Source organism: Oncorhynchus gorbuscha, unplaced genomic scaffold, assembly GCF_021184085.1.
Source record: "Oncorhynchus gorbuscha isolate QuinsamMale2020 ecotype Even-year unplaced genomic scaffold, OgorEven_v1.0 Un_scaffold_387, whole genome shotgun sequence".
Taxonomy (NCBI): Eukaryota; Metazoa; Chordata; class Actinopteri; order Salmoniformes; family Salmonidae; genus Oncorhynchus; species Oncorhynchus gorbuscha.
Genome location: NW_025745234.1, coordinates 35745 through 107833, shown reverse-complemented (window position 1 = coordinate 107833; position 72089 = coordinate 35745).

Genomic DNA, 72089 nt, shown 5'->3' with positions numbered 1-72089 from the left:
TATTGTCTCTATCGTATTTTGACAGTCCAGCTCGATCTACTGTCTCTATTATATAATGACAGACCAGCTAGATCTGACTGTCTCTATTATATTATGACAGACCAGCTAGATCTACTGTCTCTATTATATTATGACAGACCAGCTAGATCTACTGTCTCTATTATATTATGACAGACCAGCTAGATCTACTGTCTCTATTATATTATGACAGACCAGCTAGATCTACTGTCTCTATTATATTATGACAGACCAGCTAGATCTACTGTCTCTATTATATTATGACAGACCAGCTAGATCTACTGTCTCTATTATATTATGACAGACCAGCTAGATCTACTGTCTCTATTATATTATGACAGACCAGCTAGATCTACTGTCTCTATTATATTATGACAGACCAGCTAGATCTACTGTCTCTATTATATTATGACAGACCAGCTAGATCTACTGTCTCTATTATATTATGACAGACCAGCTAGATCTACTGTCTCTATTATAATATGACAGACCAGCTAGATCTACTGTCTCTATTATATTTTGACAGACCAGCTAGATCTACTGTCTCTATTATATTATGACAGACCAGCTAGATCTACTGTCTCTATTATAATATGACAGACCAGCTAGATCTACTGTCTCTATTATATTATGACAGACCAGCTAGATCTACTGTCTCTATTATATTATGACAGACCAGCTAGATCTACTGTCTCTATTATATTATGACAGACCAGCTAGATCTACTGTCTCTATTATATTATGACAGACCAGCTAGATCTACTGTCTCTATTATATTATGACAGACCAGCTAGATCTACTGTCTCTATTATATTATGACAGACCAGCTAGATCTACTGTCTCTATTATAATATGACAGACCAGCTAGATCTACTGTCTCTATTATATTATGACAGACCAGCTAGATCTACTGTCTCTATTATATTATGACAGACCAGCTAGATCTACTGTCTCTATTATATTATGACAGACCAGCTAGATCTACTGTCTCTATTATATTATGACAGACCAGCTAGATCTACTGTCTCTATTATATTATGACAGACCAGCTAGATCTACTGTCTCTATTATATAATATGACAGACCAGCTAGATCTACTGTCTCTATTATATTATGACAGACCAGCTAGATCTACTGTCTCTATTATATTATGACAGACCAGCTAGATCTACTGTCTCTATTATATTATGACAGACCAGCTAGATCTACTGTCTCTATTATATGATGACAGACCAGCTAGATCTACTGTCTCTATTATATTATGACAGACCAGCTAGATCTACTGTCTCTATTATATTATGACAGACCAGCTAGATCTACTGTCTCTATTATAATATGACAGACCAGCTAGATCTACTGTCTCTATTATATTATGACAGACCAGCTAGATCTACTGTCTCTATTATATTATGACAGACCAGCTAGATCTACTGTCTCTATTATATTTTGACAGACCAGCTAGATCTACTGTCTCTATTATATTATGACAGACCAGCTAGATCTACTGTCTCTATTATAATATGACAGACCAGCTAGATCTACTGTCTCTATTATATTATGACAGACCAGCTAGATCTACTGTCTCTATTATATTATGACAGACCAGCTAGATCTACTGTCTCTATTATAATATTACAGACCAGCTAGATCTACTGTCTCTATTATATTATGACAGACCAGCTAGATCTACTGTCTCTATTATATTTTGACAGACCAGCTAGATCTACTGTCTCTATTATATTATGACAGACCAGCTAGATCTACTGTCTCTATTATATTATGACAGACCAGCTAGATCTACTGTCTCTATTATATTATGACAGACCAGCTAGATCTACTGTCTCTATTATATTATGACAGACCAGCTAGATCTACTGTCTCTATTATATTATGACAGACCAGCTAGATCTACTGTCTCTATTATATTATGACAGACCAGCTAGATCTACTGTCTCTATTATAATATGACAGACCAGCTAGATCTACTGTCTCTATTATAATATGACAGACCAGCTAGATCTACTGTCTCTATTATAATATGACAGACCAGCTAGATCTACTGTCTCTATTATATAATGACAGATCAGCTAGATTGACTGCTTCTATTATATTATGACAGTCCAGCTCGATCTACTGTCTCTATTATATTATGACAGACCAGCTAGATCTACTGTCTCTATTATATTATGACAGACCAGCTAGATCTACTGTCTCTATTATATTATGACAGACCAGCTAGATCTACTGTCTCTGTGTCTCTATTATATTATGACAGACCAGCTAGATCTACTGTCTCTATTATATTATGACAGACCAGCTAGATCTACTGTCTCTATTATATTATGACAGACCAGCTAGATCGACTGTCTCTATTATATTATGACAGACCAGCTAGATCTACTGTCTCTATTATATTATGACAGACCAGCTAGATCTACTGTCTCTATTATATTATGACAGACCAGCTAGATCTACTGTCTCTATTATATTATGACAGACCAGCTAGATCTACTGTCTCTATTATAATATGACAGACAGCTAGATCTACTGTCTCTATTATATTATGACAGACCAGCTAGATCTACTGTCTCTATGTATTTTGACAGACCAGCTAGATCTACTGTCTCTATTATATTATGACAGACCAGCTAGATCTACTGTCTCTATTATATTATGACAGACCAGCTAGATCTACTGTCTCTATTATATTATGACAGACCAGCTAGATCTACTGTCTCTATTATATTATGACAGACCAGCTAGATCTACTGTCTCTATTATATTATGACAGACCAGCTAGATCTACTGTCTCTATTATATTATGACAGACCAGCTAGATCTACTGTCTCTATTATATTATGACAGACCAGCTAGATCTACTGTCTCTATTATATTATGACAGACCAGCTAGATCTACTGTCTCTATTATATATGACAGACCAGCTAGATCTGACTGTCTCTATTATATTATGACAGACCAGCTAGATCTACTGTCTCTATTATATTATGACAGACCAGCTAGATCTACTGTCTCTATTATATTATGACAGACCAGCTAGATCTACTGTCTCTATTATATTATGACAGACCAGCTAGATCTACTGTCTCTATTATATTATGACAGACCAGCTAGATCTACTGTCTCTATTATATTATGACAGACCAGCTAGATCTACTGTCTCTATTATATTATGACAGACCAGCTAGATCTACTGTCTCTATTATATAATGACAGACCAGCTAGATCTACTGTCTCTATTATATTATGACAGACCAGCTAGATCTACTGTCTCTATTATATTTTGACAGACCAGCTAGATCTACTGTCTCTATTATATTATGACAGACCAGCTAGATCTACTGTCTCTATTATATTATGACAGACCAGCTAGATCTACTGTCTCTATTATATTATGACAGACCAGCTAGATCTACTGTCTCTATTATATTTTGACAGACCAGCTAGATCTACTGTCTCTATTATATATGACAGACCAGCTAGATCTACTGTCTCTATTATAATATTACAGACCAGCTAGATCTACTGTCTCTATTATATTATGACAGACCAGCTAGATCTACTGTCTCTATTATATTTTGACAGACCAGCTAGATCTACTGTCTCTATTATATTATGACAGACCAGCTAGATCTACTGTCTCTATTATATATGACAGACCAGCTAGATCTACTGTCTCTATTATATTATGACAGACCAGCTAGATCTACTGTCTCTATTATATTATGACAGACCAGCTAGATCTACTGTCTCTATTGTATTATGACAGACCAGCTAGATCTACTGTCTCTATTATAATATGACAGAGCAGGAAGATCTACTGTCTCTATTATAATATTACAGACCAGCTAGATCTACTGTCTCTATTATATTATTACAGACCAGCTAGATCTACTGTCTCTATTATATTATGACAGAACAGCTAGATCTACTGTCTTTATTATATTATGACAGACCAGCTAGATCTGCTGTCTCTATTATATTATGACAGACCAGCTAGATCTACTGTCTCTATTATATTTTGACAGACCAGCTAGATCTACTGTCTCTATTATATTATGACAGACCAGCTAGATCTACTGTCTCTATTATAATATGACAGACCAGCTAGATCTACTGTCTCTATTATATTATGACAGACCAGCTAGATCTACTGTCTCTATTATAATATGACAGACCAGCTAGATCTACTGTCTCTATTATAATATTACAGACCAGCTAGATCTACTGTCTCTATTATATTATGACAGACCAGCTAGATCTACTGTCTCTATTATATTATGACAGACCAGCTAGATCTACTGTCTCTATTATATTTTGACAGACCAGCTAGATCTACTGTCTCTATTATATTATGACAGACCAGCTAGATCTACTGTCTCTATTATATTATGAGAGACCAGCTAGCTAGATCTACTGTCTCTATTATATTATGACAGACCAGCTAGATCTACTGTCTCTATTATATTATGACAATCAAGCTATATCTACTGTCTCTATTGTATTAGGACAGACCAGCTAGATCTACTGTCTCTATTATAATATGACAGGCCAGCTAGATCTACTGTCTCTATTATAATATGACAGGCCAGCTAGATCTACTGTCTCTATTATAATATGACAGACCAGCTAGATCTACTGTCTCTATTATATAATGACAGATCAGCTAGATTGACTGCTTCTATTATATTATGACAGTCCAGCTCGATCTACTGTCTCTATTATATTTTGACAGACCAGGTAGATCTACTGTGTCTATTATATTATGACAGACCAGCTAGATCTACTGTCTCTATTATATGATGACAGACCAGCTAGATCTACTGTCTCTATTATATTATGACAGACCAGCTAGATCTACTGTCTCTAATGTATTTTGACAGACCAGCTAGATAGACTGTCTCTGTGTCTCTATTATATTATGACAGACCAGCTAGATCTACTGCCTCTATTATATTATGACAGACAGCTAGATCTACTGTCTCTATTATATTATGACAGACCAGCTAGATCTACTGTCTCTATTATATTATGACAGACCAGCTAGATCTACTGTCTCTATTATATTATGACAGACCAGCTAGATCTACTGTCTCTATTATATTATGACAGACCAGCTAGATCTACTGTCTCTATTATATTATGACAGACCAGCTAGATCTACTGTCTCTATTATATTATGACAGACCAGCTAGATCTACTGTCTCTATTATATTATGACAGACCAGCTAGATCTATTGTCTCTAGATTATAATATGACAGACCAGCTAGATCTACTGTCTCTATTATATTATGACAGACCAGCTAGATCTACTGTCTATTATATTATGACAGACCAGCTAGATCTACTGTCTCTATTATATTATGACAGACCAGCTAGATCTACTGTCTCTATTATATTATGACAGACCAGCTAGATCTACTGTCTCTATTATAATATGACAGACCAGCTAGGTAACTGTCTCTATTATATTATGTCAGACAAGCTAGATCTACTGTCTCTATTATAATATGACAGACCAGCTAGATCTACTGTCTCTATTATATATTACAGACCAGCTAGATCTACTGTCTCTATTATATAATGACAGATCAGCTAGATTGACTGCTTCTATTATATTATGACAGTCCAGCTAGATCTACTGTCTCTATTATATTTTGACAGACCAGCTAGATCTACTGTCTCTATTATATTATGACAGACCAGCTAGATCTACTGTCTCTATTATATGATGACAGACCAGCTAGATCTACTGTCTCTATTATATTATGACAGACCAGCTAGATCTACTGTCTCTATTATATTGACAGGCCAGCTAGATCTACTGTCTCTATTATATTATGACAGACCAGCTAGATCTACTGTCTCTATTATATATGACAGACCAGCTAGATCTACTGTCTCTATTATATTATGACAGACCAGCTAGATCTACTGTCTCTATTATATTTTGACAGACCAGCTAGATCTACTGTCTCTATTATATTATGACAGACCAGCTAGATCTACTGTCTCTATTATATTATGACAGACCAGCTAGATCTACTGTCTCTATTATATTATGACAGACCAGCTAGATCTACTGTCTCTATTATATTTTGACAGACCAGCTAGATCTACTGTCTCTATTATATTATGACAGACCAGCTAGATCTACTGTCTCTATTATAATATGACAGACCAGCTAGATCTACTGTCTCTATTATATTATGACAGACCAGCTAGATCTACTGTCTCTATTATATTTTGACAGACCAGCTAGATCTACTGTCTCTATTATATTATGACAGACCAGCTAGATCTACTGTCTGTATTATGATATTACAGACCAGCTAGATCTACTGTCTCTATTATATGATGACAGACCAGCTAGATCTACTGCCTCTATTATATTATGACAGTCAAGCTAGATCGACTGTCTCTATTGTATTATGACAGACCAGCTTGATCTACTGTCTCTATTATAATATGACAGAGCAGGAAGATCTACTGTCTCTATTATAATATTACAGACCAGCTGGATCTGATGTCTCTATTATATTATTACAGACCAGCTAGATCTACTGGCTCTATTATATTATGACAGAACAGCTAGATCTACTGTCTTTATTATATTATGACAGACCAGCTAGATCTGCTCTCTCTATTATATTATGATAGACCAGCTAGATCTACTGTCTCTATTATATTTTGACAGACCATTTAGATCTACTGTCTCTATTATATTATGACAGACCAGCTAGATCTACTGTCTCTATTATAATATGGCAGACCAGCTAGATCTACTGTCTCTATTATATTATGACAGACCAGCTAGATCTACTGTCTCTATTATAATATGACAGACCAGCTAGATCTACTGTCTCTATTATAATATTACAGACCAGCTAGATCTGCTGTCTCTAATATATTATGACAGACCAGCTAGATCTACTGTCTCTATTATATTTTGACAGACCAGCTAGATCTACTGTCTCTATTATATTTTGACAGACCAGCTAGATCTACTGTCTCTATTATATTATGACAGACCAGCTAGATCTACTGTCTCTATTATATTATGACAGATCAGCTAGATCTACTGTCTCTATTATATTATGACAGACCAGCTAGATCTACTGTCTCTATTATATTATGACAGACCAGCTAGATCTACTGTCTCTATTATATTATGACAGACCAGCTAGATCTACTGTCTCTATTATAATATGACAGACCAGCTAGATCTACTGTCTCTATTATAATATGACAGACCAGCTAGATCTACTGTCTCTATTATAATATGACAGACCAGCTAGATCTACTGTCTCTATTATATAATGACAGATCAGCTAGATTGACTGCTTCTATTATATTATGACAGTCCAGCTCGATCTACTGTCTCTATTATATTTTGACAGACCAGGTAGATCTACTGTGTCTATTATATTATGACAGACCAGCTAGATCTACTGTCTCTATTATATGATGACAGACCAGCTAGATCTACTGTCTCTATTATATTATGACAGACCAGCTAGATCTATTGTCTCTAATGTATTTTGACAGACCAGCTAGATAGACTGTCTCTGTGTCTCTATTATATTATGACAGACCAGCTAGATCGACTGCCTCTATTATATTATGACAGATCAGCTAGATCTACTGTCTCTATTATATTATGACAGACCAGCTAGATCTACTGTCTCTATTATATTATGACAGACCAGCTAGATCTACTGTCTCTATTATATTATGACAGACCAGCTAGATCTACTGTCTCTATTATAATATGGCAGACCAGCTAGATCTACTGTCTCTATTATATTATGACAGACCAGCTAGATCTACTGTCTCTATTATATTATGACAGACCAGCTAGATCTACTGTCTCTATTATAATATGACAGACCAGCTAGATCTACTGTCTCTATTATAATATGACAGGCCAGCTAGATCTACTGTCTCTATTATAATATTACAGACCAGCTAGATCTACTGTCTCTATTATATAATGACAGATCAGCTAGATTGACTTCTATTATATTATGACAGTCCAGCTCGATCTACTGTCTCTATTATATTTTGACAGACCAGGTAGATCTACTGTGTCTATTATATTATGACAGACCAGCTAGATCTACTGTCTCTATTATATTATGACAGACCAGCTAGATCTACTGTCTCTATTATATTATGACAGACCAGCTAGATCTACTGTCTCTATTATATTATGACAGACCAGCTAGATCTACTGTCTCTATTATATTATGACAGACCAGGTAGATCTACTGTGTCTATTATATTATGACAGACCAGCTAGATCTACTGTCTCTATTATATTATGACAGACCAGCTAGATCTACTGTCTCTATTATAATATGGCAGACCAGCTAGATCTACTGTCTCTATTGTATCATGACAGACCAGCTAGATCTACTGTCTCTATTATATTATGACAGACCAGCTAGATCTACTGTCTCTATTATATTATGACAGACCAGCTAGATCTACTGTCTCTATTATATTATGACAGACCAGCTAGATCTACTGTCTCTATTATAATATGACAGACCAGCTAGATCTACTGTCTCTATTATATTATGACAGACCAGCTAGATCTACTGTCTCTATTATATTATGACAGACCAGCTAGATCTACTGTCTCTATTATATTATGACAGACCAGCTAGATCTACTGTCTCTATTATATTATGACAGACCAGCTAGATCTACTGTCTCTATTATAATATGACAGACCAGCTAGATCTACTGTCTCTATTATATTATGACAGACCAGCTAGATCTACTGTCTCTATTATAATATGACAGACCAGCTAGATCTACTGTCTCTATTATAATATGACAGACCAGCTAGATCTACTGTCTCTATTATATTATGACAGACCAGCTAGATCTACTGTCTCTATTATATTTTGACAGACCAGCTAGATCTACTGTCTCTATTATATTATGACAGACCAGCTAGATCTACTGTCTCTATTATATTATGACAGACCAGCTAGATCTACTGTCTCTATTATATTATGACAGACCAGCTAGATCTACTGTCTCTATTATATTATGACAGACCAGCTAGATCTACTGTCTCTATTATATTATGACAGACCAGCTAGATCTACTGTCTCTATTATATTATGACAGACCAGCTAGATCTACTGTCTCTATTATAATATGACAGACCAGCTAGATCTACTGTCTCTATTATAATATGACAGACCAGCTAGATCTACTGTCTCTATTATAATATGACAGACCAGCTAGATCTACTGTCTCTATTATATTATGACAGACCAGCTAGATCTACTGTCTCTATTATATTATGACAGAACAGCTAGATCTACTGTCTTTATTATATTATGACAGACCAGCTAGATCTACTGTCTCTATTATATTATGACAGACCAGCTAGATCTACTGTCTCTATTATATTTTGACAGACCATTTAGATCTACTGTCTCTATTATATTATGACAGACCAGCTAGATCTACTGTCTCTATTATAATATGACAGACCAGCTAGATCTACTGTCTCTATTGTATTATGACAGACCAGCTAGATCTACTGTCTCTATTATAATATGACAGACCAGCTAGATCTACTGTCTCTATTATAATATGACAGACCAGCTAGATCTACTGTCTCTATATATTATGACAGACCAGCTAGATCTACTGTCTCTATTATATTTTGACAGACCAGCTAGATCTACTGTCTCTATTATATTTTGACAGACCAGCTAGATCTACTGTCTCTATTATATTATGACAGACCAGCTAGATCTACTGTCTCTATTATATTATCTCATTATATTATATTATGACAGACCAGCTAGATCTACTGTCTCTATTATATTATGACAGACCAGCTAGATCTACTGTCTCTATTATATTATGACAGACCAGCTAGATCTACTGTCTCTATTATAATATGACAGGCCAGCTAGATCTACTGTCTCTATTATAATATGACAGGCCAGCTAGATCTACTGTCTCTATTATAATATTACAGACCAGCTAGATCTACTGTCTCTATTATATAATGACAGATCAGCTAGATTGACTGCTTCTATTATATTATGACAGTCCAGCTCGATCTACTGTCTCTATTATATTTTGACAGACCAGGTAGATCTACTGTGTCTATTATATTATGACAGACCAGCTAGATCTACTGTCTCTATTATATTATGACAGACCAGCTAGATCTACTGTCTCTATTATATGATGACAGACCAGCTAGATCTACTGTCTCTATTATATTATGACAGACCAGCTAGATCTATTGTCTCTAATGTATTTTGACAGACCAGCTAGATAGACTGTCTCTATTATATTTTGAGAGACCAGCTAGATCTACTGTCTCTATTATATAATGACAGATCAGCTAGATCTACTGTCTCTATTATATTATGACAGACCAGCTAGATCTACTGTCTCTATTATTATGACAGATCAGCTAGATCTACTGTCTCTATTATATTATGACAGACCAGCTAGATCTACTGTCTCTATTATATTATGACAGACCAGCTAGATCTACTGTCTCTATTATAATATGACAGACCAGCTAGATCTACTGTCTCTATTATAATATTACAGACCAGCTAGATCTACTGTCTCTATTATATAATGACAGACCAGCTAGATCTACTGTCTCTATTATATTATGACAGACCAGCTAGATCTACTGTCTCTATTATATTATGACAGACCAGCTAGATCTACTGTCTCTATTATATTATGACAGACCAGCTAGATCTACTGTCTCTATTATATTATGACAGACCAGCTAGATCTACTGTCTCTATTATATTATGACAGACCAGCTAGATCTACTGTCTCTATTATATTATGACAGACCAGCTAGATCTACTGTCTCTATTATCATTTGACAGACCAGCTAGATAGACTGTCTCTGTGTCTCTATTATATTATGACAGTCAAGCTAGATCTACTGTCTCTATTATATTATGACAGACCAGCTAGATCTACTGTCTCTATTATATTATGACAGACCAGCTAGATCTACTGCCTCTATTATATTATGACAGACCAGCTAGATCTACTGTCTCTATTATATTATGACAGACCAGCTAGATCTACTGTCTCTATTATATTATGACAGACCAGCTAGATCTACTGTCTCTATTATAATATGACAGACCAGCTAGATCTACTGTCTCTATTATAATATGACAGACCAGCTAGATCTACTGTCGCTATTATATAATGACAGACCAGCTAGATCTACTGTCTCTATTATATTATGACAGACCAGCTAGATCTACTGTCTCTATTATATTATGACAGACCAGCTAGATCTACTGTCTCTATTATATTATGACAGACCAGCTAGATCTACTGTCTCTATTATATTATGACAGACCAGCTAGATCTACTGTCTCTATTATATTATGACAGACCAGCTAGATCTACTGTCTCATTATATTTTGACAGACCAGCTAGATCTACTGTCTCTATTATATTATGACAGACCAGCTAGATCTACTGTCTCTATTATATTATGACAGACCAGCTAGATCTACTGTCTCTATTATATTATGACAGACCAGCTAGATCTACTGTCTCTATTATATTATGACAGACCAGCTAGATCTACTGTCTCTATTATAATATGACAGACCAGCTAGATCTACTGTCTCTATTATAATATGACAGACCAGCTAGATCTACTGTCTCTATTATATTATGACAGACCAGCTAGATCTACTGTCTCTATTATATTATGACAGACCAGCTAGATCTACTGTCTCTATTATATTTTGACAGACCAGCTAGATCTACTGTCTCTATTATATTATGACAGACCAGCTAGATCTACTGTCTCTATTATATTATGACAGACCAGCTAGATCTACTGTCTCTATTATATTATGACAGACCAGCTAGATCTACTGTCTCTATTATATTATGACAGACCAGCTAGATCTACTGTCTCTATTATATTTGACAGACCAGCTAGATCTACTGTCTCTATTATATTATGACAGACCAGCTAGATCTACTGTCTCTATTATATTATGACAGACCAGCTAGATCTACTGTCTCTATTATATTATGACAGACCAGCTAGATCACTGTCTCTATTATATTATGACAGAGCTAGATCTACTGTCTCTATTATATTATGACAGACCAGCTAGATCTACTGTCTCTATTATATTATGACAGACCAGCTAGATCTACTGTCTCTATTATAATATGACAGACCAGCTAGATCTACTGTCTCTATTATAATATGACAGACCAGCTAGATCTACTGTCTCTATTATATATATGACAGACCAGCTAGATACTGTCTCTATTATATTATGACAGACCAGCTAGATCTACTGTCTCTATTATATTATGACAGACCAGCTAGATCTACTGTCTCTATTATATGATGACAGACCAGCTAGATCTACTGTCTCTATTATATTATGACAGACCAGCTAGATCTACTGTCTCTATTATAATATGACAGACCAGCTAGATAGACTGTCTCTGTGTCTCTATTATATTATGACAGACCAGCTAGATCTACTGTCTCTATTATATTATGACAGACCAGCTAGATCTACTGTCTCTATTATATTATGACAGACCAGCTAGATCTACTGTCTCTATTATATTATGACAGACCAGCTAGATCTACTGTCTCTATTATATTATGACAGACCAGCTAGATCTACTGTCTCTATTATATATGACAGACCAGCTAGATCTACTGTCTCTATTATATTATGACAGACCAGCTAGATCTACTGTCTCTATTATATTATGACAGACCAGCTAGATCTACTGTCTCTATTATATTTTGACAGACCAGCTAGATCTACTGTCTCTATTATATTATGACAGACCAGCTAGATCTACTGTCTCTATTATATTATGACAGACCAGCTAGATCTACTGCCTCTATTATATTATGACAGACCAGCTAGATCTACTGTCTCTATTATATTATGACAGACCAGCTAGATCTACTGTCTCTATTATATTATGACAGACCAGCTAGATCTACTGTCTCTATTATATTATGACAGACCAGCTAGATCTACTGTCTCTATTATATTATGACAGACCAGCTAGATCTACTGTCTCTATTATATTATGACAGACCAGCTAGATCTACTGTCTCTATTATATTATGACAGACCAGCTAGATCTACTGTCTCTATTATATTATGACAGACCAGCTAGATCTACTGTCTCTATTATATTATGACAGACCAGCTAGATCTACTGTCTCTATTATAATATGACAGACCAGCTAGATCTACTGTCTCTATTATAATATGACAGACCAGCTAGATCTACTGTCTCTATTATATTATGACAGACCAGCTAGATTGACTGTTCTATTATATTATGACAGACCAGCTAGATCTACTGTCTCTATTATATTTTGACAGACCAGCTAGATCTACTGTCTCTATTATATTATGACAGACCAGCTAGATCTACTGTCTCTATTATATTATGACAGACCAGCTAGATCTACTGTCTCTATTATATTATGACAGACCAGCTAGATCTACTGTCTCTATTATATTTGACAGACCAGCTAGATCTACTGTCTCTGTCTCTATTATATTATGACAGACCAGCTAGATCTACTGTCTCTATTATATTATGACAGACCAGCTAGATCTACTGTCTCTATTATATTATGACAGACCAGCTAGATCTACTGTCTCTATTATATTATGACAGACCAGCTAGATCTACTGTCTCTATTATATTATGACAGACCAGCTAGATCTACTGTCTCTATTATATTATGACAGACCAGCTAGATCTACTGTCTCTATTATTATGATATGACAGACCAGCTAGATCTACTGTCTCTATTATATTATGACAGACCAGCTAGATCTACTGTCTCTATTATATTTTGACAGACCAGCTAGATCTACTGTCTCTATTATATTATGACAGACCAGCTAGATCTACTGTCTCTATTATAATATGACAGACCAGCTAGATCTACTGTCTCTATTATATTATGACAGACCAGCTAGATCTACTGTCTCTATTATAATATGACAGACCAGCTAGATCTACTGTCTCTATTATATTATGACAGACCAGCTAGATCTACTGTCTCTATTATATTATTACAGACCAGCTAGATCTACTGTCTCTATTATATTATGACAGACCAGCTAGATCTACTGTCTCTATTATATTATGACAGACCAGCTAGATCTACTGTCTCTATTATATTATGACAGACCAGCTAGATCTACTGTCTCTGTATTATATTATGACAGACCAGCTAGATCTACTGTCTCTATTATATTATGACAGACCAGCTAGATCTACTGTCTCTATTATATTATGACAGACCAGCTAGATCTACTGTCTCTATTATATTATGACAGACCAGCTAGATCTACTGTCTCTATTATAATATGACAGACCAGCTAGATCTACTGTCTCTATTATAATATGACAGACCAGCTAGATCTACTGTCTCTATATATTATGACAGACCAGCTAGATCTACTGTCTCTATTATATTTTGACAGACCAGCTAGATCTACTGTCTCTATTATATTTTGACAGACCAGCTAGATCTACTGTCTCTATTATATTATGACAGACCATCTGGTTCTACTGTCTCTATTATAATATGACAGACCAGCTAGATCTACTGTCTCTGTTTCTCTATTCTATTTTGACAGACCAGGTAGATCTACTGTGTCTATTATATTATGACAGACCAGCTAGATCTACTGTCTCTATTATAATATGGCAGAGCAGATAGATCAACTGTCTCTATTGTATTGTGACAGACCAGCTAGCTCTACTGTCTCTATTATATTATGACAGACCAGCTAGATCTACTGTCTCTATTATGTTATGACCGACCAGCTAGATCAACTGTCTCTATTATATTATGACAGACCAGCTACATCTACTGTCTGTATTATGATATTACAGACCAGCTAGATCTACTGTCTCTATTATATTTTGACAGGCCAGCTAGATCTACTGTCTCTATTATAATATTACAGACCAGCTAGATCTACTGTTTTTATTATATTAAGACCAGCTAGATCTACTATCTCTATTATAATATGACAGACCAGCTAGATACCGTCTCTATTGTATTTTGACAGACCAGCTAGATCTACTGCCTTTTTTAGATTTTGACAGACCAGCTAGATCTACTGTCTCTATTATATTATGACAGACCAGCTAGATCTACTGTCTCTATTATAATATGACAGACTAGCTAGATCTACTGTCTCTGTGTCTCTATTATATTTTTGACAGACCAGGTAGATCTACTGTGTCTATTATATTGTGACAGATCAGCTAGATCTACTGTCTCTATTATAATATGGCAGAGCAGCTAGATCTACTGTCTCTATTATGTTATGATCGACCAGCTAGATCAACTGTCTCTATTATATTATGACAGACCAGCTAGATCTACTGTCTGTATTATGATATTACAGACCAGCTAGATCTACTGTCTCTATTATATTATGACAGACCAGCTAGATCTACTGTCTCTATTATATGATGACAGACCAGCTAGATCTACTGTCTCTATTATATGATGACAGACCAGCTAGATCTACTGTCTCTATTATATAATGACAGAGCAGCTAGATTGACTGCTTCTATTATATTATGACAGTCCAGCTCGATCTACTGTCTCTATTATATGATGACAGACCAGCTAGATCTACTGTCTCTATTATATTATGACAGACCAGCTAGATCTACTGTCTCTATTATAATATGACAGACCAGCAAGATCTACTGTCTCTGTGTCTCTATTATATTTTGACAGACCAGGTAGATCTACTGTGTCTATTATATTATGACAGACCAGCTAGATCTACTGTCTCTATTATATGATGACAGACCAGCTAGATCTACTGTCTCTATTATATTATGACAGACCAGCTAGATCTACTGTCTCTATTATATTTGACAGACCAGCTAGATCTACTGTCTCTGTGTCTCTATTATATTATGACAGACCAGCTAGATCTACTGTCTCTATTATATTATGACAATCCAGCTAGATCTACTGTCTCTATTATATTATGACAGACCAGCTAGATCTACTGTCTCTATTATATTATGACAGACCAGCTAGATCTACTGTCTCTATTATATTATGACAGACCAGCTAGATCTACTGTCTCTATTATAATATGACAGACCAGCTAGATCTACTGTCTCTATTATATTATGACAGACCAGCTAGATCTACTGTCTCTATTATATTATGACAGACCAGCTAGATCTACTGTCTCTATTATATTATGACAGACCAGCTAGATCTACTGTCTCTATTATAATATGACAGACCAGCTAGATCTACTGTCTCTATTATAATATTACAGACCAGCTAGATCTACTGTCTCTATTATATATGACAGATCAGCTAGATTGACTGTCTCTATTATATTATGACAGACCAGCTAGATCTACTGTCTCTATTATATTATGACAGACCAGCTAGATCTACTGTCTCTATTATATTATGACAGACCAGCTAGATCTACTGTCTCTATTATATTATGACAGACCAGCTAGATCTACTGTCTCTATTATAATATGACAGACCAGCTAGATCTACTGTCTCTATTATATTATGACAGACCAGCTAGATCTACTGTCTCTATTATATTATGACAGACCAGCTAGATCTACTGTCTCTATTATATATGACAGACCAGCTAGATCTACTGTCTCTATTATAATATGACAGACCAGCTAGATCTACTGTCTCTATTATATTATGACAGACCAGCTAGATCTACTGTCTCTATTATATTATGACAGACCAGCTAGATCTACTGTCTCTATTATATTATGACAGACCAGCTAGATCTACTGTCTCTATTATATTATGACAGACCAGCTAGATCTACTGTCTATTATATTATGACAGACCAGCTAGATCTACTGTCTCTATTATAATATTACAGACCAGCTAGATCTACTGTCTCTATTATATTATGACAGACCAGCTAGATCTACTGTCTCTATTATATTATGACAGACCAGCTAGATCTACTGTCTCTATTATATTATGACAGACCAGCTAGATCTACTGTCTCTATTATATTATGACAGACCAGCTAGATCTACTGTCTCTATTATATTATGACAGACCAGCTAGATCTACTGTCTCTATTATATTATGACAGACCAGCTAGATCTACTGTCTCTATTATATTATGACAGACCAGCTAGATCTACTGTCTCTATTATATTATGACAGACCAGCTAGATCTACTGTCTCTATTATATTTTGACAGACCAGCTAGATCTACTGTCTCTATTATATTATGACAGACCAGCTAGATCTACTGTCTCTATTATATTATGACAGACCAGCTAGATCTACTGTCTCTATTATAATATGACAGACCAGCTAGATCTACTGTCTCTATTATATTATGACAGACCAGCTAGATCTACTGTCTCTATTATATTATGACAGACCAGCTAGATCTACTGTCTCTATTATATTATGACAGACCAGCTAGATCTACTGTCTCTATTATATTATTACAGACCAGCTAGATCTACTGTCTCTATTATATTATGACAGACCAGCTAGATCTACTGTCTCTATTATATTATGACAGACCAGCTAGATCTACTGTCTCTATTATATTATGACAGACCAGCTAGATCTACTGTCTCTATTATATTATGACAGACCAGCTAGATCTACTGTCTCTATTATATTATGACAGACCAGCTAGATCTACTGTCTCTATTATATTATGACAGACCAGCTAGATCTACTGTCTCTATTATATTATGACAGACCAGCTAGATCTACTGTCTCTATTATATTATGACAGACCAGCTAGATCTACTGTCTCTATTATATTATGACAGACCAGCTAGATCTACTGTCTCTATTATATATGACAGACCAGCTAGATCTACTGTCTCTATTATATTATGACAGACCAGCTAGATCTACTGTCTCTATTATATTATGACAGACCAGCTAGATCTACTGTCTCTATTATATTATGACAGACCAGCTAGATCTACTGTCTCTATTATATTATGACAGACCAGCTAGATCTACTGTCTCTATTATATTATGACAGACCAGCTAGATCTACTGTCTCTATTATATTATGACAGACCAGCTAGATCTACTGTCTCTATTATATTATGACAGACCAGCTAGATCTACTGTCTCTATTATATTATGACAGACCAGCTAGATCTACTGTCTCTATTATATTATGACAGACCAGCTAGATCTACTGTCTCTATTATAATATGACAGACCAGCTAGATCTACTGTCTCTATTATATTATGACAGACCAGCTAGATCTACTGTCTCTATTATATTATGACAGACCAGCTAGATCTACTGTCTCTATTATATTATGACAGACCAGCTAGATCTACTGTCTCTATTATATTATGACAGACCAGCTAGATCTACTGTCTCTATTATATTATGACAGACCAGCTAGATCTACTGTCTCTATTATATTATGACAGACCAGCTAGATCTACTGTCTCTATTATATTATGACAGACCAGCTAGATCTACTGTCTCTATTATATTATGACAGACCAGCTAGATCTACTGTCTCTATTATATTATGACAGACCAGCTAGATCTACTGTCTCTATTATATTATGACAGACCAGCTAGATCTACTGTCTCTATTATATTATGACAGACCAGCTAGATCTACTGTCTCTATTATATTATGACAGACCAGCTAGATCTACTGTCTCTATTATATTATGACAGACCAGCTAGATCTACTGTCTCTATTATATTATGACAGACCAGCTAGATCTACTGTCTCTATTATATTATGACAGACCAGCTAGATCTACTGTCTCTATTATATTATGACAGACCAGCTAGATCTACTGTCTCTATTATATTATGACAGACCAGCTAGATCTACTGTCTCTATTATATTATGACAGACCAGCTAGATCTACTGTCTCTATTATATTATGACAGACCAGCTAGATCTACTGTCTCTATTATAATATGACAGACCAGCTAGATCTACTGTCTCTATTATATATGACAGACCAGCTAGATCTACTGTTATATATTTGACAGACCAGCTAGATCTACTGTCTCTATTATATTATGACAGACCAGCTAGATCTACTGTCTCTATTATATTATGACAGACCAGCTAGATCTACTGTCTCTATTATATTATGACAGACCAGCTAGATCTACTGTCTCTATTATATTATGACAGACCAGCTAGATCTACTGTCTCTACTGTATTATATATATGACAGACCAGCTAGATCTACTGTCTCTATTATATTATGACAGACCAGCTAGATCTACTGTCTCTATTATATTATGACAGACCAGCTAGATCTACTGTCTCTATTATATTATGACAGACCAGCTAGATCTACTGTCTCTATTATATTATGACAGACCAGCTAGATCTACTGTCTCTATTATAATATGACAGACCAGCTAGATCTACTGTCTCTAATGATAATTTGACAGACCAGCTAGATCTACTGTCTCTATTATATTATGACAGACCAGCTAGATCTACTGTCTCTATTATATTATGACAGACCAGCTAGATCTACTGTCTCTATTATATTATGACAGACCAGCTAGATCTACTGTCTCTATTATATTATGACAGACCAGCTAGATCTACTGTCTCTGTGTCTCTATTATATTATGACAGACCAGCTAGATCTACTGTCTCTATTATATTATGACAGACCAGCTAGATCTACTGTCTCTATTATATTATGACAGACCAGCTAGATCTACTGTCTCTATTATATTATGACAGACCAGCTAGATCTACTGTCTCTATTATATTATGACAGACCAGCTAGATCTACTGTCTCTATTATAATATGACAGACCAGCTAGATCTACTGTCTCTATTATATTAGTGACAGACCAGCTAGATCTACTGTCTCTATTATATTATGACAGACCAGCTAGATCTACTGTCTCTATTATAATATGACAGACCAGCTAGATCTACTGTCTCTATTATAATATGACAGACCAGCTAGATCTACTGTCTCTATTATAATATTACAGACCAGCTAGATCTACTGTCTCTATTATATTATGACAGACCAGCTAGATCTACTGTCTCTATTATATTATGACAGACCAGCTAGATCTACTGTCTCTATTATATTTTGACAGACCAGCTAGATCTACTGTCTCTATTATATTATGACAGACCAGCTAGATCTACTGTCTCTATTATATTATGACAGACCAGCTAGATCTACTGTCTCTATTATATATGACAGACCAGCTAGATCTACTGTCTCTATTATATTATGACAGACCAGCTAGATCTACTGTCTCTATTATATTATGACAGACCAGCTAGATCTACTGTCTCTATTATAATATGACAGACCAGCTAGATCTACTGTCTCTATTATATTATGACAGACCAGCTAGATCTACTGTCTCTATTATATATGACAGACCAGCTAGATCTACTGTCTCTATTATATTATGACAGACCAGCTAGATCTACTGTCTCTATTATATTTTGACAGACCAGCTAGATCTACTGTCTCTATTATATTATGACAGACCAGCTAGATCTACTGTCTCTATTATATTATGACAGACCAGCTAGATCTACTGTCTCTATTATATTATGACAGACCAGCTAGATCTACTGTCTCTATTATATTATGACAGACCAGCTAGATCTACTGTCTCTATTATATTATGACAGACCAGCTAGATCTACTGTCTCTATTATATATTATGACAGACCAGCTAGATCTACTGTCTCTATTATATTATGACAGACCAGCTAGATCTACTGTCTCTATTATATTATGACAGACCAGCTAGATCTACTGTCTCTATTATATTATGACAGACCAGCTAGATCTACTTATTATATGTCTCTATATCTATGTCTCTATTATATTATGACAGACCAGCTAGATCTACTGTCTCTATTATAATTGACAGACCAGCTAGATCTACTGTCTCTATTATAACCTATGACAGACCAGCTAGAGACAGACCAGCTAGATCTGGCTGTCTCTAGATTATGACAGAACATGACCTATGTATATTATGACAGACCAGCTAGATCTATATTATAACATGACAGACCAGCTAGATCTACTGTCTCTATTATATGACAGACAGCTAGATCACTGTCTCTATTACAGCTAGATCTACTGTCTCTAGGGCTAGATCTCTCTAGATTATGACAGACCAGCTAGATCTAGAGAGAGCATATACCAGTCTCTATCTATTATATTATATGACAGACCAGCTAGATCTACTGTCAAATGTTCATAAATGACAGCTGGTTGAATATATATATTAAATGACAGACCAGCTAGATCTACTGTCTCTATTATATTATGACAGAGTCCTGCATGGTCCTACCCAGTCTCTAGTTATTATACTGACAGACCAGCTACTGATATTATGACAGAGTCCAGCTAGATCTACTGTCTCTATTATAGATCTACTGTATTTATATTACACAGACCAGCTAGATCTACTGTCTCTATTATAATGACAGACCAGCTAGACCCTCTATTATATTATGACAGACAGCTAGATCTACTGTCTCTATTATATATGAGGCTGAGACAGGATATTCAGACCAGCTAGATCTACTGTCTCTATTATATTATGACAGACCAGCTAGATCTACTGTCTCTATTATATTGACAGACCACAGACTACTGTCTCTATTATAGTCTATGACCACCTCTAATATTATAGATCTACTGTCTCTATTATATATCTACTGACAGACAGACCAGCTAGATCTACTGAATCTATTATATTATGACAGACCAGCTAGATCTACTGTCTCTATTATATATGACATGACAGACCAGCTAGATCTACTGTCTCTATTATATTATGACAGACCAGCTAGATCTACTGTCTCTATGATGACAGACCAGCTAGATCTACTGTCTCTATTATAGACAGACCAGCTAGATCTACTGTCTCTATTATATTATGACAGACCAGCTAGATCTACTGTCTCTATTATATTATGACAGACCAGCTAGATCTACTGTCTCTATTATATTATGACAGACCAGCTAGATCTACTGTCTCTATTATATATGACAGACCAGCTAGATCTACTGTCTCTATTATATTATGACAGACCAGCTAGATCTACTGTCTCTATTATATTATGACAGTCATAGATCTACTGTCTCTATTATATTATGACAGACCAGCTAGATCTACTGTCTCTATTATAATATGACAGACCAGCTAGATCTACTGTCTCTATTATAATATGACAGACCAGCTAGATCTACTGTCTCTATTATATTATTACAGACCAGCTAGATCTACTGTCTCTATTATATTATGACAGACCAGCTAGATCTACTGTCTCTATTATATTATGACAGACCAGCTAGATCTACTGTCTCTATTATATTATGACAGACCAGCTAGATCTACTGTCTCTATTATATTATGACAGACCAGCTAGATCTACTGTCTCTATTATATTATGACAGACCAGCTAGATCTACTGTCTCTATTATAATATGACAGACCAGCTAGATCTACTGTCTCTATTATATTATGACAGACCAGCTAGATCTACTGTCTCTATTATAATATGACAGACCAGCTAGATCTACTGTCTCTATTATATTATGACAGACCAGCTAGATCTACTGTCTCTATTATATTATGACAGACCAGCTAGATCTACTGTCTCTATTTATTATTGACAGACCAGCTAGATCTACTGTCTCTATTATATTATGACAGACCAGCTAGATCTACTGTCTCTATTATATTATGACAGACCAGCTAGATCTACTGTCTCTATTATATTATGACAGACCAGCTAGATCTACTGTCTCTATTATATTATGACAGACCAGCTAGATCTACTGTCTCTATTATATTATGACAGACCAGCTAGATCTACTGTCTCTATTATATTATGACAGACCAGCTAGATCTACTGTCTCTATTATATTATGACAGACCAGCTAGATCTACTGTCTCTATTATATTATGACAGACCAGCTAGATCTACTGTCTCTATTATATTATGACAGACCAGCTAGATCTACTGTCTCTATTATATTATGACAGACCAGCTAGATCTACTGTCTCTATTATATTATGACAGACCAGCTAGATCTACTGTCTCTCTTATATTATGACAGACCAGCTAGATCTACTGTCTCTTATATTATGACAGACCAGCTAGATCTACTGTCTCTATTATATTATGACAGACCAGCTAGATCTACTGTCTCTATTATATTATGACAGACCAGCTAGATCTACTGTCTCTATTATAATATGACAGACCAGCTAGATCTACTGTCTCTATTATAATATGACAGACCAGCTAGATCTACTGTCTCTATTATATAATGACAGACCAGCTAGATCTACTGTCTATTATATATTATGACAGACCAGCTAGATCTACTGTCTCTATTATATTATGACAGACCAGCTAGATCTACTGTCTCTATTATATTTTGACAGACCAGCTAGATCTACTGTCTCTATTATATTATGACAGACCAGCTAGATCTACTGTCTCTATTATATGATGACAGACCAGCTAGATCTACTGTCTCTATTATATTATGACAGACCAGCTAGATCTACTGTCTCTATTATATTTGACAGACCAGCTAGATCTACTGTCTCTATTATATTATGACAGACCAGCTAGATCTACTGTCTCTATTATATTATGACAGACCAGCTAGATCTACTGTCTCTATTATATTATGACAGACCAGCTAGATCTACTGTCTCTATTATATTATGACAGACCAGCTAGATCTACTGTCTCTATTATATTATGACAGACCAGCTAGATCTACTGTCTCTATTATAATATGACAGACCAGCTAGATCTACTGTCTCTATTATATTATGACAGACCAGCTAGATCTACTGTCTCTATTATATTATGACAGACCAGCTAGATCTACTGTCTCTATTATATTATGACAGACCAGCTAGATCTACTGTCTCTATTATATTATGACAGACCAGCTAGATCTACTGTCTCTATTATATAATGACAGACCAGCTAGATCTACTGTCTCTATTATATTATGACAGACCAGCTAGATCTACTGTCTCTATTATATTTGACAGACCAGCTAGATCTACTGTCTCTATTATATTATGACAGACCAGCTAGATCTACTGTCTCTATTATATGATGACAGACCAGCTAGATCTACTGTCTCTATTATATTATGACAGACCAGCTAGATCTACTGTCTCTATTATATTATGACAGACCAGCTAGATCTACTGTCTCTATTATATTATGACAGACCAGCTAGATCTACTGTCTCTATTATATAATGACAGACCAGCTAGATCTACTGTCTCTATTATATTATGACAGACCAGCTAGATCTACTGTCTCTATTATATTATGACAGACCAGCTAGATCTACTGTCTCTATTATAATATGACAGACCAGCTAGATCTACTGTCTCTATTATAATATTACAGACCAGCTAGATCTACTGTCTCTATTATATTATGACAGACCAGCTAGATCTACTGTCTCTATTATATTTTGACAGACCAGCTAGATCTACTGTCTCTATTATATTATGACAGACCAGCTAGATCTACTGTCTCTATTATATATGACAGACCAGCTAGATCTACTGTCTCTATTATATTATGACAGACCAGCTAGATCTACTGTCTCTATTATATTATGACAGACCAGCTAGATCTACTGTCTCTATTATATTATGACAGACCAGCTAGATCTACTGTCTCTATTATAATATGACAGACCAGCTAGATCTACTGTCTCTATTATAATATGACAGACCAGCTGGATCTACTGTCTCTATTATATTATGACAGACCAGCTAGATCTACTGTCTCTATTATATTATGACAGACCAGCTAGATCTACTGTCTCTATTATATTATGACAGACCAGCTAGATCTACTGTCTCTATTATATTATGATAGACCAGCTAGATCTACTGTCTCTATTATATTTTGACAGACCATTTAGATCTACTGTCTCTATTATATTATGACAGACCAGCTAGATCTACTGTCTCTATTATAATATGACAGACCAGCTAGATCTACTGTCTCTATTATATTATGACAGACCAGCTAGATCTACTGTCTCTATTATAATATGACAGACCAGCTAGATCTACTGTCTCTATTATAATATTACAGACCAGCTAGATCTACTGTCTCTATTATATTATGACAGACCACTAGATCTACTGTCTCTATTATATTTTGACAGACCAGCTAGATCTACTGTCTCTATTATATTTTGACAGACCAGCTAGATCTACTGTCTCTATTATATTATGACAGACCAGCTAGATCTACTGTCTCTATTATATTATGACAGACCAGCTAGATCTACTGTCTCTATTATATTATGACAGACCAGCTAGATCTACTGTCTCTATTATATTATGACAGACCAGCTAGATCTACTGTCTCTATTATATTATGACAGACCAGCTAGATCTACTGTCTCTATTATAATATGACAGACCAGCTAGATCTACTGTCTCTATTATATATGACAGACCAGCTAGATCTACTGTCTCTATTATAATATGACAGACCAGCTAGATCTACTGTCTCTATTATATATGACAGACCAGCTAGATCTACTGTCTCTATTATATTATGACAGACCAGCTAGATCTACTGTCTCTATTATATTTTGACAGACCAGCTAGATCTACTGTCTCTATTATATTATGACAGACCAGCTAGATCTACTGTCTCTATTATATGATGACAGACCAGCTAGATCTACTGTCTCTATTATATTATGACAGACCAGCTAGATCTACTGTCTCTATTATATTTGACAGACCAGCTAGATCTACTGTCTCTATTATATTATGACAGACCAGCTAGATCTACTGTCTCTATTATATTATGACAGACAGCTAGATCTACTGTCTCTATTATATTATGACAGACCAGCTAGATCTACTGTCTCTATTATATTATGACAGACCAGCTAGATCTACTGTCTCTATTATATTATGACAGACCAGCTAGATCTACTGTCTCTATTATATTATGACAGACCAGCTAGATCTACTGTCTCTATTATAATATGACAGACCAGCTAGATCTACTGTCTCTATTATATATGACAGACCAGCTAGATCTACTGTCTCTATTATATATGACAGACCAGCTAGATCTACTGTCTCTATTATATTATTACAGACCAGCTAGATCTACTGTCTCTATTATATTATGACAGACCAGCTAGATCTACTGTCTCTATTATATTATGACAGACCAGCTAGATCTACTGTCTCTATTATATTATGACAGACCAGCTAGATCTACTGTCTCTATTATATTATGACAGACCAGCTAGATCTACTGTCTCTATTATATTATGACAGACCAGCTAGATCTACTGTCTCTATTATATTATGACAGACCAGCTAGATCTACTGTCTCTATTATATTATGACAGACCAGCTAGATCTACTGTCTCTATTATATTATGACAGACCAGCTAGATCTACTGTCTCTATTATATTATGACAGACCAGCTAGATCTACTGTCTCTATTATATTATGACAGACCAGCTAGATCTACTGTCTCTATTATATTATGACAGACCAGCTAGATCTACTGTCTCTATTATATTATGACAGACCAGCTAGATCTACTGTCTCTATTATATTATGACAGACCAGCTAGATCTACTGTCTCTATTATATTATGACAGACCAGCTAGATCTACTGTCTCTATTATATTATGACAGACCAGCTAGATCTACTGTCTCTATTATATTATGACAGACCAGCTAGATCTACTGTCTCTATTATATTATGACAGACCAGCTAGATCTACTGTCTCTATTATATTATGACAGACCAGCTAGATCTACTGTCTCTATTATATTATGACAGACCAGCTAGATCTACTGTCTCTATTATATTATGACAGACCAGCTAGATCTACTGTCTCTATTATATTATGACAGACCAGCTAGATCTACTGTCTCTATTATATTATGACAGACCAGCTAGATCTACTGTCTCTATTATATTATGACAGACCAGCTAGATCTACTGTCTCTATTATATTATGACAGACCAGCTAGATCTACTGTCTCTATTATATTATGACAGACCAGCTAGATCTACTGTCTCTATTATATTATGACAGACCAGCTAGATCTACTGTCTCTATTATATTATGACAGACCAGCTAGATCTACTGTCTCTATTATATTATGACAGACCAGCTAGATCTACTGTCTCTATTATATTATGACAGACCAGCTAGATCTACTGTCTCTATTATAATATGACAGACCAGCTAGATCTACTGTCTCTATTATATTATGACAGACCAGCTAGATCTACTGTCTCTAATATTATATGACAGACCAGCTAGATCTACTGTCTCTATTATATTATGACAGACCAGCTAGATCTACTGTCTCTATTATAATATGACAGACCAGCTAGATCTACTGTCTCTATTATATTATGACAGACCAGCTAGATCTACTGTCTCTATTATATTATGACAGACCAGCTAGATCTACTGTCTCTATTATATTATGACAGACCAGCTAGATCTACTGTCTCTATTATATTATGACAGACCAGCTAGATCTACTGTCTCTATTATATATATGACAGACCAGCTAGATCTACTGTCTCTATTATATTATGACAGACCAGCTAGATCTACTGTCTCTATTATATTTTGACAGACCAGCTAGATCTACTGTCTCTATTATATTATGACAGACCAGCTAGATCTACTGTCTCTATTATATTATGACAGACCAGCTAGATCTACTGTCTCTATTATATTATGACAGACCAGCTAGATCTACTGTCTCTATTATATTATGACAGACCAGCTAGATCTACTGTCTCTATTATATTATGACAGACCAGCTAGATCTACTGTCTCTATTATATTATGACAGACCAGCTAGATCTGTCTGTCTCTATTATATTATGACAGACCAGCTAGATCTACTGTCTCTATTATATTATGACAGACCAGCTAGATCTACTGTCTCTATTATATTATGACAGACCAGCTAGATCTACTGTCTCTATTATATTATGACAGACCAGCTAGATCTACTGTCTCTATTATATTATGACAGACCAGCTAGATCTACTGTCTCTATTATAATATGACAGACCAGCTAGATCTACTGTCTCTATTATATGACAGACCAGCTAGATCTACTGTCTCTATTATATTATGACAGACCAGCTAGATCTACTGTCTCTATTATATTATGACAGACCAGCTAGATCTACTGTCTCTATTATAATATGACAGACCAGCTAGATCTACTGTCTCTATTATATATGACAGACCAGCTAGATCTACTGTCTCTATTATATTATGACAGACCAGCTAGATCTACTGTCTCTATTATATTATGACAGACCAGCTAGATCTACTGTCTCTATTATATTATGACAGACCAGCTAGATCTACTGTCTCTATTATATTATGACAGACCAGCTAGATCTACTGTCTCTATTATAATATGACAGACCAGCTAGATCTACTGTCTCTATTATAATATGACAGACCAGCTAGATCTACTGTCTCTATTATATTATGACAGACCAGCTAGATCTACTGTCTCTATTATATTATGACAGACCAGCTAGATCTACTGTCTCTATTATATTATGACAGACCAGCTAGATCTACTGTCTCTATTATATTATGACAGACCAGCTAGATCTACTGTCTCTATTATATTATGACAGACCAGCTAGATCTACTGTCTCTATTATATTATGACAGACCAGCTAGATCTACTGTCTCTATTATATTATGACAGACCAGCTAGATCTACTGTCTCTATTATATTATGACAGACCAGCTAGATCTACTGTCTCTATTATATTATGACAGACCAGCTAGATCTACTGTCTCTATTATATTATGACAGACCAGCTAGATCTACTGTCTCTATTATATTATGACAGACCAGCTAGATCTACTGTCTCTATTATATTATGACAGACCAGCTAGATCTACTGTCTCTATTATATTATGACAGACCAGCTAGATCTACTGTCTCTATTATATTATGACAGACCAGCTAGATCTACTGTCTCTATTATAATATGACAGACCAGCTAGATCTACTGTCTCTATTATATTATGACAGACCAGCTAGATCTACTGTCTCTATTATATTATGACAGACCAGCTAGATCTACTGTCTCTATTATAATATGACAGACCAGCTAGATCTACTGTCTCTATTATATTATGACAGACCAGCTAGATCTACTGTCTCTATTATATTATGACAGACCAGCTAGATCTACTGTCTCTATTATATTATGACAGACCAGCTAGATCTACTGTCTCTATTATATTATGACAGACCAGCTAGATCTACTGTCTCTATTATATTATGACAGACCAGCTAGATCTACTGTCTCTATTATATTATGACAGACCAGCTAGATCTACTGTCTCTATTATATTATGACAGACCAGCTAGATCTACTGTCTCTATTATATTATGACAGACCAGCTAGATCTACTGTCTCTATTATATTATGACAGACCAGCTAGATCTACTGTCTCTATTATATTATGACAGACCAGCTAGATCTACTGTCTCTATTATATTATGACAGACCAGCTAGATCTACTGTCTCTATTATATTATGACAGACCAGCTAGATCTACTGTCTCTATTATATTATGACAGACCAGCTAGATCTACTGTCTCTATTATATTTGACAGACCAGCTAGATCTACTGTCTCTATTATATTATGACAGACCAGCTAGATCTACTGTCTCTATTATATTATGACAGACCAGCTAGATCTACTGTCTCTATTATATTACCAGCTAGATCTACTGTCTCTGACAGACCAGCTAGATCTACTGTCTCTATTATATTATGACAGACCAGCTAGATCTACTGTCTCTATTATATTATGACAGACCAGCTAGATCTACTGTCTCTATTATAATATGACAGAGACCAGCTAGATCTACTGTCTCTATTATATTATGACAGACCAGCTAGATCTACTGTCTCTATTATATTATGACAGACCAGCTAGATCTACTGTCTCTATTATATTATGACAGACCAGCTAGATCTACTGTCTCTATTATATTATGACAGACCAGCTAGATCTACTGTCTCTATTATATTATGACAGACCAGCTAGATCTACTGTCTCTATTATATAATGACAGACCAGCTAGATCTACTGTCTCTATTATATTATGACAGACCAGCTAGATCTACTGTCTCTATTATATTATGACAGACCAGCTAGATCTACTGTCTCTATTATATTATGACAGACCAGCTAGATCTACTGTCTCTATTATATATGACAGACCAGCTAGATCTACTGTCTCTATTATATTATGACAGACCAGCTAGATCTACTGTCTCTATTATATTTTGACAGACCAGCTAGATCTACTGTCTCTATTATATTATGACAGACCAGCTAGATCTACTGTCTCTATTATATTATGACAGACCAGCTAGATCTACTGTCTCTATTATATTATGACAGACCAGCTAGATCTACTGTCTCTATTATATTATGACAGACCAGCTAGATCTACTGTCTCTATTATATTATGACAGACCAGCTAGATCTACTGTCTCTATTATATTATGACAGACCAGCTAGATCTACTGTCTCTATTATAATATGACAGACCAGCTAGATCTACTGTGTCTATTATATTATGACAGACCAGCTAGATCTACTGTCTCTATTATATTATGACAGACCAGCTAGATCTACTGTCTCTATTATATTATGACAGACCAGCTAGATCTACTGTCTCTATTATATTATGACAGACCAGCTAGATCTACTGTCTCTATTATATTATGACAGACCAGCTAGATCTACTGTCTCTATTATATTATGACAGACCAGCTAGATCTACTGTCTCTATTATATTATGACAGACCAGCTAGATCTACTGTCTCTATTATATTATGACAGACCAGCTAGATCTACTGTCTCTATTATATTATGACAGACCAGCTAGATCTACTGTCTCTATTATATTATGACAGACCAGCTAGATCTACTGTCTCTATTATATTATGACAGACCAGCTAGATCTACTGTCTCTATTATATTATGACAGACCAGCTAGATCTACTGTCTCTATTATATTATGACAGACCAGCTAGATCTACTGTCTCTATTATATTATGACAGACCAGCTAGATCTACTGTCTCTATTATATTATGACAGACCAGCTAGATCTACTGTCTCTATTATATTATGACAGACCAGCTAGATCTACTGTCTCTATTATATTATGACAGACCAGCTAGATCTACTGTCTCTATTATATTATGACAGACCAGCTAGATCTACTGTCTCTATTATATATGACAGACCAGCTAGATCTACTGTCTCTATTATATTATGACAGACCAGCTAGATCTACTGTCTCTATTATATTATGACAGACCAGCTAGATCTACTGTCTCTATTATATTATGACAGACCAGCTAGATCTACTGTCTCTATTATACTATGACAGACCAGCTAGATCTACTGTCTCTATTATAATATTACAGACCAGCTAGATCTATGTACTCTATTATATTATGACAGACCAGCTAGATCTACTGTCTCTATTATATTATGACAGACCAGCTAGATCTACTGTCTCTATTATATTATGACAGACCAGCTAGATCTACTGTCTCTATTATATTATGACAGACCAGCTAGATCTACTGTCTCTATTATATTATGACAGACCAGCTAGATCTACTGTCTCTATTATATTATGACAGACCAGCTAGATCTACTGTCTCTATTATATTATGACAGACCAGCTAGATCTACTGTCTCTATTATATTATGACAGACCAGCTAGATCTACTGTCTCTATTATATTATGACAGACCAGCTAGATCTACTGTCTCTATTATAATATGACAGACCAGCTAGATCTACTGTCTCTATTATATTATGACAGACCAGCTAGATCTACTGTCTCTATTATATTTTGACAGACCAGCTAGATCTACTGTCTCTATTATATTATGACAGACCAGCTAGATCTACTGTCTCTATTATATTATGACAGACCAGCTAGATCTACTGTCTCTATTATATTATGACAGACCAGCTAGATCTACTGTCTCTATTATATTATGACAGACCAGCTAGATCTACTGTCTCTATTATATTATGACAGACCAGCTAGATCTACTGTCTCTATTATATTATGACAGACCAGCTAGATCTACTGTCTCTATTATATTATGACAGACCAGCTAGATCTACTGTCTCTATTATATTATGACAGACCAGCTAGATCTACTGTCTCTATTATAATATGACAGACCAGCTAGATCTACTGTCTCTATTATATTATGACAGACCAGCTAGATCTACTGTCTCTAATATTATATGACAGACCAGCTAGATCTACTGTCTCTATTATATTATGACAGACCAGCTAGATCTACTGTCTCTATTATATTATGACAGACCAGCTAGATCTACTGTCTCTATTATATTATGACAGACCAGCTAGATCTACTGTCTCTATTATATTATGACAGACCAGCTAGATCTACTGTCTCTATTATATTATGACAGACCAGCTAGATCTACTGTCTCTATTATATTATGACAGACCAGCTAGATCTACTGTCTCTATTATATTATGACAGACCAGCTAGATCTACTGTCTCTATTATATTATGACAGACCAGCTAGATCTACTGTCTCTATTATATTATGACAGACCAGCTAGATCTACTGTCTCTATTATATTATGACAGACCAGCTAGATCTACTGTCTCTATTATATTATGACAGACCAGCTAGATCTACTGTCTCTATTATATTATGACAGACCAGCTAGATCTACTGTCTCTATTATATTATGACAGACCAGCTAGATCTACTGTCTCTATTATATTATGACAGACCAGCTAGATCTACTGTCTCTATTATATTATGACAGACCAGCTAGATCTACTGTCTCTATTATATTATGACAGACCAGCTAGATCTACTGTCTCTATTATAATATGACAGACCAGCTAGATCTACTGTCTCTATTATATTATGACAGACCAGCTAGATCTACTGTCTCTATTATATTATGACAGACCAGCTAGATCTACTGTCTCTATTATATTATGACAGACCAGCTAGATCTACTGTCTCTATTTATATTATGACAGACCAGCTAGATCTACTGTCTCTATTATATTATGACAGACCAGCTAGATCTACTGTCTCTATTATATTATGACAGACCAGCTAGATCTACTGTCTCTATTATATTATGACAGACCAGCTAGATCTACTGTCTCTATTATATTATGACAGACCAGCTAGATCTACTGTCTCTATTATATTATGACAGACCAGCTAGATCTACTGTCTCTATTATATTATGACAGACCAGCTAGATCTACTGTCTCTATTATATTATGACAGACCAGCTAGATCTACTGTCTCTATTATATTATGACAGACCAGCTAGATCTACTGTCTCTATTATATTATGACAGACCAGCTAGATCTACTGTCTCTATTATATTATGACAGACCAGCTAGATCTACTGTCTCTATTATATTATGACAGACCAGCTAGATCTACTGTCTCTATTATATTATGACAGACCAGCTAGATCTACTGTCTCTTATATATAGATCTACTGTCTCTATATATTATGACAGACCAGCTAGATCTACTGTCTCTATTATATTATGACAGACCAGCTAGATCTACTGTCTCTATTATATTATGACAGACCAGCTAGATCTACTGTCTCTATTATATTATGACAGACCAGCTAGATCTACTGTCTCTATTATATTATGACAGACCAGCTAGATCTACTGTCTCTATTATATTATGACAGACCAGCTAGATCTACTGTCTCTATTATATTATGACAGACCAGCTAGATCTACTGTCTCTATTATATTATGACAGACCAGCTAGATCTACTGTCTCTATTATATTATGACAGACCAGCTAGATCTACTGTCTCTATTATATTATGACAGACCAGCTAGATCTACTGTCTCTATTATATTATGACAGACCAGCTAGATCTACTGTCTCTATTATATTATGACAGACCAGCTAGATCTACTGTCTCTATTATATTATGACAGACCAGCTAGATCTACTGTCTCTATTATATTATGACAGACCAGCTAGATCTACTGTCTCTATTATATTATGACAGACCAGCTAGATCTACTGTCTCTATTATATTATGACAGACCAGCTAGATCTACTGTCTCTATTATATTATGACAGACCAGCTAGATCTACTGTCTCTATTATATTATGACAGACCAGCTAGATCTACTGTCTCTATTATATTATGACAGACCAGCTAGATCTACTGTCTCTATTATATTATGACAGACCAGCTAGATCTACTGTCTCTATTATATTATGACAGACCAGCTAGATCTACTGTCTCTATTATAATATGACAGACCAGCTAGATCTACTGTCTCTATTATATTATGACAGACCAGCTAGATCTACTGTCTCTATTATATTATGACAGACCAGCTAGATCTACTGTCTCTATTATATTATGACAGACCAGCTAGATCTACTGTCTCTATTATATTATGACAGACCAGCTAGATCTACTGTCTCTATTATATTTTGACAGACCAGCTAGATCTACTGTCTCTATTATATTATGACAGACCAGCTAGATCTACTGTCTCTATTATATTATGACAGACCAGCTAGATCTACTGTCTCTATTATATTATGACAGACCAGCTAGATCTACTGTCTCTATTATATTATGACAGACCAGCTAGATCTACTGTCTCTATTATATTATGACAGACCAGCTAGATCTACTGTCTCTATTATATTATGACAGACCAGCTAGATCTACTGTCTCTATTATAAGATGACAGACCAGCTAGATCTACTGTCTCTATTATATTATGACAGACCAGCTAGATCTACTGTCTCTATTATATTATGACAGACCAGCTAGATCTACTGTCTCTATTATATTATGACAGACCAGCTAGATCTACTGTCTCTATTATATTATGACAGACCAGCTAGATCTACTGTCTCTATTATATTATGACAGACCAGCTAGATCTATTGTCTCTATTATATTATGACAGACCAGCTAGATCTGTCTCTGTCTCTATTATATTATGACAGACCAGCTAGATCAACTGTCTCTATTATATTATGACAGACCAGCAAGATCTACTGTCTCTATTATATTATGACAGACCAGCTAGATCTACTGTCTCTATTATATTATGACAGACCAGCTAGATCTACTGTCTCTATTATATTATGACAGACCAGCTAGATCTACTGTCTCTATTATATATGACAGACCAGCTAGATCTACTGTCTCTATTATATTATGACAGACCAGCTAGATCTACTGTCTCTATTATATTATGACAGACCAGCTAGATCTACTGTCTCTATTATATTATGACAGACCAGCTAGATCTACTGTCTCTATTATATTATGACAGACCAGCTAGATCTACTGTCTCTATTATATATGACAGACCAGCTAGATCTACTGTCTCTATTATATTATGACAGACAGCTAGATCTACTGTCTCTATTATATTATGACAGACCAGCTAGATCTACTGTCTCTATTATATTATGACAGACCAGCTAGATCTACTGTCTCTATTATAATATGACAGACCAGCTAGATCTACTGTCTCTATTATATTATGACAGACCAGCTAGATCTACTGTCTCTATTATATTATGACAGACCAGCTAGATCTACTGTCTCTATTATATTATGACAGACCAGCTAGATCTACTGTCTCTATTATATTATGACAGACCAGCTAGATCTACTGTCTCTATTATATGATGACAGACCAGCTAGATCTACTGTCTCTATTATATTATGACAGACCAGCTAGATCTACTGTCTCTATTATATTATGACAGACCAGCTAGATCTACTGTCTCTATTATAATATGACAGACCAGCTAGATCTACTGTCTCTATTATATATGACAGACCAGCTAGATCTACTGTCTCTATTATATTATGACAGACCAGCTAGATCTACTGTCTCTATTATATTATGACAGACCAGCTAGATCTACTGTCTCTATTATATTATGACAGACCAGCTAGATCTACTGTCTCTATTATATTATGACAGACCAGCTAGATCTACTGTCTCTATTATATTTTGACAGACCAGCTAGATCTACTGTCTCTATTATATTATGACAGACCAGCTAGATCTACTGTCTCTATTATAATATGACAGACCAGCTAGATCTACTGTCTCTATTATATTATGACAGACCAGCTAGATCTACTGTCTCTATTATAATATGACAGACCAGCTAGATCTACTGTCTCTATTATAATATGACAGACCAGCTAGATCTACTGTCTCTATTATATTATGACAGACCAGCTAGATCTACTGTCTCTATTATATTATGACAGACCAGCTAGATCTACTGTCTCTATTATATTATGACAGACCAGCTAGATCTACTGTCTCTATTATATTATGACAGACCAGCTAGATCTACTGTCTCTATTATATTATGACAGACCAGCTAGATCTACTGTCTCTATTATATTATGACAGACCAGCTAGATCTACTGTCTCTATTATATTATGACAGACCAGCTAGATCCACTGTCTCTATTATATATTATGACAGACCAGCTAGATCTACTGTCTCTATTGTAATATGACAGACCAGCTAGATCTACTGTCTCTATTATATATGACAGACCAGCTAGATCTACTGTCTCTATTATATTATGACAGACCAGCTAGATCTACTGTCTCTATTATATTATGACAGACCAGCTAGATCTACTGTCTCTATTATATTATGACAGACCAGCTAGATCTACTGTCTCTATTATATTATGACAGACCAGCTAGATCTACTGTCTCTATTATATTATGACAGACCAGCTAGATCTACTGTCTCTATTATATTATGACAGACCAGCTAGATCTACTGTCTCTATTATATTATGACAGACCAGCTAGATCTACTGTCTCTATTATATTATGACAGACCAGCTAGATCTACTGTCTCTATTATATTATGACAGACCAGCTAGATCTACTGTCTCTATTATATTATGACAGACCAGCTAGATCTACTGTCTCTATTATAATATGACAGACCAGCTAGATCTACTGTCTCTATTATATTATGACAGACCAGCTAGATCTACTGTCTCTATTATATATGACAGACCAGCTAGATCTACTGTCTCTATTATAATATGACAGACCAGCTAGATCTACTGTCTCTATTATAATATGACAGACCAGCTAGATCTACTGTCTCTATTATATTATGACAGACCAGCTAGATCTACTGTCTCTATTATAATATGACAGACCAGCTAGATCTACTGTCTCTATTATATTATGACAGACCAGCTAGATCTACTGTCTCTATTATATTATGACAGACCAGCTAGATCTACTGTCTCGATTATATATGACAGACCAGCTAGATCTACTGTCTCTATTATATTATGACAGACCAGCTAGATCTACTGTCTCTATTATATTATGACAGACCAGCTAGATCTACTGTCTCTATTATATTATGACAGACCAGCTAGATCTACTGTCTCTATTATATTATGACAGACCAGCTAGATCTACTGTCTCTATTATATTATGACAGACCAGCTAGATCTACTGTCTCTATTATATTATGACAGACCAGCTAGATCTACTGTCTCTATTATATTATGACAGACCAGCTAGATCTACTGTCTCTATTATATTATGACAGACCAGCTAGATCTACTGTCTCTATTATATTATGACAGACCAGCTAGATCTACTGTCTCTATTATATTATGACAGACCAGCTAGATCTACTGTCTCTATTATATTATGACAGACCAGCTAGATCTACTGTCTCTATTATATTATGACAGACCAGCTAGATCTACTGTCTCTATTATATTATGACAGACCAGCTAGATCTACTGTCTCTATTATATTATGACAGACCAGCTAGATCTACTGTCTCTATTATATTATGACAGACCAGCTAGATCTACTGTCTCTATTATATTATGACAGACCAGCTAGATCTACTGTCTCTATTATATTATGACAGACCAGCTAGATCTACTGTCTCTATTATATTATGACAGACCAGCTAGATCTACTGTCTCTATTATATTATGACAGACCAGCTAGATCTACTGTCTCTATTATAATATGACAGACCAGCTAGATCTACTGTCTCTATTATATTATGACAGACCAGCTAGATCTACTGTCTCTATTATATTATGACAGACCAGCTAGATCTACTGTCTCTATTATAATATGACAGACCAGCTAGATCTACTGTCTCTATTATAATATGACAGACCAGCTAGATCTACTGTCTCTATTATATATTATGACAGACCAGCTAGATCTACTGTCTCTATTATAATATGACAGACCAGCTAGATCTACTGTCTCTATTATAATATGACAGACCAGCTAGATCTACTGTCTCTATTATATTATGACAGACCAGCTAGATCTACTGTCTCTATTATATTATGACAGACCAGCTAGATCTACTGTCTCTATTATAATATGACAGACCAGCTAGATCTACTGTCTCTATTATAATATGACAGACCAGCTAGATCTACTGTCTCTATTATATTATGACAGACCAGCTAGATCTACTGTCTCTATTATATTATGACAGACCAGCTAGATCTACTGTCTCTATTATAATATGACAGACCAGCTAGATCTACTGTCTCTATTATATTATGACAGACCAGCTAGATCTACTGTCTCTATTATATTATGACAGACCAGCTAGATCTACTGTCTCTATTATATTATGACAGACCAGCTAGATCTACTGTCTCTATTATATTATGACAGACCAGCTAGATCTACTGTCTCTATTATATTATGACAGACCAGCTAGATCTACTGTCTCTATTATATTATGACAGACCAGCTAGATCTACTGTCTCTATTATATTATGACAGACCAGCTAGATCTACTGTCTCTATTATATTATGACAGACCAGCTAGATCTACTGTCTCTATTATATTATGACAGACCAGCTAGATCTACTGTCTCTATTATATTATATTATGACAGACCAGCTAGATCTACTGTCTCTATTATAATATGACAGACCAGCTAGATCTACTGTCTCTATTATATTATGACAGACCAGCTAGATCTACTGTCTCTATTATAATATGACAGACCAGCTAGATCTACTGTCTCTATTATAATATGACAGACCAGCTAGATCTACTGTCTCTATTATAATATGACAGACCAGCTAGATCTACTGTCTCTATTATATTATGACAGACCAGCTAGATCTACTGTCTCTATTATATTATGACAGACCAGCTAGATCTACTGTCTCTATTATAATATGACAGACCAGCTAGATCTACTGTCTCTATTATATTATGACAGACCAGCTAGATCTACTGTCTCTATTATAATATGACAGACCAGCTAGATCTACTGTCTCTATTATATATGACAGACCAGCTAGATCTACTGTCTCTATTATATTATGACAGACCAGCTAGATCTACTGTCTCTATTATATTATGACAGACCAGCTAGATCTACTGTCTCTATTATATTATGACAGACCAGCTAGATCTACTGTCTCTATTATAATATGACAGACCAGCTAGATCTACTGTCTCTATTATAATATGACAGACCAGCTAGATCTACTGTCTCTATTATATTATGACAGACCAGCTAGATCTACTGTCTCTATTATATTATGACAGACCAGCTAGATCTACTGTCTCTATTATATTATGACAGACCAGCTAGATCTACTGTCTCTATTATATTATGACAGACCAGCTAGATCTACTGTCTCTATTATATTATGACAGACCAGCTAGATCTACTGTCTCTATTATATTATGACAGACCAGCTAGATCTACTGTCTCTATTATATTATGACAGACCAGCTAGATCTACTGTCTCTATTATATTATGACAGACCAGCTAGATCTACTGTCTCTATTATAATATGACAGACCAGCTAGATCTACTGTCTCTATTATAATATGACAGACCAGCTAGATCTACTGTCTCTATTATATTATGACAGACCAGCTAGATCTACTGTCTCTATTATATTATGACAGACCAGCTAGATCTACTGTCTCTATTATATTATGACAGACCAGCTAGATCTACTGTCTCTATTATATTATGACAGACCAGCTAGATCTACTGTCTCTATTATATTATGACAGACCAGCTAGATCTACTGTCTCTATTATATTATGACAGACCAGCTAGATCTACTGTCTCTATTATATTATGACAGACCAGCTAGATCTACTGTCTCTATTATATTATGACAGACCAGCTAGATCTACTGTCTCTATTATATTATGACAGACCAGCTAGATCTACTGTCTCTATTATATTATGACAGACCAGCTAGATCTACTGTCTCTATTATATTATGACAGACCAGCTAGATCTACTGTCTCTATTATATTATGACAGACCAGCTAGATCTACTGTCTCTATTATATTATGACAGACCAGCTAGATCTACTGTCTCTATTATATTATGACAGACCAGCTAGATCTACTGTCTCTATTATATTATGACAGACCAGCTAGATCTACTGTCTCTATTATATTATGACAGACCAGCTAGATCTACTGTCTCTATTATATTATGACAGACCAGCTAGATCTACTGTCTCTATTATATTATGACAGACCAGCTAGATCTACTGTCTCTATTATATTATGACAGACCAGCTAGATCTACTGTCTCTATTATATTATGACAGACCAGCTAGATCTACTGTCTCTATTATATTATGACAGACCAGCTAGATCTACTGTCTCTATTATATTATGACAGACCAGCTAGATCTACTGTCTCTATTATATTATGACAGACCAGCTAGATCTACTGTCTCTATTATATTATGACAGACCAGCTAGATCTACTGTCTCTATTATATTATGACAGACCAGCTAGATCTACTGTCTCTATTATATTATGACAGACCAGCTAGATCTACTGTCTCTATTATATTATGACAGACCAGCTAGATCTACTGTCTCTATTATATTATGACAGACCAGCTAGATCTACTGTCTCTATTATATTATGACAGACCAGCTAGATCTACTGTCTCTATTATATTATGACAGACCAGCTAGATCTACTGTCTCTATTATATTATGACAGACCAGCTAGATCTACTGTCTCTATTATATTATGACAGACCAGCTAGATCTACTGTCTCTATTATATTATGACAGACCAGCTAGATCTACTGTCTCTATTATATTATGACAGACCAGCTATCTATCTACTGTCTCTATTATATTATGACAGACCAGCTAGATCTACTGTCTCTATTATAATATGACAGACCAGCTAGATCTACTGTCTCTATTATAATATGACAGACCAGCTAGATCTACTGTCTCTATTATATTATGACAGACCAGCTAGATCTACTGTCTCTATTATATTATGACAGACCAGCTAGATCTACTGTCTCTATTATATATGACAGACCAGCTAGATCTACTGTCTCTATTATATATGACAGACCAGCTAGATCTACTGTCTCTATTATATTATGACAGACCAGCTAGATCTACTGTCTCTATTATATTATGACAGACCAGCTAGATCTACTGTCTCTATTATAATATGACAGACCAGCTAGATCTACTGTCTCTATTATATATGACAGACCAGCTAGATCTACTGTCTCTATTATATTATGACAGACCAGCTAGATCTACTGTCTCTATTATATTATGACAGACCAGCTAGATCTACTGTCTCTATTATAATATGACAGACCAGCTAGATCTACTGTCTCTATTATATTATGACAGACCAGCTAGATCTACTGTCTCTATTATATTATGACAGACCAGCTAGATCTACTGTCTCTATTATATTATGACAGACCAGCTAGATCTACTGTCTCTATTATATTATGACAGACCAGCTAGATCTACTGTCTCTATTATATTATGACAGACCAGCTAGATCTACTGTCTCTATTATATTATGACAGACCAGCTAGATCTACTGTCTCTATTATATTATGACAGACCAGCTAGATCTACTGTCTCTATTATATTATGACAGACCAGCTAGATCTACTGTCTCTATTATAATATGACAGACCAGCTAGATCTACTGTCTCTATTATATTATGACAGACCAGCTAGATCTACTGTCTCTATTATATTATGACAGACCAGCTAGATCTACTGTCTCTATTATAATATGACAGACCAGCTAGATCTACTGTCTCTATTATATTATGACAGACCAGCTAGATCTACTGTCTCTATTATATTATGACAGACCAGCTAGATCTACTGTCTCTATTATAATATGACAGACCAGCTAGATCTACTGTCTCTATTATATTATGACAGACCAGCTAGATCTACTGTCTCTATTATATTATGACAGACCAGCTAGATCTACTGTCTCTATTATATTATGACAGACCAGCTAGATCTACTGTCTCTATTATATTATGACAGACCAGCTAGATCTACTGTCTCTATTATATTATGACAGACCAGCTAGATCTACTGTCTCTATTATATTATGACAGACCAGCTAGATCTACTGTCTCTATTATATTATGACAGACCAGCTAGATCTACTGTCTCTATTATATTATGACAGACCAGCTAGATCTACTGTCTCTATTATATTATGACAGACCAGCTAGATCTACTGTCTCTATTATAATATGACAGACCAGCTAGATCTACTGTCTCTATTATATTATGACAGACCAGCTAGATCTACTGTCTCTATTATATTATGACAGACCAGCTAGATCTACTGTCTCTATTATAATATGACAGACCAGCTAGATCTACTGTCTCTATTATATTATGACAGACCAGCTAGATCTACTGTCTCTATTATATTATGACAGACCAGCTAGATCTACTGTCTCTATTATATTATGACAGACCAGCTAGATCTACTGTCTCTATTATATTATGACAGACCAGCTAGATCTACTGTCTCTATTATATTATGACAGACCAGCTAGATCTACTGTCTCTATTATATTATGACAGACCAGCTAGATCTACTGTCTCTATTATATTATGACAGACCAGCTAGATCTACTGTCTCTATTATATTATGACAGACCAGCTAGATCTACTGTCTCTATTATATTATGACAGACCAGCTAGATCTACTGTCTCTATTATATTATGACAGACCAGCTAGATCTACTGTCTCTATTATATTATGACAGACCAGCTAGATCTACTGTCTCTATTATATATGACAGACCAGCTAGATCTACTGTCTCTATTATATTATGACAGACCAGCTAGATCTACTGTCTCTATTATATTATGACAGACCAGCTAGATCTACTGTCTCTATTATATTATGACAGACCAGCTAGATCTACTGTCTCTATTATATTATGACAGACCAGCTAGATCTACTGTCTCTATTATATTATGACAGACCAGCTAGATCTACTGTCTCTATTATATTATGACAGACCAGCTAGATCTACTGTCTCTATTATATTATGACAGACCAGCTAGATCTACTGTCTCTATTATATTATGACAGACCAGCTAGATCTACTGTCTCTATTATATTATGACAGACCAGCTAGATCTACTGTCTCTATTATATTATGACAGACCAGCTAGATCTACTGTCTCTATTATATTATGACAGACCAGCTAGATCTACTGTCTCTATTATAATATGACAGACCAGCTAGATCTACTGTCTCTATTATATTATGACAGACCAGCTAGATCTACTGTCTCTATTATATTATGACAGACCAGCTAGATCTACTGTCTCTATTATATTATGACAGACCAGCTAGATCTACTGTCTCTATTATATTATGACAGACCAGCTAGATCTACTGTCTCTATTATATTATGACAGACCAGCTAGATCTACTGTCTCTATTATATTATGACAGACCAGCTAGATCTACTGTCTCTATTATATTATGACAGACCAGCTAGATCTACTGTCTCTATTATATTATGACAGACCAGCTAGATCTACTGTCTCTATTATATTATGACAGACCAGCTAGATCTACTGTCTCTATTATATTATGACAGACCAGCTAGATCTACTGTCTCTATTATATTATGACAGACCAGCTAGATCTACTGTCTCTATTATATTATGACAGACCAGCTAGATCTACTGTCTCTATTATATTATGACAGACCAGCTAGATCTACTGTCTCTATTATATTATGACAGACCAGCTAGATCTACTGTCTCTATTATATTATGACAGACCAGCTAGATCTACTGTCTCTATTATAATATGACAGACCAGCTAGATCTACTGTCTCTATTATATTATGACAGACCAGCTAGATCTACTGTCTCTATTATATTATGACAGACCAGCTAGATCTACTGTCTCTATTATATTATGACAGACCAGCTAGATCTACTGTCTCTATTATAATATGACAGACCAGCTAGATCTACTGTCTCTATTATATTATGACAGACCAGCTAGATCTACTGTCTCTATTATATTATGACAGACCAGCTAGATCTACTGTCTCTATTATAATATGACAGACCAGCTAGATCTACTGTCTCTATTATAATATGACAGACCAGCTAGATCTACTGTCTCTATTATATTATGACAGACCAGCTAGATCTACTGTCTCTATTATATTATGACAGACCAGCTAGATCTACTGTCTCTATTATATTATGACAGACCAGCTAGATCTACTGTCTCTATTATAATATGACAGACCAGCTAGATCTACTGTCTCTATTATATTATGACAGACCAGCTAGATCTACTGTCTCTATTATATTATGACAGACCAGCTAGATCTACTGTCTCTATTATATTATGACAGACCAGCTAGATCTACTGTCTCTATTATATTATGACAGACCAGCTAGATCTACTGTCTCTATTATATTATGACAGACCAGCTAGATCTACTGTCTCTATTATATTATGACAGACCAGCTAGATCTACTGTCTCTATTATATTATGACAGACCAGCTAGATCTACTGTCTCTATTATATTATGACAGACCAGCTAGATCTACTGTCTCTATTATATTATGACAGACCAGCTAGATCTACTGTCTCTATTATATTATGACAGACCAGCTAGATCTACTGTCTCTATTATATTATGACAGACCAGCTAGATCTACTGTCTCTATTATATTATGACAGACCAGCTAGATCTACTGTCTCTATTATATTATGACAGACCAGCTAGATCTACTGTCTCTATTATAGACCAGCTATGACAGACCAGCTAGATCTACTGTCTCTATTATATTATGACAGACCAGCTAGATCTACTGTCTCTATTATATTATGACAGACCAGCTAGATCTACTGTCTCTATTATATTATGACAGACCAGCTAGATCTACTGTCTCTATTATATTATGACAGACCAGCTAGATCTACTGTCTCTATTATATTATGACAGACCAGCTAGATCTACTGTCTCTATTATATTATGACAGACCAGCTAGATCTACTGTCTCTATTATATTATGACAGACCAGCTAGATCTACTGTCTCTATTATATTATGACAGACCAGCTAGATCTACTGTCTCTATTATATTATGACAGACCAGCTAGATCTACTGTCTCTATTATAATATGACAGACCAGCTAGATCTACTGTCTCTATTATAATATGACAGACCAGCTAGATCTACTGTCTCTATTATATTATGACAGACCAGCTAGATCTACTGTCTCTATTATATTATATATTATGACAGACCAGCTAGATCTACTGTCTCTATTATATTATGACAGACCAGCTAGATCTACTGTCTCTATTATATTATGACAGACCAGCTAGATCTACTGTCTCTATTATATTATGACAGACCAGCTAGATCTACTGTCTCTATTATATTATGACAGACCAGCTAGATCTACTGTCTCTATTATATTATGACAGACCAGCTAGATCTACTGTCTCTATTATAATATGACAGACCAGCTAGATCTACTGTCTCTATTATATTATGACAGACCAGCTAGATCTACTGTCTCTATTATATTATGACAGACCAGCTAGATCTACTGTCTCTATTATAATATGACAGACCAGCTAGATCTACTGTCTCTATTATATTATGACAGACCAGCTAGATCTACTCTCTATTATATTATGACAGACCAGCTAGATCTACTGTCTCTATTATATTATGACAGACCAGCTAGATCTACTGTCTCTATTATATTATGACAGACCAGCTAGATCCACTGTCTCTATTATATTATGACAGACCAGCTAGATCTACTGTCTCTATTATATTATGACAGACCAGCTAGATCTACTGTCTCTATTATATTATGACAGACCAGCTAGATCTACTGTCTCTATTATATTATGACAGACCAGCTAGATCTACTGTCTCTATTATAATATGACAGACCAGCTAGATCTACTGTCTCTATTATAATATGACAGACCAGCTAGATCTACTGTCTCTATTATATTATGACAGACCAGCTAGATCTACTGTCTCTATTATATTATGACAGACCAGCTAGATCTACTGTCTCTATTATATTATGACAGACCAGCTAGATCTACTGTCTCTATTATATTATGACAGACCAGCTAGATCTACTGTCTCTATTATATTATGACAGACCAGCTAGATCTACTGTCTCTATTATATTATGACAGACCAGCTAGATCTACTGTCTCTATTATATTATGACAGACCAGCTAGATCTACTGTCTCTATTATATTATGACAGACCAGCTAGATCTACTGTCTCTATTATATTATGACAGACCAGCTAGATCTACTGTCTCTATTATAATATGACAGACCAGCTAGATCTACTGTCTCTATTATATTATGACAGACCAGCTAGATCTACTGTCTCTATTATAATATGACAGACCAGCTAGATCTACTGTCTCTATTATAATATGACAGACCAGCTAGATCTACTGTCTCTATTATAATATGACAGACCAGCTAGATCTACTGTCTCTATTATATTATGACAGACCAGCTAGATCTACTGTCTCTATTATATTATGACAGACCAGCTAGATCTACTGTCTCTATTATATTATGACAGACCAGCTAGATCTACTGTCTCTATTATATTATGACAGACCAGCTAGATCTACTGTCTCTATTATATTATGACAGACCAGCTAGATCTACTGTCTCTATTATATATGACAGACCAGCTAGATCTACTGTCTCTATTATATTATGACAGACCAGCTAGATCTACTGTCTCTATTATATTATGACAGACCAGCTAGATCTACTGTCTCTATTATATTATGACAGACCAGCTAGATCTACTGTCTCTATTATATTATGACAGACCAGCTAGATCTACTGTCTCTATTATAATATGACAGACCAGCTAGATCTACTGTCTCTATTATATTATGACAGACCAGCTAGATCTACTGTCTCTATTATATTATGACAGACCAGCTAGATCTACTGTCTCTATTATATTATGACAGACCAGCTAGATCTACTGTCTCTATTATATTATGACAGACCAGCTAGATCTACTGTCTCTATTATATTATGACAGACCAGCTAGATCTACTGTCTCTATTATATTATGACAGACCAGCTAGATCTACTGTCTCTATTATATTATGACAGACCAGCTAGATCTACTGTCTCTATTATAATATGACAGACCAGCTAGATCTACTGTCTCTATTATAATATGACAGACCAGCTAGATCTACTGTCTCTATTATAATATGACAGACCAGCTAGATCTACTGTCTCTATTATATTATGACAGACCAGCTAGATCTACTGTCTCTATTATATTATGACAGACCAGCTAGATCTACTGTCTCTATTATATTATGACAGACCAGCTAGATCTACTGTCTCTATTATATTATGACAGACCAGCTAGATCTACTGTCTCTATTATATTATGACAGACCAGCTAGATCTACTGTCTCTATTATATTATGACAGACCAGCTAGATCTACTGTCTCTATTATATTATGACAGACCAGCTAGATCTACTGTCTCTATTATATTATGACAGACCAGCTAGATCTACTGTCTCTATTATATTATGACAGACCAGCTAGATCTACTGTCTCTATTATATTATGACAGACCAGCTAGATCTACTGTCTCTATTATATTATGACAGACCAGCTAGATCTACTGTCTCTATTATATTATGACAGACCAGCTAGATCTACTGTCTCTATTATAATATGACAGACCAGCTAGATCTACTGTCTCTATTATATTATGACAGACCAGCTAGATCTACTGTCTCTATTATATTATGACAGACCAGCTAGATCTACTGTCTCTATTATATTATGACAGACCAGCTAGATCTACTGTCTCTATTATATTATGACAGACCAGCTAGATCTACTGTCTCTATTATATTATGACAGACCAGCTAGATCTACTGTCTCTATTATATTATGACAGACCAGCTAGATCTACTGTCTCTATTATATTATGACAGACCAGCTAGATCTACTGTCTCTATTATAATATGACAGACCAGCTAGATCTACTGTCTCTATTATAATATGACAGACCAGCTAGATCTACTGTCTCTATTATATTATGACAGACCAGCTAGATCTACTGTCTCTATTATATTATGACAGACCAGCTAGATCTACTGTCTCTATTATATTATGACAGACCAGCTAGATCTACTGTCTCTATTATATTATGACAGACCAGCTAGATCTACTGTCTCTATTATATTATGACAGACCAGCTAGATCTACTGTCTCTATTATATTATGACAGACCAGCTAGATCTACTGTCTCTATTATAATATGACAGACCAGCTAGATCTACTGTCTCTATTATATTATGACAGACCAGCTAGATCTACTGTCTCTATTATATTATGACAGACCAGCTAGATCTACTGTCTCTATTATAATATGACAGACCAGCTAGATCTACTGTCTCTATTATAATATGACAGACCAGCTAGATCTACTGTCTCTATTATATTATGACAGACCAGCTAGATCTACTGTCTCTATTATATTATGACAGACCAGCTAGATCTACTGTCTCTATTATATTATGACAGACCAGCTAGATCTACTGTCTCTATTATATTATGACAGACCAGCTAGATCTACTGTCTCTATTATATTATGACAGACCAGCTAGATCTACTGTCTCTATTATATTATTACAGACCAGCTAGATCTACTGTCTCTATTATATTATGACAGACCAGCTAGATCTACTGTCTCTATTATATTATGACAGACCAGCTAGATCTACTGTCTCTATTATATTATGACAGACCAGCTAGATCTACTGTCTCTATTATATTATGACAGACCAGCTAGATCTACTGTCTCTATTATATTATGACAGACCAGCTAGATCTACTGTCTCTATTATATTATGACAGACCAGCTAGATCTACTGTCTCTATTATATTATGACAGACCAGCTAGATCTACTGTCTCTATTATATTATGACAGACCAGCTAGATCTACTGTCTCTATTATATTATGACAGACCAGCTAGATCTACTGTCTCTATTATATTATGACAGACCAGCTAGATCTACTGTCTCTATTATATTATGACAGACCAGCTAGATCTACTGTCTCTATTATATTATGACAGACCAGCTAGATCTACTGTCTCTATTATATTATGACAGACCAGCTAGATCTACTGTCTCTATTATATTATGACAGACCAGCTAGATCTACTGTCTCTATTATATTATGACAGACCAGCTAGATCTACTGTCTCTATTATATTATGACAGACCAGCTAGATCTACTGTCTCTATTATATTATGACAGACCAGCTAGATCTACTGTCTCTATTATATTATGACAGACCAGCTAGATCTACTGTCTCTATTATATTATGACAGACCAGCTAGATCTACTGTCTCTATTATAATATGACAGACCAGCTAGATCTACTGTCTCTATTATATTATGACAGACCAGCTAGATCTACTGTCTCTATTATATTATGACAGACCAGCTAGATCTACTGTCTCTATTATATTATGACAGACCAGCTAGATCTACTGTCTCTATTATATTATGACAGACCAGCTAGATCTACTGTCTCTATTATATTATGACAGACCAGCTAGATCTACTGTCTCTATTATATTATGACAGACCAGCTAGATCTACTGTCTCTATTATATTATGACAGACCAGCTAGATCTACTGTCTCTATTATATTATGACAGACCAGCTAGATCTACTGTCTCTATTATATTATGACAGACCAGCTAGATCTACTGTCTCTATTATATTATGACAGACCAGCTAGATCTACTGTCTCTATTATATTATGACAGACCAGCTAGATCTACTGTCTCTATTATATTATGACAGACCAGCTAGATCTACTGTCTCTATTATAATATGACAGACCAGCTAGATCTACTGTCTCTATTATATTATGACAGACCAGCTAGATCTACTGTCTCTATTATATTATGACAGACCAGCTAGATCTACTGTCTCTATTATATTATGACAGACCAGCTAGATCTACTGTCTCTATTATATTATGACAGACCAGCTAGATCTACTGTCTCTATTATATTATGACAGACCAGCTAGATCTACTGTCTCTATTATATTATGACAGACCAGCTAGATCTACTGTCTCTATTATATTATGACAGACCAGCTAGATCTACTGTCTCTATTATATTATGACAGACCAGCTAGATCTACTGTCTCTATTATATATTACAGACCAGCTAGATCTACTGTCTCTATTATATTATGACAGACCAGCTAGATCTACTGTCTCTATTATATTATGACAGACCAGCTAGATCTACTGTCTCTATTATATTATGACAGACCAGCTAGATCTACTGTCTCTATTATATTATGACAGACCAGCTAGATCTACTGTCTCTATTATATTATGACAGACCAGCTAGATCTACTGTCTCTATTATATTATGACAGACCAGCTAGATCTACTGTCTCTATTATAATATGACAGACCAGCTAGATCTACTGTCTCTATTATATTATGACAGACCAGCTAGATCTACTGTCTCTATTATAATATGACAGACCAGCTAGATCTACTGTCTCTATTATAATATGACAGACCAGCTAGATCTACTGTCTCTATTATATTATGACAGACCAGCTAGATCTACTGTCTCTATTATATTATGACAGACCAGCTAGATCTACTGTCTCTATTATATTATGACAGACCAGCTAGATCTACTGTCTCTATTATATTATGACAGACCAGCTAGATCTACTGTCTCTATTATATTATGACAGACCAGCTAGATCTACTGTCTCTATTATATTATGACAGACCAGCTAGATCTACTGTCTCTATTATATTATGACAGACCAGCTAGATCTACTGTCTCTATTATATTATGACAGACCAGCTAAATCTACTGTCTCTATTATATATGACAGACCAGCTAGATCTACTGTCTCTATTATATTATGACAGACCAGCTAGATCTACTGTCTCTATTATATTATGACAGACCAGCTAGATCTACTGTCTCTATTATATATATGACAGACCAGCTAGATCTGACTGTCTCTATTATATTATGACAGACCAGCTAGATCTACTGTCTCTATTATATTATGACAGACCAGCTAGATCTACTGTCTCTATTATATTATGACAGACCAGCTAGATCTACTGTCTCTATTATATTATGACAGACCAGCTAGATCTACTGTCTCTATTATATTATGACAGACCAGCTAGATCTACTGTCTCTATTATTTATGACAGACCAGCTAGATCTAGTCTCTATTATATTATGACAGACTGTCTCTATTATATTATGACAGACCAGCTAGATCTACTGTCTCTATTATATTATGACAGACCAGCTAGATCTACTGTCTCTATTATATTATGACAGACCAGCTAGATCTACTGTCTCTATTATATTATGACAGACCAGCTAGATCTACTGTCTCTATTATATTATGACAGACCAGCTAGATCTACTGTCTCTATTATATTATGACAGACCAGCTAGATCTACTGTCTCTATTATATTATGACAGACCAGCTAGATCTACTGTCTCTATTATATTATGACAGACCAGCTAGATCTACTGTCTCTATTATATTATGACAGACCAGCTAGATCTACTGTCTCTATTATATTATGACAGACCAGCTAGATCTACTGTCTCTATTATAATATGACAGACCAGCTAGATCTACTGTCTCTATTATATAATGACAGACCAGCTAGATCTACTGTCTCTATTATATTATGACAGACCAGCTAGATCTACTGTCTCTATTATATTATGACAGACCAGCTAGATCTACTGTCTCTATTATATTATGACAGACCAGCTAGATCTACTGTCTCTATTATATTATGACAGACCAGCTAGATCTACTGTCTCTATTATATTATGACAGACCAGCTAGATCTACTGTCTCTATTATATTATGACAGACCAGCTAGATCTACTGTCTCTATTATATTATGACAGACCAGCTAGATCTACTGTCTCTATTATATTATGACAGACCAGCTAGATCTACTGTCTCTATTATATTATGACAGACCAGCTAGATCTACTGTCTCTATTATATTATGACAGACCAGCTAGATCTACTGTCTCTATTATATTATGACAGACCAGCTAGATCTACTGTCTCTATTATATTATGACAGACCAGCTAGATCTACTGTCTCTAATATTATATGACAGACCAGCTAGATCTACTGTCTCTATTATATTATGACAGACCAGCTAGATCTACTGTCTCTATTATATTATGACAGACCAGCTAGATCTACTGTCTCTATTATATTATGACAGACCAGCTAGATCTACTGTCTCTATTATATTATGACAGACCAGCTAGATCTACTGTCTCTATTATATTATGACAGACCAGCTAGATCTACTGTCTCTATTATAATATGACAGACCAGCTAGATCTACTGTCTCTATTATATTATGACAGACCAGCTAGATCTACTGTCTCTATTATATTATGACCAGCTAGATCTAGTCTAGATATACCAGCTTCTATTATATTATGACAGACCAGCTAGATCTACTGTCTCTATTATATTATGACAGACCAGCTAGATCTACTGTCTCTATTATAATATGACAGACCAGCTAGATCTACTGTCTCTATTATATTATGACAGACCAGCTAGATCTACTGTCTCTATTATATTATGACAGACCAGCTAGATCTACTGTCTCTATTATATTATGACAGACCAGCTAGATCTACTGTCTCTATTATATTATGACAGACCAGCTAGATCTACTGTCTCTATTATATTATGACAGACCAGCTAGATCTACTGTCTCTATTATATTATGACAGACCAGCTAGATCTACTGTCTCTATTATATTATGACAGACCAGCTAGATCTACTGTCTCTATTATATTATGACAGACCAGCTAGATCTACTGTCTCTATTATATTATGACAGACCAGCTAGATCTACTGTCTCTATTATATTATGACAGACCAGCTAGATCTACTATTATATTATGACAGACCAGCTAGATCTGTCTCTATTATATTATGACAGACCAGCTAGATCTACTGTCTCTCTATTATATTATGACAGACCAGCTAGATCTACTGTCTCTATTATATTATGACAGACCAGCTAGATCTACTGTCTCTATTATATTATGACAGACCAGCTAGATCTACTGTCTCTATTATATTATGACAGACCAGCTAGATCTACTGTCTCTATTATATTATGACAGACCAGCTAGATCTACTGTCTCTATTATATTATGACAGACCAGCTAGATCTACTGTCTCTATTATAATATGACAGACCAGCTAGATCTACTGTCTCTATTATATTATGACAGACCAGCTAGATCTACTGTCTCTATTATATTATGACAGACCAGCTAGATCTACTGTCTCTATTATATTATGACAGACCAGCTAGATCTACTGTCTCTATTATATTATGACAGACCAGCTAGATCTACTGTCTCTATTATATTATGACAGACCAGCTAGATCTACTGTCTCTATTATATTATGACAGACCAGCTAGATCTACTGTCTCTATTATATTATGACAGACCAGCTAGATCTACTGTCTCTATTATATTATGACAGACCAGCTAGATCTACTGTCTCTATTATATTTTGACAGACCAGCTAGATCTACTGTCTCTATTATATTATGACAGACCAGCTAGATCTACTGTCTCTATTATATTATGACAGACCAGCTAGATCTACTGTCTCTATTATATTATGACAGACCAGCTAGATCTACTGTCTCTATTATATTATGACAGACCAGCTAGATCTACTGTCTCTATTATATTATGACAGACCAGCTAGATCTACTGTCTCTATTATAATATGACAGACCAGCTAGATCTACTGTCTCTATTATAATATGACAGACCAGCTAGATCTACTGTCTCTATTATATTATGACAGACCAGCTAGATCTACTGTCTCTATTATATTATGACAGACCAGCTAGATCTACTGTCTCTATTATATTATGACAGACCAGCTAGATCTACTGTCTCTATTATATTATGACAGACCAGCTAGATCTACTGTCTCTATTATATTATGACAGACCAGCTAGATCTACTGTCTCTATTATATTATGACAGACCAGCTAGATCTACTGTCTCTATTATAATATGACAGACCAGCTAGATCTACTGTCTCTATTATATATGACAGACCAGCTAGATCTACTGTCTCTATTATATTATGACAGACCAGCTAGATCTACTGTCTCTATTATATTATGACAGACCAGCTAGATCTAGTCCAGCCAGCTCTACTGTCTCTATTATATTATGACAGACCAGCTAGATCTACTGTCTCTATTATATTATGACAGACCAGCTAGATCTACTGTCTCTATTATATTATGACAGACCAGCTAGATCTACTGTCTCTATTATATTATGACAGACCAGCTAGATCTACTGTCTCTATTATATTATGACAGACCAGCTAGATCTACTGTCTCTATTATATTATGACAGACCAGCTAGATCTACTGTCTCTATTATATTATGACAGACCAGCTAGATCTACTGTCTCTATTATATTATGACAGACCAGCTAGATCTACTGTCTCTATTATATTATGACAGACCAGCTAGATCTACTGTCTCTATTATATTATGACAGACCAGCTAGATCTACTGTCTCTATTATATTATGACAGACCAGCTAGATCTACTGTCTCTATTATATTATGACAGACCAGCTAGATCTACTGTCTCTATTATATTATGACAGACCAGCTAGATCTACTGTCTCTATTATATTATGACAGACCAGCTAGATCTACTGTCTCTATTATATTATGACAGACCAGCTAGATCTACTGTCTCTATTATATTATGACAGACCAGCTAGATCTACTGTCTCTATTATATTATGACAGACCAGCTAGATCTACTGTCTCTATTATATTATGACAGACCAGCTAGATCTACTGTCTCTATTATATTATGACAGACCAGCTAGATCTACTGTCTCTATTATATTATGACAGACCAGCTAGATCTACTGTCTCTATTATAATATGACAGACCAGCTAGATCTACTGTCTCTATTATATTATGACAGACCAGCTAGATCTACTGTCTCTATTATATTATGACAGACCAGCTAGATCTACTGTCTCTATTATATTATGACAGACCAGCTAGATCTACTGTCTCTATTATATTATGACAGACCAGCTAGATCTACTGTCTCTATTATATTATGACAGACCAGCTAGATCTACTGTCTCTATTATATTATGACAGACCAGCTAGATCTACTGTCTCTATTATAATATGACAGACCAGCTAGATCTACTGTCTCTATTATATTATGACAGACCAGCTAGATCTACTGTCTCTATTATATTATGACAGACCAGCTAGATCTACTGTCTCTATTATATTATGACAGACCAGCTAGATCTACTGTCTCTATTATATTATGACAGACCAGCTAGATCTACTGTCTCTATTATATTATGACAGACCAGCTAGATCTACTGTCTCTATTATAATATGACAGACCAGCTAGATCTACTGTCTCTATTATATATATTACAACCAGCTAGATCTACTGTCTCTATTATATTATGACAGACCAGCTAGATCTACTGTCTCTATTATATTATGACAGACCAGCTAGATCTACTGTCTCTATTATATATTATGACAGACCAGCTAGATCTACTGTCTCTATTATATTATGACAGACCAGCTAGATCTACTGTCTCTATTATATTATGACAGACCAGCTAGATCTACTGTCTCTATTATATATATGACAGACCAGCTAGATCTACTGTCTCTATTATATTATGACAGACCAGCTAGATCTACTGTCTCTATTATATTATGACAGACCAGCTAGATCTACTGTCTCTATTATATTATGACAGACCAGCTAGATCTATGTCTCTATTATATATGACAGACCAGCTAGATCTACTGTCTCTATTATATTTGACAGACCAGCTAGATCTACTGTCTCTATTATATTATGACAGACCAGCTAGATCTACTGTCTCTATTATATTATGACAGACCAGCTAGATCTACTGTCTCTATTATATTATGACAGACCAGCTAGATCTATGTCTCTATTATATTATGACAGACCAGCTAGATCTACTGTCTCTATTATATTATGACAGACCAGCTAGATCTACTGTCTCTATTATATTATGACAGACCAGCTAGATCTACTGTCTCTATTATATTATGACAGACCAGCTAGATCTACTGTCTCTATTATATTATGACAGACCAGCTAGATCTACTGTCTCTATTATATTATGACAGACCAGCTAGATCTACTGTCTCTATTATATTATGACAGACCAGCTAGATCTACTGTCTCTATTATATTATGACAGACCAGCTAGATCTACTGTCTCTATTATATTATGACAGACCAGCTAGATCTACTGTCTCTATTATATTATGACAGACCAGCTAGATCTACTGTCTCTATTATATTATGACAGACCAGCTAGATCTACTGTCTCTATTATATTATGACAGACCAGCTAGATCTACTGTCTCTATTATATTATGACAGACCAGCTAGATCTACTGTCTCTATTATATTATGACAGACCAGCTAGATCTACTGTCTCTATTATATTATGACAGACCAGCTAGATCTACTGTCTCTATTATATTATGACAGACCAGCTAGATCTACTGTCTCTATTATATTATGACAGACCAGCTAGATCTACTGTCTCTATTATATTATGACAGACCAGCTAGATCTACTGTCTCTATTATATTATGACAGACCAGCTAGATCTACTGTCTCTATTATATTATGACAGACCAGCTAGATCTACTGTCTCTATTATATTATGACAGACCAGCTAGATCTACTGTCTCTATTATATTATGACAGACCAGCTAGATATTATGACAGACTGTCTACTGTCTCTATTATATTATGACAGACCAGCTAGATCTACTGTCTCTATTATATTATGACAGACCAGCTAGATCTACTGTCTCTATTATATTATGACAGACCAGCTAGATCTACTGTCTCTATTATATTATGACAGACCAGCTAGATCTACTGTCTCTATTATATTATGACAGACCAGCTAGATCTACTGTCTCTATTATATTATGACAGACCAGCTAGATCTACTGTCTCTATTATATTATGACAGACCAGCTAGATCTACTGTCTCTATTATATTATGACAGACCAGCTAGATCTACTGTCTCTATTATATATGACAGACCAGCTAGATCTACTGTCTCTATTATATTATGACAGACCAGCTAGATCTACTGTCTCTATTATATTATGACAGACCAGCTAGATCTACTGTCTCTATTATAATATGACAGACCAGCTAGATCTACTGTCTCTATTATATTATGACAGACCAGCTAGATCTACTGTCTCTATTATATTATGACAGACCAGCTAGATCTACTGTCTCTATTATATTATGACAGACCAGCTAGATCTACTGTCTCTATTATATTATGACAGACCAGCTAGATCTACTGTCTCTATTATATTATGACAGACCAGCTAGATCTACTGTCTCTATTATATTATGACAGACCAGCTAGATCTACTGTCTCTATTATATTATGACAGACCAGCTAGATCTACTGTCTCTATTATATTATGACAGACCAGCTAGATCTACTGTCTCTATTATATTATGACAGACCAGCTAGATCTACTGTCTCTATTATATTATGACAGACCAGCTAGATCTACTGTCTCTATTATATTATGACAGACCAGCTAGATCTACTGTCTCTATTATATTATGACAGACCAGCTAGATCTACTGTCTCTATTATATTATGACAGACCAGCTAGATCTACTGTCTCTATTATATTATGACAGACCAGCTAGATCTACTGTCTCTATTATATTATGACAGACCAGCTAGATCTACTGTCTCTATTATATTATGACAGACCAGCTAGATCTACTGTCTCTATTATATTATGACAGACCAGCTAGATCTACTGTCTCTATTATAATATGACAGACCAGCTAGATCTACTGTCTCTATTATATTATGACAGACCAGCTAGATCTACTGTCTCTATTATATATTATGACAGACCAGCTAGATCTACTGTCTCTATTATATTATGACAGACCAGCTAGATCTACTGTCTCTATTATATTATGACAGACCAGCTAGATCTACTGTCTCTATTATATTATGACAGACCAGCTAGATCTACTGTCTCTATTATATTATGACAGACCAGCTAGATCTACTGTCTCTATTATAATTATGACAGACCAGCTAGATCTACTGTCTCTATTATATTATGACAGACCAGCTAGATCTACTGTCTCTATTATATTATGACAGACCAGCTAGATCTACTGTCTCTATTATATTATGACAGACCAGCTAGATCTACTGTCTCTATTATATTATGACAGACCAGCTAGATCTACTGTCTCTATTATATTATGACAGACCAGCTAGATCTACTGTCTCTATTATATTATGACAGACCAGCTAGATCTACTGTCTCTATTATATTATGACAGACCAGCTAGATCTACTGTCTCTATTATAATATGACAGACCAGCTAGATCTACTGTCTCTATTATAATATGACAGACCAGCTAGATCACTGTCTCTATTATATTATGACAGACCAGCTAGATCTACTGTCTCTATTATATTATGACAGACCAGCTAGATCTACTGTCTCTATTATATTATGACAGACCAGCTAGATCTACTGTCTCTATTATATTATGACAGACCAGCTAGATCTACTGTCTCTATTATATTATGACAGACCAGCTAGATCTACTGTCTCTATTATATTATGACAGACCAGCTAGATCTACTGTCTCTATTATATTATGACAGACCAGCTAGATCTACTGTCTCTATTATATTATGACAGACCAGCTAGATCTACTGTCTCTATTATATTATGACAGACCAGCTAGATCTACTGTCTCTATTATATTATGACAGACCAGCTAGATCTACTGTCTCTATTATATTATGACAGACCAGCTAGATCTACTGTCTCTATTATATATGACAGACCAGCTAGATCTACTGTCTCTATTATATTATGACAGACCAGCTAGATCTACTGTCTCGATATATTATGACAGACCAGCTAGATCTACTGTCTCTATTATATTATGACAGACCAGCTAGATCTACTGTCTCTATTATATTATGACAGACCAGCTAGATCTACTGTCTCTATTATATTATGACAGACCAGCTAGATCTACTGTCTCTATTATATTATGACAGACCAGCTAGATCTACTGTCTCTATTATATTATGACAGACCAGCTAGATCTACTGTCTCTATTATATTATGACAGACCAGCTAGATCTACTGTCTCTATTATATTATGACAGACCAGCTAGATCTACTGTCTCTATTATATTATGACAGACCAGCTAGATCTACTGTCTCTATTATATTATGACAGACCAGCTAGATCTACTGTCTCTATTATATTATGACAGACCAGCTAGATCTACTGTCTCTATTATAATATGACAGACCAGCTAGATCTACTGTCTCTATTATAATATGACAGACCAGCTAGATCTACTGTCTCTATTATAATATGACAGACCAGCTAGATCTACTGTCTCTATTATATATATGACAGACCAGCTAGATCTACTGTCTCTATTATATTATGACAGACCAGCTAGATCTACTGTCTCTATTATATTTTGACAGACCAGCTAGATCTACTGTCTCTATTATATTATGACAGACCAGCTAGATCTACTGTCTCTATTATATTATGACAGACCAGCTAGATCTACTGTCTCTATTATATTATGACAGACCAGCTAGATCTACTGTCTCTATTATATTATGACAGACCAGCTAGATCTACTGTCTCTATTATATTATTTTGACAGACCAGCTAGATCTACTGTCTCTATTATATTATGACAGACCAGCTAGATCTACTGTCTCTATTATATTATGACAGACCAGCTAGATCTACTGTCTCTATTATATTATGACAGACCAGCTAGATCTACTGTCTCTATTATATTATGACAGACCAGCTAGATCTACTGTCTCTATTATATTATGACAGACCAGCTAGATCTACTGTCTCTATTATATTATGACAGACCAGCTAGATCTACTGTCTCTATTATATTATGACAGACCAGCTAGATCTAATGTCTCTATTATATTATGACAGACCAGCTAAATCTACTGTCTCTATTATATATGACAGACCAGCTAGATCTACTGTCTCTATTATATTATGACAGACCAGCTAGATCTACTGTCTCTATTATATTATGACAGACCAGCTAGATCTACTGTCTCTATTATATTATGACAGACCAGCTAGATCTACTGTCTCTATTATATTATGACAGACCAGCTAGATCTACTGTCTCTATTATATTATGACAGACCAGCTAGATCTACTGTCTCTATTATATTATGACAGACCAGCTAGATCTACTGTCTCTATTATAATATGACAGACCAGCTAGATCTACTGTCTCTATTATATTATGACAGACCAGCTAGATCTACTGTCTCTATTATATTATGACAGACCAGCTAGATCTACTGTCTCTATTATATTATGACAGACCAGCTAGATCTACTGTCTCTATTATATTATGACAGACCAGCTAGATCTACTGTCTCTATTATATTATGACAGACCAGCTAGATCTACTGTCTCTATTATATTATGACAGACCAGCTAGATCTACTGTCTCTATTATATTATGACAGACCAGCTAGATCTACTGTCTCTATTATATTATGACAGACCAGCTAGATCTACTGTCTCTATTATATTATGACAGACCAGCTAGATCTACTGTCTCTATTATATTATGACAGACCAGCTAGATCTACTGTCTCTATTATATTATGACAGACCAGCTAGATCTACTGTCTCTATTATATTATGACAGACCAGCTAGATCTACTGTCTCTATTATATTATGACAGACCAGCTAGATCTACTGTCTCTATTATATTATGACAGACCAGCTAGATCTACTGTCTCTATTATATTATGACAGACCAGCTAGATCTACTGTCTCTATTATATGATGACAGACCAGCTAGATCTACTGTCTCTATTATATTATGACAGACCAGCTAGATCTACTGTCTCTATTATATTATGACAGACCAGCTAGATCTACTGTCTCTATTATAATATGACAGACCAGCTAGATCTACTGTCTCTATTATAATATGACAGACCAGCTAGATCTACTGTCTCTATTATATTATGACAGACCAGCTAGATCTACTGTCTCTATTATATTATGACAGACCAGCTAGATCTACTGTCTCTATTATATTATGACAGACCAGCTAGATCTACTGTCTCTATTATATTATGACAGACCAGCTAGATCTACTGTCTCTATTATATTATGACAGACCAGCTAGATCTACTGTCTCTATTATATTATGACAGACCAGCTAGATCTACTGTCTCTATTATATTATGACAGACCAGCTAGATCTACTGTCTCTATTATATTATGACAGACCAGCTAGATCTACTGTCTCTATTATATTATGACAGACCAGCTAGATCTACTGTCTCTATTATAATTGACAGACCAGCTAGATCTACTGTCTCTATTATAATATGACAGACCAGCTAGATCTACTGTCTCTATTATATTATGACAGACCAGCTAGATCTACTGTCTCTATTATATTATGACAGACCAGCTAGATCTACTGTCTCTATTATATTATGACAGACCAGCTAGATCTACTGTCTCTATTATATTATGACAGACCAGCTAGATCTACTGTCTCTATTATATTATGACAGACCAGCTAGATCTACTGTCTCTATTATATTATGACAGACCAGCTAGATCTACTGTCTCTATTATATTATGACAGACCAGCTAGATCTACTGTCTCTATTATATTATGACAGACCAGCTAGATCTACTGTCTCTATTATATTATGACAGACCAGCTAGATCTACTGTCTCTATTATATTATGACAGACCAGCTAGATCTACTGTCTCTATTATATTATGACAGACCAGCTAGATCTACTGTCTCTATTATATTATGACAGACCAGCTAGATCTACTGTCTCTATTATATTATGACAGACCAGCTAGATCTACTGTCTCTATTATATTATGACAGACCAGCTAGATCTACTGTCTCTATTATATTATGACAGACCAGCTAGATCTACTGTCTCTATTATATTATGACAGACCAGCTAGATCTACTGTCTCTATTATATTATGACAGACCAGCTAGATCTACTGTCTCTATTATATTATGACAGACCAGCTAGATCTACTGTCTCTATTATAATATGACAGACAAGCTAGATCTACTGTCTCTATTATAATATTACAGACCAGCTAGATCTACTGTCTCTATTATATTATGACAGACCAGCTAGATCTACTGTCTCTATTATATTATGACAGACCAGCTAGATCTACTGTCTCTATTATATTATGACAGACCAGCTAGATCTACTGTCTCTATTATATTATGACAGACCAGCTAGATCTACTGTCTCTATTATATGATGACAGACCAGCTAGATCTACTGTCTCTATTATATTATGACAGACCAGCTAGATCTACTGTCTCTATTATATTTTGACAGACCAGCTAGATCTACTGTCTCTATTATATTATGACAGACCAGCTAGATCTACTGTCTCTATTATATTATGACAGACCAGCTAGATCTACTGTCTCTATTATATTATGACAGACCAGCTAGATCTACTGTCTCTATTATATTATGACAGACCAGCTAGATCTACTGTCTCTATTATATTATGACAGACCAGCTAGATCTACTGTCTCTATTATATTATGACAGACCAGCTAGATCTACTGTCTCTATTATATTATGACAGACCAGCTAGATCTACTGTCTCTATTATAATATGACAGACCAGCTAGATCTACTGTCTCTATTATATTATGACAGACCAGCTAGATCTACTGTCTCTATTATATTATGACAGACCAGCTAGATCTACTGTCTCTATTATATATGACAGACCAGCTAGATCTACTGTCTCTATTATATTATGACAGACCAGCTAGATCTACTGTCTCTATTATAATATGACAGACCAGCTAGATCTACTGTCTCTATTATATTATGACAGACCAGCTAGATCTACTGTCTCTATTATATTATGACAGACCAGCTAGATCTACTGTCTCTATTATATTATGACAGACCAGCTAGATCTACTGTCTCTATTATATTATGACAGACCAGCTAGATCTACTGTCTCTATTATATTATGACAGACCAGCTAGATCTACTGTCTCTATTATATTATGACAGACCAGCTAGATCTACTGTCTCTATTATATTATGACAGACCAGCTAGATCTACTGTCTCTATTATATTATGACAGACCAGCTAGATCTACTGTCTCTATTATATTATGACAGACCAGCTAGATCTACTGTCTCTATTATATTATGACAGACCAGCTAGATCTACTGTCTCTATTATAATATGACAGACCAGCTAGATCTACTGTCTCTATTATATTATGACAGACCAGCTAGATCTACTGTCTCTATTATATTATGACAGACCAGCTAGATCTACTGTCTCTATTATAATTGACAGACCAGCTAGATCTACTGTCTCTGTGTCTCTATTATATTATGACAGACCAGCTAGATCTACTGTCTCTATTATATTATGACAGACCAGCTAGATCTACTGTCTCTATTATATTATGACAGACCAGCTAGATCTACTGTCTCTATTATATTATGACAGACCAGCTAGATCTACTGTCTCTATTATATTATGACAGACCAGCTAGATCTACTGTCTCTATTATATTATGACAGACCAGCTAGATCTACTGTCTCTATTATATTATGACAGACCAGCTAGATCTACTGTCTCTATTATATTATGACAGACCAGCTAGATCTACTGTCTCTATTATATTATGACAGACCAGCTAGATCTACTGTCTCTATTATATTTTGACAGACCAGCTAGATCTGTCTCTGTCTCTATTATATTATGACAGACCAGCTAGATCTGTCTCTATTATATTATGACAGACCAGCTAGATCTACTGTCTCTATTATATTATGACAGACCAGCTAGATCTACTGTCTCTATTATATTATGACAGACCAGCTAGATCTACTGTCTCTATTATATTATGACAGACCAGCTAGATCTACTGTCTCTATTATATTATGACAGACCAGCTAGATCTACTGTCTCTATTATATTATGACAGACCAGCTAGATCTACTGTCTCTATTATATTATGACAGACCAGCTAGATCTACTGTCTCTATTATATTATGACAGACCAGCTAGATCTACTGTCTCTATTATAATATGACAGACCAGCTAGATCTACTGTCTCTATTATAATATTACAGACCAGCTAGATCTACTGTCTCTATTATATATGACAGACCAGCTAGATCTACTGTCTCTATTATATTATGACAGACCAGCTAGATCTACTGTCTCTATTATATTATGACAGACCAGCTAGATCTACTGTCTCTATTATATATATGACAGACCAGCTAGATCTACTGTCTCTATTATATTATGACAGACCAGCTAGATCTACTGTCTCTATTATATTATGACAGACCAGCTAGATCTACTGTCTCTATTATATTATGACAGACCAGCTAGATCTACTGTCTCTATTATATTATGACAGACCAGCTAGATCTACTGTCTCTATTATATTATGACAGACCAGCTAGATCTACTGTCTCTATTATATTATGACAGACCAGCTAGATCTACTGTCTCTATTATAATATGACAGACCAGCTAGATCTACTGTCTCTATTATATATGACAGACCAGCTAGATCTACTGTCTCTATTATATTATGACAGACCAGCTAGATCTACTGTCTCTATTATATTATGACAGACCAGCTAGATCTACTGTCTCTATTATATTATGACAGACCAGCTAGATCTACTGTCTCTATTATATTATGACAGACCAGCTAGATCTACTGTCTCTATTATATTATGACAGACCAGCTAGATCTACTGTCTCTATTATAATATGACAGACCAGCTAGATCTACTGTCTCTATTATATTATGACAGACCAGCTAGATCTACTGTCTCTATTATATTATGACAGACCAGCTAGATCTACTGTCTCTATTATATTATGACAGACCAGCTAGATCTACTGTCTCTATTATATTATGACAGACCAGCTAGATCTACTGTCTCTATTATATTATGACAGACCAGCTAGATCTACTGTCTCTATTATATTATGACAGACCAGCTAGATCTACTGTCTCTATTATATTATGACAGACCAGCTAGATCTACTGTCTCTATTATATTATGACAGACCAGCTAGATCTACTGTCTCTATTATAATATGACAGACCAGCTAGATCTACTGTCTCTATTATATTATGACAGACCAGCTAGATCTACTGTCTCTATTATATTATGACAGACCAGCTAGATCTACTGTCTCTATTATATTATGACAGACCAGCTAGATCTACTGTCTCTATTATAATATGACAGACCAGCTAGATCTACTGTCTCTATTATAATATGACAGACCAGCTAGATCTACTGTCTCTATTATATTATTACAGACCAGCTAGATCTACTGTCTCTATTATATTATGACAGACCAGCTAGATCTACTGTCTCTATTATATTATGACAGACCAGCTAGATCTACTGTCTCTATTATATTATGACAGACCAGCTAGATCTACTGTCTCTATTATATTATGACAGACCAGCTAGATCTACTGTCTCTATTATATTATGACAGACCAGCTAGATCTACTGTCTCTATTATATTATGACAGACCAGCTAGATCTACTGTCTCTATTATATTATGACAGACCAGCTAGATCTACTGTCTCTAATATTATATGACAGACCAGCTAGATCTACTGTATCTATTATAATATGACAGACCAGCTAGATCTACTGTCTCTATTATATTATCACAGACCAGCTAGATCTACTGTCTCTATTATATTATGACAGACCAGCTAGATCTACTGTCTCTATTATATTATGACAGACCAGCTAGATCTACTGTCTCTATTATATTATGACAGACCAGCTAGATCTACTGTCTCTATTATAATATGACAGACCAGCTAGATCTACTGTCTCTATTATAATATGACAGACCAGCTAGATCTACTGTCTCTATTATAATATGACAGACCAGCTAGATCTACTGTCTCTATTATATTATGACAGACCAGCTAGATCTACTGTCTCTATTATATTATGACAGACCAGCTAGATCTACTGTCTCTATTATATTATGACAGACCAGCTAGATCTACTGTCTCTATTATATTATGACAGACCAGCTAGATCTACTGTCTCTATTATATTATGACAGACCAGCTAGATCTACTGTCTCTATTATATTATGACAGACCAGCTAGATCTACTGTCTCTATTATATTATGACAGACCAGCTAGATCTACTGTCTCTATTATATTATGACAGACCAGCTAGATCTACTGTCTCTATTATATTATGACAGACCAGCTAGATCTACTGTCTCTATTATATTATGACAGACCAGCTAGATCTACTGTCTCTATTATATTATGACAGACCAGCTAGATCTACTGTCTCTATTATATTATGACAGACCAGCTAGATCTACTGTCTCTATTATAATATGACAGACCAGCTAGATCTACTGTCTCTATTATATCATGACAGACCAGCTAGATCTACTGTCTCTATTATATTATGACAGACCAGCTAGATCTACTGTCTCTATTATATTATGACAGACCAGCTAGATCTACTGTCTCTATTATATTATGACAGACCAGCTAGATCTACTGTCTCTATTATATTATGACAGACCAGCTAGATCTACTGTCTCTATTATATTATGACAGACCAGCTAGATCTACTGTCTCTATTATAATATGACAGACCAGCTAGATCTACTGTCTCTATTATATTATGACAGACCAGCTAGATCTACTGTCTCTATTATAATATGACAGACCAGCTAGATCTACTGTCTCTATTATATTATGACAGACCAGCTAGATCTACTGTCTCTATTATAATATGACAGACCAGCTAGATCTACTGTCTCTATTATATTATGACAGACCAGCTAGATCTACTGTCTCTATTATATTATGACAGACCAGCTAGATCTACTGTCTCTATTATATTTTGACAGACCAGCTAGATCTACTGTCTCTATTATATTATGACAGACCAGCTAGATCTACTGTCTCTATTATATTATGACAGACCAGCTAGATCTACTGTCTCTATTATATTATGACAGACCAGCTAGATCTACTGTCTCTATTATATTTGACAGACCAGCTAGATCTACTGTCTCTATTATATTATGACAGACCAGCTAGATCTACTGTCTCTATTATATTATGACAGACCAGCTAGATCTACTGTCTCTATTATATTATGACAGACCAGCTAGATCTACTGTCTCTATTATAATATGACAGACCAGCTAGATCTACGCTCTATTATATTATGACAGACCAGCTAGATCTACTGTCTCTATTATATTATGACAGACCAGCTAGATCTACTGTCTCTATTATATTATGACAGACCAGCTAGATCTACTGTCTCTATTATATTATGACAGACCAGCTAGATCTACTGTCTCTATTATATTATGACAGACCAGCTAGATCTACTGTCTCTATTATATTATGACAGACCAGCTAGATCTACTGTCTCTATTATAATATGACAGACCAGCTAGATCTACTGTCTCTATTATATTATTACAGACCAGCTAGATCTACTGTCTCTATTATATTATGACAGACCAGCTAGATCTACTGTCTCTATTATATTATGACAGACCAGCTAGATCTACTGTCTCTATTATATTATGACAGACCAGCTAGATCTACTGTCTCTATTATAATATGACAGACCAGCTAGATCTACTGTCTCTATTATAATATGACAGACCAGCTAGATCTACTGTCTCTATTATATTATGACAGACCAGCTAGATCTACTGTCTCTATTATATTATGACAGACCAGCTAGATCTACTGTCTCTATTATATTATGACAGACCAGCTAGATCTACTGTCTCTATTATAATATGACAGACCAGCTAGATCTACTGTCTCTATTATATTATGACAGACCAGCTAGATCTACTGTCTCTATATTATGACAGACCAGCTAGATCTACTGTCTCTATTATATTATGACAGACCAGCTAGATCTACTGTCTCTATTATAATATGACAGACCAGCTAGATCTACTGTCTCTATTATAATATGACAGACCAGCTAGATCTACTGTCTCTATTATATTATGACAGACCAGCTAGATCTACTGTCTCTATTATATTATGACAGACCAGCTAGATCTACTGTCTCTATTATATTATGACAGACCAGCTAGATCTACTGTCTCTATTATATTATGACAGACCAGCTAGATCTACTGTCTCTATTATATTATGACAGACCAGCTAGATCTACTGTCTCTATTATATTATGACAGACCAGCTAGATCTACTGTCTCTATTATAATATGACAGACCAGCTATATCTACTGTCTCTATTATATTATGACAGACCAGCTAGATCTACTGTCTCTATTATAATATGACAGACCAGCTAGATCTACTGTCTCTATTATATATTGACAGACCAGCTAGATCTACTGTCTCTATTATATTATGACAGACCAGCTAGATCTACTGTCTCTATTATATTATGACAGACCAGCTAGATCTACTGTCTCTATTATATTATGACAGACCAGCTAGATCTACTGTCTCTATTATATTATGACAGACCAGCTAGATCTACTGTCTCTATTATATTATATATGACAGACCAGCTAGATCTACTGTCTCTATTATATTATGACAGACCAGCTAGATCTACTGTCTCTATTATATTATGACAGACCAGCTAGATCTACTGTCTCTATTATAATATGACAGACCAGCTAGATCTACTGTCTCTATTATAATATGACAGACCAGCTAGATCTACTGTCTCTATTATATAATGACAGACCAGATCTACTGTCTCTATTATATTATGACAGACCAGCTAGATCTACTGTCTCTATTATATTTTGACAGACCAGCTAGATCTACTGTCTCTATTATATTATGACAGACCAGCTAGATCTACTGTCTCTATTATATTATGACAGACCAGCTAGATCTACTGTCTCTATTATATTATGACAGACCAGCTAGATCTACTGTCTCTATTATATTATGACAGACCAGCTAGATCTACTGTCTCTATTATATTATGACAGACCAGCTAGATCTACTGTCTCTATTATATTATGACAGACCAGCTAGATCTACTGTCTCTATTATATTATGACAGACCAGCTAGATCTACTGTCTCTATTATAATATGACAGACCAGCTAGATCTACTGTCTCTATTATAATATGACAGACCAGCTAGATCTACTGTCTCTATTATAATATTACAGACCAGCTAGATCTACTGTCTCTATTATATAATGACAGACCAGCTAGATCTACTGTCTCTATTATATTATGACAGACCAGCTAGATCTACTGTCTCTATTATATTTGACAGACCAGCTAGATCTACTGTCTCTATTATATTATGACAGACCAGCTAGATCTACTGTCTCTATTATATTATGACAGACCAGCTAGATCTACTGTCTCTATTATATTATGACAGACCAGCTAGATCTACTGTCTCTATTATATTTTGACAGACCAGCTAGATCTACTGTCTCTATTATATTATGACAGACCAGCTAGATCTACTGTCTCTATTATATTATGACAGACCAGCTAGATCTACTGTCTCTATTATATTATGACAGACCAGCTAGATCTACTGTCTCTATTATATTATGACAGACCAGCTAGATCTACTGTCTCTATTATATTATGACAGACCAGCTAGATCTACTGTCTCTATTATATTATGACAGACCAGCTAGATCTACTGTCTCTATTATATTATGACAGACCAGCTAGATCTACTGTCTCTATTATATTATGACAGACCAGCTAGATCTACTGTCTCTATTATATTATGACAGACCAGCTAGATCTACTGTCTCTATTATATTATGACAGACCAGCTAGATCTACTGTCTCTATTATATTATGACAGACCAGCTAGATCTACTGTCTCTATTATATTATGACAGACCAGCTAGATCTACTGTCTCTATTATAATATGACAGACCAGCTAGATCTACTGTCTCTATTATATTATGACAGACCAGCTAGATCTACTGTCTCTATTATATTATGACAGACCAGCTAGATCTACTGTCTCTATTATATTATGACAGACCAGCTAGATCTACTGTCTCTATTATAATATGACAGACCAGCTAGATCTACTGTCTCTATTATATTATGACAGACCAGCTAGATCTGACTGTCTCTATTATATTATGACAGACCAGCTAGATCTACTGTCTCTATTATATTATGACAGACCAGCTAGATCTACTGTCTCTATTATATTATGACAGACCAGCTAGATCTACTGTCTCTATTATATTATGACAGACCAGCTAGATCTACTGTCTCTATTATATTATGACAGACCAGCTAGATCTACTGTCTCTATTATATTATGACAGACCAGCTAGATCTACTGTCTCTATTATATTATGACAGACCAGCTAGATCTACTGTCTCTATTATATTATGACAGACCAGCTAGATCTACTGTCTCTATTATATTATGACAGACCAGCTAGATCTACTGTCTCTATTATATTATGACAGACCAGCTAGATCTACTGTCTCTATTATATTATGACAGACCAGCTAGATCTACTGTCTCTATTATATTATGACAGACCAGCTAGATCTACTGTCTCTATTATAATATGACAGACCAGCTAGATCTACTGTCTCTATTATATTATGACAGACCAGCTAGATCTACTGTCTCTATTATATTATGACAGACCAGCTAGATCTACTGTCTCTATTATAATATGACAGACCAGCTAGATCTACTGTCTCTATTATATTATGACAGACCAGCTAGATCTACTGTCTCTATTATAATATGACAGACCAGCTAGATCTACTGTCTCTATTATATTATGACAGACCAGCTAGATCTACTGTCTCTATTATATTATGACAGACCAGCTAGATCTACTGTCTCTATTATATTATGACAGACCAGCTAGATCTACTGTCTCTATTATATTATGACAGACCAGCTAGATCTACTGTCTCTATTATATTATGACAGACCAGCTAGATCTACTGTCTCTATTATATTATG